Raw genomic sequence first — 72,089 nt, 5'->3', positions numbered from 1 at the left:
GTTGAGGTTAGGGTTAGGATTAGGTTTTGGGTTGAGGTTAGGGTTAGGATTAGGGCCAGGACTGAGGGTTAGGATTAGGTTTTGGGTTGAGGTTAGGGTTAGGATTAGAGCCAGGGTGATAGTTAGGATTAGGTTTTGTCTTGAGGTTAGGGTTAGGATTAGGGTTAGGTTTTGGATTAAGGTTCATTAATCATTAGGGCTGATAGTTAGGATTCATGAAGCAACAAGCAATGTTACTAGACTTACTCAAGTAAACCAAGTATTTTGAATAATTGGTTAATTTTATAGAATGAAAAAGTCAACATGGTATCATGTCCAAAACATACTTATGCTACTAAAAGACCATACCAGCTACACAAATGCACATTAGACTGGCTATGCATCTCCATACAACACAGGATGTTTGGGAAAATGCATGGGAGTTTGCCCACTTCATGCATCAGAGCGGTGTCATTAGAATGAGCATTTCTTGCTGTTTCTGCATCCTTTCATTAATTTTTAATATGCTTCATAACGTAGAAAAGCAGCATGCTGTGGCAACAATTCTTTAGCCCTTTTTCAAGTACATGACAGGCTGGGTTGTGTGTATTTGGCAAAACAGTGCCACCAGAAGATAGGAGCTCCTTATGATAATGTATATACAAAACATCTTGTGCAAATGTACTACATTTTTTAGGGTACACTTTAGTCTAGTATATGTAGGAATTGTATGCAGTCTTATAGGTGTATGTTTTTCTCTCTCAAATCAGTGTTTACATTCCAGCATGAAGGAAGAAAACTATTTTCCCCATCATTCCGTCTGGCCGTATGATTGCCTTGAGTCAGCACGCATTTTTCCAACAGCCTGTGTAGCTTAGAGGTGCATAGCCAGTCTAATGGGTGTTTTGGTACATTGTAGCTGGTATGGTCGTTTAGGAGCATAGGTACATTTTGGACGTGACACCACCCTTGTTAAAGGGGCATCATCTAAGCAGCCATGAGAACATGGATTCCAATGGATTTATCTGGTGGGCTGGATTCAATCATCGGTGTGTCTAGGCTCCTGAGTGGTGCAGGAGTGACTGTTTAACTGGTGAGGCCACAGCCATCTGTAAACATTTGCCTTTCCTTATCACTCCGCATGATGCTAGCCAGGTTGGGCATCTATTAGTTGACACACCAGAACAGGTATGATAGTGTTCACCTTCCAGCACCGGGATATCGATAACAGGGTTGTGGGTTCGATTCCCGGGCTTGGCAAGCTGTCACTGTTAGGCCCTTGAGCAAGGCCCTTTACCCTCTCTGCTCCCCGGGCGCTGGGGTTGGCTGCCCACCGCTCTAGGTGTGTGTGTATACTCACAGCCCTTAGCTCACTAGTGTGTGTGTGAGTGTGTGTTCACTACCACAGATGGGTTAAATGCGGAGGACCCATTTCGCTGTACAGTGCACACTGTACAGTGACAAATACGTGCACCTTTACCTTTACCTTTATATTAGCAGCAGTTGGCACTTGGCTGACTTTGCGTGACTCTAAGGAAGCTTGTGTTACTTCAACACTGATTTCATTGTGTGATTGAGGAAGACTTGGCTACTGGTCACACCGAAAATTAGAAAGAAAACTGTGTAAAAAATCCCTAAAAAAGGTACATCACCCCAAACAAGCATTTGGTTTCTTTTATGTGTTTGGTTGATGTGCTGTGGCCTGAACCACAGAAATTCAGGATTGCAGCTCTGACTTTGACGAGTGGCAGCAGAGGATGCCTCATTCGAGGTGTCCTGTAAAGGGTCATCCCAGGGGTCAGAGAATGCTCCTGGCTCATCAGCTCTCCCCTCCCTCATTTAGCTGCCTGCCTTTCTCTGCAATCGTCTGAGTCTCGCTACAGGAGCGCTGATTTACAGCCTGATCTGCTTGGCCTCATCATTTTTCCCCTCATTACCCACTCCTCTCTCAAGGACTGCCTCGGAATGTACAGAAAGTCAATTAAGCTATTCTGACCGGAGATCCCAGTAGCCATAAATCACCACCCCGGGTTTCTAATCAGGCCTGCCACAAGAATTGGGAGCCAGGATTTGGGATCCCGGACGGAGTCGGAGGCGTGGAGCTGAGCTGAACTGTAATTTATGGAGCTCCTGTAACGAGCATTACAGGGGAAAATGAAATATGTTGATGTATTGGAACAACATAGTGTCTGGATGTCGTAAGCACTCCCTCAGGCACCAAGGCATTGTAATATTACCACGTTGATGAATTAATATCCCTCACACTCAATAAACTGCTCGGCGCTGTCACTAAACTGCCATTTCTGTGATTTATGACGGAGTGTCTGCACTGTACTGGTGGATCACTTTGCCAAGTGGCTCAAAGCTGCTCCTGTTCCACCAATCAGCTCACTTTCCTGCCTGTTCCTCGACTTTAGCCCAGCACTCTCTAAATCTGCCCTAAAATATGCAAACCCTGAATCCTGCGGCGAGGACAGCAGAGGTAATTGAAAAGACATACTAGAGCTAAGAAATGGCAGGCCCTACATAACTCGCTGCTTTTCTTTCATTTTCCGTACGACTGAGGCTTAATGCGTATCCCTTACACCGTGTGTGCACAGCAGAGGGCTTGTCAGGATCAGCCCATGTGTGACACATCCATCAGTTCACAGCAAAGGCTCAGCTCTTTCCCTTTTTTCATATCAGCACTTTCATCTCTGCCTGTATCTGCACCTGGGAATTGAATCTTGGAATAGCAACTTTTATCTCGGTGGTTGGGTGATGATCTTTCTCTCTCTGTATGTGTGTGTGAGTGTGTGTGTGTGGTGTAAGAGCAAGGGACAGAGAGAATATACAGAGAGAAGACTGTGCGTTCATATGTGTGGGCTTGTGAGCATGTATACAATTATGAGAAAAATTAGGACCATTCAATATTAATGAAATATGAAATGAAGAAATATGGACATACTGATATTTGATCTTCTTTCAAATAACATCTATAGATAAAGGTCATGTTTATTATGATTGTCATGATGCCAGTTCATACTGAGAAAAAATGATATGCCCTAATAGCTGGTACTGCAATAGCCTTAATTAGACATTACCTGTAACCATCTAACAGTCTCTGACGTCACCATTCCCAGTCCTCCATGCAGAATTCTTTCAGCAGTGTGATGTTTAAGGAGGTTCCTGCCTTTACAGCCTGTTTCAAATCCAACACCACAGCATTCCAGTAAGAGTTAGAGCCAGGCTACCCCAGAACTCTCTATTTCTTTTTATTTGAGCCTTTCCTTGGTGGATTTACTGGAAAGTTTTGGATCATCGTCATGTTAAATGGTTCACCTCTGCTTAAGATTCAGTTTTTGGTCAGGTGGTCTCACCTCACTATGAATTCTGTGATGGAGAGCATGCCAGGCCCCTTTGCAGCAAAGCAGCCCGACCCATTAAAAATGTCCACTTCCGTGTTTCACAGTTGGTGTGAGGTTCTCGTGTCCAAATGCTGTGTTTGGTTTGCATTCAACATGTGTTCTGTTCTGTGTTCATTACTGTACCTAAATAATTCAACCATGGATTCATCAGGTTAAAACTCTTTGTTCTAGAGGTCCTGGTCGTTGTCTTTGTCTGGAAATTCTCTGGTTTCCAAAAGGTTCACTCCTCTTACACTTGCCATGGAAACATGTTCAGTCTTTTTCTGATGGTAGATGCTGTACTTTAACATTAACTGTGGTGAGAGCTACCTGTGGATCCTGTGACATTTTAAGATTGTTGGAGACTTCTTTACACACTTTGTGGTCTGCTGTTGGGCCTGCTGAACTTGCAATGCCATGTTGTAAATTATTTTCCTGGTAAATTATTTTCTAGTCAGTGGAACAGCTGATTTCTAACTGTTCTGAGATCTTTTTAAACTCCTTCCCAGACTTATATGCATCTACAACGTTATTTGCTCGTTGCTCATGGCGATGAGCAATTCAAACTAAATGTCTAGTAAATGTTTGTAAAGGTTTAAATAAGACAAGCTCCTCTCAAATGCCCTCTAATGATGTTCTAATGATCTGCAGCTGAAGTGGATTCTAATTTTAGACATTTCAAAAAGTAATAAATGTGGGAACTTTTTACTTACAGGAAAATTACATTTCTATCAATTACTTTAAATAATTTACCAAACATTTTTTAAAAACATTTCTTGAGTTTTATGTGTTTAGTTATATTACCTCCATTGCTCAATATTGTTCAGATGAAGATCAAAAGATCCTAATTGTCTATGAGACTGTATGTGTGTAGTGAGAGAGTGAGTGTGTGTATTCAGCAGTGCTGTCTCAGTTGGTTATTTTAAACCTGCATGCTTCTCGCCATTAATTAGTGTAACCTATTTATACACTGAGTGCTGTAATCTGCTGTACTGTAAGCTGAGATGTGTCATCAGCCTGTCATTTACATCTGGACCGAAAACTGTGAGTCACAGAGCAGGCCTTGTGCTAACCGTATCCACGGCTACACCGGGCCCGTGGAGGACGTCTGGGGAACAGATACGCTTTAGTGTCAAACGTTTGGCCTCAGCATAAATAGAGGTCATAAATATTACTGTCTCTCCTCATCACACCGAGAAGCCTTGAGCTTCGAACCTTTCACTGTAACAAAAAAATGTGAAAAAAGGAACCGAAGGCAGAGGCTGATTTGAAGCTCTTGTGAGATTTGGAATGCAGTCCTGATTCCAGACTGCCTTGACCGAGAGGGCACTGAAACATGATAGGTGGGCATGTCTTTACTTAGTGGGAATATGAAAGGCCTGGCCTACATTCAGTAGTGCATCATTGTGATCAACTCCTGTGTGGACACTGTGACCCTTAATCAGTACACAATGGTGAGGGAGACAGTCTGGTAATCAAGAATGTTTGAAGTTATATGAGAGGATGACCTCATTTTGAAGGAGGCCTGAAAAGGGAAAATAAATATACTACTGGGACGACAGACTGGCACAAAAAATAGTCAATATGCTGTAAAGTCTTTAGACTTTACCTTCTGAAATAGAACTATGGAACATGTAGAGACAATTTACAAGACAGGGAATAATAAGCCGAGTAGTGGACTATATTTGCCTGCCAGTGGAATATTTCCATTGAGGAATTGTGAGGGCCTTCTGTGCCTTCTGAGAAGTCCTAATGATTTCTGGGGATTACAGAACACACACATGGTTAAGTTCCTCAATATTTAGGAATCATGCATGTTTTTAAACTCAGTTAAGATTTGGTCAACAACAAAAGGGTTAAATGATAAATAAAAAAATTGACCAATCAGGGTTGTTTTTTTCAGCCGTATTTGACATCTGTGGCCTCACTTGAAGGACGTAAGGGTTTCTTGGATTCAGTGCAACCCTTTTTGGTAAAGAGGTTCTATTCTATATAGAATCATTTTGTCACTGTTATGCAAAAATCTTATATCTCCAATTTTGCTCCTTTCACTTCATGCCATAAGGTGAATTATTAACGACATGAAGCTATTGCTTCCTCAGGCTATTTTTTTGACTGCTTTAAAACTTCCAGCCTAGCTATATAAGCAGAACCTAGTTCAGGGATTTAATCTAGTTCACAAATCAGAGTGCTCTCGATTGAAAAACCTTTTGAAAAATCGTTCCTTGAGGATTTCATTTCTTGGCTACCGAGCTGTGTGTGCATATCCAGACTGGTTACACACTTGAGCTACAGCAGTTCCCCTGCTGAGATTGGAGATGCATGCTGAAATCAGACCCCGAGGTACAATTGTTGTTGTTTTTTTTATACAAATCTTCCCTTAATTAGTTTTGGAGAGCGCTCTTCACGCTGCCCTTTTCAGCGTGTTTGGAGATAAGGGCCTGGCTTGGTCACAATTTCTTTCAGCGCTTCTTTGAGCCTTTGGGAGAAAAATGGAACGCTGCGGAACAGATTGAGGGAGTCATCGGCACTCCAGAAGAGAGAAGTAATCTTTGTGTGGAAATGGAGCACTTCGTTTGACTGCGAGGCTTCAGAGTGACTCAGGTTTAATTAAATAAATCCCTCATAAGGGTCACATGACACGTCAATATTGTAGCGGTTGGTTTGTATCATTCGCTGCCACATAAAGCAAGTGCAGCTAATTTAGTGCAAGCTCTCAGCATTCTAACATTGCCCATTTTTTCCAAGGTAAATATTGCCATTGACGTGTGGAGCATCTAGACGACTGAATGCTGAACCGAGGCTGGAACACATTGTGTAACAGAATCCCCTGATGTCTGCAGCCTCAGGTTTTTTTAGGGGCCAACATATGGCTTCATTAATTACGATATATGTGCACATCGGTTCAGCAGTACAATGCACAGTAAGCAAGCGGGCTATTATTGGAATGCGTACTGCATCGGTAGGACAAAAACACATGCCACCAGTGCTGTTTTCTGTATTAGACTGTCATATTTTGTAACTGTTGTTTTCCAGGGACAAACCGTGACTGTTCGAGCTAGGCCTTTGGCTCTGGCCTGTAAATGGCAAAACACAGCCCAAAAGCAAGGGGAAAACTTTTTTCAAGCAAGACAATGCCGGCATGGTTTGGTGGGGCTATAGGGACACAAACATGGGGAGAGGGGAAAGTGGCAGAGCGATGACAAGCCGGTGTATGTGACGTTCCTCTCGGGAATGACTTTGTTGCTTCTATGAATATAGTGTAATTCTCTCACAGTTTAGTTTTGTCCCAGAAGGTAGAAAAAAAGTCATTTTTGCAAACCTTAAATTCCTTCCAGTATGGGTGATTCAGCACTGTAATTCATGTGCTAAGCCTTCAGAATCTATAATTATAATTAGTCCACTGTAGCAGCATTTTATAGACAGATTGCACGTTATTAGGCTTAAAAGCTATTTGGCACAATATGAGTACCTTGGCTCTCAAAATGAATAAATGGCGAGGCCGCCTAATTCTAGCTTTATTTAAAAAGCTGTGACTAATTTGGTGGAGTTGCAGTTCAGAAGGGATAGAATAGATGTATATTTACTGTATAATTTATAATAAATATTATAATAGTGTAATATATATATATATATATATATATATATATATATATTTTTTTTTTATTTTTTTTTTTTATTTTTTTTATTTTTTATTTTTTCATTATTTTATTTTTTTTTTTTTTGGATATACATTCTCCTAGATGTTATATATTCATAGACCCCATGAAAATATTCCTTGTAGTTGCAGAACAATCACTGATTCATTTTGTGTATGTCATTTCAGATCCAAATTCTCAAAAAATGGCTTAGAGCCCAAGTGTAATCCCTGTAAATCATTAGGCCGTCTCATTTGACTGTGGAGGAGTAGAACTGCCGTCTCTTGAGTAATAGAGCTCCATCCAATACCTTTGGGATGAGTTGGAGTTGCATTTGTGATCCAGAACTAATTAGCCAACAACAGTACCCGACCTCAGTAATGCTCTTGTGGCTCTTGATTCAATCAAATCCCCACTGCCAGGTTCCAACATCTAGTTTGCAGCCTTTCCTTAGAAATAGAGGATGTTACAAACTGCCTATTAATACTCTTGATTTTAGAAGAAACGCTGTAAAGCAGGTGCCTCCAAATCTTTGTATGCATACTGTGTACGTCAACATAAATACCTAAACAACGATGAAGGCTTTTGACCTATGTAGGTGCATCAACCATAGAGATATGCAGGTGTTCTGGTATTCCTGAGGAATATGATGTTTGTGTGGGTGATGACCAGGTGAAGCGCTGCATGTGCTGGGGTATCAGGGGGCTCTCATTAATCTTTATTGGTGTGTGTGTCAGAGAGAAGAGCAGGAGAGTAAATTGCTCTGCCTTCTTCCTGGTGAGTTTCATTTAGTGCCCTGATGTGAGTTATTATCTACTCATCACTAAAAAAAAGCTTCAGAAACAGATGATGTTTACCTCCTAGACTGCGTGGCAGGACCCAGAGAGATAGTTTGTCATATGTGCTTGTGTTTTTTTCCTCAGATGATTTTACCTACTTCAGCCTTTTAGCAGAGAGGACCACACACACAAAGGCCTTACAATTAGAGTCTTTTATATATATATATATATATATATATATATATATATATATATATATATATATATATATATATATATATAGGCATAAGACGTATGAGCAATTTCTCTTTGTGCACCTGCGTGAACATACATATTTAGTGAAATACTAAATATACAAAAGACGTAATACGTGAGACGTAAAAGTGCTGAGTAGAAGTACATAAATAGCAGCTCAAAAAAACTTGGAAATCTTTTTGGAAATGATTTTGTAGTATTTGTACCCAGACTAGTTTTTGTCTCAGCCACTCTTCTTGCCAAATCTTGCCTGCAAACAACATGCACTGACCTTAAAAGCAAACAACTGTTTCCACTTGAATTTGATTTTTGGATGATTGGATCACCAAAAGCCATTGGTTGTTAAGCAGGCACTGAGCAGGCACTGGTTCCACCGCTGTTTAGTGTTTAAATTTATCTGTTTATTTAGTTAGAAAGAAGCAACAAAGTAAATCAGTCATGATACTAAAGCAACAGTCTATATCAGCTAATATGATTTTATAGACTTACATTGCATCTCAGCTATATTAGCCTCAAAGCTCCAGTGCTTAACTTAAGAAGTAAACTTAAGGCACCAAACATGCCTTGTCTGATGACTATATTTGGTTAGCACATTCCTTTAAAGCAGCTTTATGAAGAATCGGTATTTTTTGCTCTTGGGCTCTGCCTACAGTTAGAAAGTGGAACACACATTTCTGGACAAGCTGAGAGATAGAGAACCATCACTGAAAGTGAAAGAAGCATGTGAACTGGTGTGGTAATGTTATTGGACTTTACACAAATATGACTCCAGGTATACAGCGTTATGCAGTTCTCACAACTATTTACCTGCCTGCTTCATCAAAGTTACAGTATTTAGCTGGTTGTATAGGTTGTGTTTCTAAAATGGCAGCAAGAATAGCACTTAAAAAAGAATAAGAAAGCTAACTGGCTTACAAATAAGTTGCTATACAGGTTATACAGCTGTGCCGTACTACACTGTAACGCAAGTACATTACAAAAGCTGCAGCAAATGATAGCCTGGCTATCTGTTTCTGTAGCTATTCATGAATAAGATAATATTTCTTACCTTTTCCACACGACAAAAGTCAATTTAGGTCAGGGAGCCCTCACCTCGTTTCAAAATTCAAGCCAGTGTTTGAGTTTTAGCGAGAACTCTTGCTCTTGCACAATTTTTTGGCCATGCCAGTCTTCTTCAGGTTCAATTCTGTGTTTCATTGGTTTGACAGTGGGTGAATGAGCAGATGCAGACTGAGTTTGCCGTTCTGATATCTCCATGTTCTGTATTCCTGTTCTGTTTAAATCAGGCCATTTGCCAATGATATGGTTGCTCTTTTAGAGGCTGTTCATGTGAAATATGTATGTAAAACAAAGTATGTATTATTCAATAACAATAACTCCAGTAAAAAATATACAAATTCACCAAAATGTTACTCACCCACTTTGACAGATAGGACAGTTTGTGCTAAATGTTCTTTATGTATATATGTGTAGATGGATAGATACTCTGTAATAGATAGATAGATAGTGACACCCCCCCCCCCTTTGAGTTTGAGATAAACTAAAATGTAGGTTCTTGGCACTTACATTGGTGATTTGGTTTGCTTGTCTTACCATGAAACAAACAGTTCTCTCTGAGAGTCTCATCTTGACCTCCACAGTTCCCCTAACCTAGAATTCCATCATAATATTCCAAACTGTAGAAAAGGCCAGATAAAAACTCTTAAATAAGAGAAGCCCAGGTTTATAAAAGTCAAAGATTTTAATAAGCTTGAACATGCAATTCTGACCGTTCCTAATTACAATTGGCCACACCCCTCATTCCTGATTATATATCAATGGCCACAATTCATCGAATCTGGTGTCAAATGGCTTCTTAATTGATATTCTCATATAGTATCTGGAAAAGTTGAGATCTAGCAGCCAGCAGAGATGAACTCCCACCCTAATCTCACGCACTTGATGCAGGTAATAAATATTGGAAGAAGATGCATTGAATCTGAACTCTCCATAGTGATAGATATATGGGACCAGGATTGATCACCCCTGCTATAATCTATTAGTTCTAACATTGCGTCGTAAAGGTCAGACATTACTGTTTACCCTAGTGGATTTATGAGACTATGTTGCTAATATTTTTAAGCCTAGCTGGTATTAATGTATCCACTATTACAGACTAGGCTGACATAGCGACTGTTTTATAGGTAATGCTAAAGCTTTGGCCTTGACCTTCTCAAGGACACTGTGCATAAAGGGGCATGCTACAAAGATTTGGCTTCCAGAATTGATTTTCATTCACCTTTGAACAACCCCCCCCACACACACACACTTTTATTGTCTGAATCTTATAGGGTGACATGGATTTTATAGCCGGATAGTATCTGGATATACTTAGACCAGATTCTCAGATTCAGATGCATCCCTAGCACGACCAGATGAGATTCAATTATACTTTCCCACAGAAAAATCACACCAACCCATATATAATTTCCATTTTACTTCCTGCAAACCAGGGCTGCTTAATCCTAGTCCTGGAGATCTACCACCCTGTTTAGCTCCTGATGGCCTTCAGGAGCAACTGAACATTAGAAGTCAGCTGTGTTGGATCTGGTCTCTTCAGGGTGGTGGATCTCCAGGACCAGGATTGAGCAGCCCCTGTTGTAAACAATAGTTTCTCATCAAAATTGCCCTGCTTTAAGAGACAGTGGACGGTTTAGAGGAACGCTTGGGGTCCTGTAACGGCTGTGATAGACTATTTAAACCACAAGGTTTAAACACACACTCTGTAATACTGCCATCATGTACTGGTGAATAAGCGTGAGCGCATTCATGCATGTGCCCACAAGAGAGTGCATCGAAGACAGAGCAGGAGGGTAAGTAATTGTTACTTGTATATATTCCCGACAGATGGAATCCAATCACAGAAAATGCATTCTGTTTACACTTGTTTTAAATGAGATCTGTCTCTGACCACCTCCGAATGTGGTTTGAGTGATCTGACAAGTGAAATCCAAAGTGATCCCATCACCAGAAACGCATATTAATGGCAGGTGTATACAGCCTCATAGTGTCCGATCATTTACGCTGTCTTTATTACAGTGCCTTTAAGACTGATATATGTCTGTTCTGTTCTGATTGGCTGTCCTGTTTTGTGTGTTGTTCAAAAAACAGTCCAGGCTAAAATATTCCTCAGTGTAAAGAATTAAGATGACACTAAAATTTTTAAGTCAAATGTAAAATATCATTGAAATATTTGTTATTTGTATTAAAAGTCTTTTTTAAAATCATTTTGACCTGTTTTCTCCAGCATGATTTGGAGATGATGTGGCCTGTCTGCCAGCCCTTGAGCAGCAAGCGCAAAAGCAGCTTAGTCTCTTCAAACCAAGCATGTCCTCCCCATTATGTTGTAAACGTGACCACACAGTGGCATAATGGCCTTTCTAACTGTCATCGGTTGCACTGACTCATCAAATCCAGCCACCACGGTCATTATGGCGCATAGAGAGCCTTGGGGGCAGTCTGTATGTGCTGCCGGCCTTAATGAGCGGAAACTTAATCTATACTGCGGCTTCCAGCTCGAGCTCAGAGGATTGGCTGACATGCTTTGACCTGGGCCTTTGCTGCGCTGAGGATCAATTATGCAACCAGTGTGGCCCTCAGCAGCCCTGCTGGTTAGAGGACCACAGATCTTGGGCCCAAGGGGATTATGGGTACAGGAGAGGGCAGGAGTTTGTTAAACCTTAGAGACTTGGCTTATTATTAAGTCTTTAATCTTAAGACATGTTATTACATAACATTGTTATAAGGGTTTCAGTAACTGAGAAGCTAATAACCTCTCTCTCTCTCTCTTTCTCTCTCTCTTTCTCTGACAGTGATACAAAACACAGCAACACAGAGAAGCTTTACTTTCACATCCTTGTACATTTAATCGCCCACATGTCTGCAGCCCAACTACTAGGGTGAGGTTTTAATGAGTTATATATTATACAAAAGCATGACATGACCATAGCATAGCCAGTGAGATAATAGGGTATGATGGCATGATAAAGTCCTTCTTTTAAAGGAAATGAGAAATGTTCTGTCTTGAAATGATAATGGACGCTGAATGGCGCCAGACCAGGCAAAGGTTGTCTAACATTTTCTAGAGAGGCCAGACTGTCATGGGTGATAAATGAGCAGATGTGATATCTTCGCTTGAGTTAAAGGGCCGGTCGGTGACCCTCGCCCTGAGACGCGCACAGCCTTCAGGGCACAGGCGACATTTTCGCCCCTCTCCCGACTGCACTGAACGTGTTCACATGCAGCTGTGACCCTGGCTCGGCCTCGTCCTGTCACCTCCTGTCTTTGTGACTTGAATGAGCTTTCTCCAGCCTGATCGGCACCGAGAGGTGCCACTGCACTGTCACACCTGAACATCATCATAGTCTTCCGATACACATTAATGTGCTGGAGATGGTAACAGAAAGAGACCCAGAATCAAGATCAGAATCAAAACTAAAATTGGAATTCAAATCAGAATTAGAATTAGAATAAGTATTAGAATTAGAATCAGAATGAGCGTTCAGATTGGATTCAGAATTAGAATAAGTATTAGATTCAGAATCAGTATCAAAATCTGTATTAGAATCAGTCAGAATTAGAACAAAAATCTAAATCAGTACTAGAATTACAATCTGAATCAGAATCTGGATCAGAATCAAAACTAGAATTGGAATCCAAATCAGAATTGAAATTAGAATAAGTATTGGGATCAAAATGATCTTTCAGATTGGATTCAGAAATAGAATAAGAATCAAAATCAGTACTAGAATTACAATATGAATCAGAATTTGACTCAGGATCTGGATCAGAATTAAAACTAGAATTGGAATCCAAATCAGAATTTTAATTAAAAGAAGTATTAGAATCAGAATGAGCTTTAAGATTAGATTCAGAATTAGAATAAGTATTAAATTCAGAATCAAAACTGGAATTGGAATACAACTCAGAATATAAATTAGAATAACAATTAGACCTAGAATCAAATTGGAATCAGAATCAGTATTTAAATTACAATCTGAATCTGAATTTGAATCTAAATCAGAGTTAGAATCAGAATCTGGATCAGAATCAATACTACAATTTAAAAAAACCATTGTAAATAGAATTATTGTTAGTAATCATATAGGAATCAGCTTTAGAACTGGAATTAGAACCATTACTAGAAACAAACATTATTAGAATTACAATCAGAATTAGAATCAGTGTTAGAAACAGAGCCAGAATCAGTATCAGAATTACAGTCTATGGGCTCTGAGAGGCTCTGCTCTGCAGACCAAGATGCTGATATTATGGCCCGAAGGTTGCAAGTTCCAATCCTGGGTCATGCTGCTTTGCCATCAGCAGCTGGAGCATAAGAGGACACAATTGCTCTCTCTAAATATGGCACTCTCTATTGTGATGCTGGACAGTACAGGCTGATGTATCCTACAAATATCAGAGCTGGAGATCCAGTACTTTCCTCGGATCACGTTGGCTCCCTATGCTGCATTGGCGTCAGTTCGAAAAGATGCAGTGTCTGACTTTACATGTTTTCTTCACCCTCCCAGGGTCGCAAGCATTGCAAGTGCAGAGTTCTAGTGTGGGTGGGTTAATTGGCTCAGCTAAATTGGGGAGAAAATAGGGTAAAAAAAAGAATTACAATCAGAATCATTATTATTATTATTCAAATCAGAATCACCATTAATATCAGAACCTGATCCAAGTCAAGTTTTTCTATCTGCTCATTCAAAGAAGACTTGCTTGACTTTTCTATCTGCTCATTCTTAGTCAGAGTGACGGCAGCATTGCAGGGCTTCTGTGGTTTATTTTTAGGGCACTTTATCTTGTAAGTCTTGTAAATGTGTTCTATCTAGATAAGCACTTGTGATGGTTATTACTCCTGTTTGACAGAGATGTGCTATCCTAATCCAGACTGATGCGGTGAACGGATGGTTATGTGCTTTCACTTACTTGTTTCCTTTCCTCCCCACAGATCACACAAACAGCAGATGTTGTGTTCATCCACCATGGCGTTTATTAAAAAGTGAAAGCAAAAAAAAAAAAAAAAGAAGTCATAAAGCAGAAGAGCCATGTCCCTGCCTCTCTCTCTGAGACGGGGAAGGAGACGCTGCTGAGACATCTTTGTATGGAATTACAATTAGATGCACACAAACACATCAAAGCCGCGATGGAGCTGGCTCGGTCCGCAGGAGATAAGTGAGGGGAAACAGAGCCAGTATAATTTCAGACATGAATTACTTTCATCATTCACAAACATGTGGGGAGCTATGTAATCACGTTACTGCTTTTTACTTTGAAACCAAGCAGCCCCGCTGCACTGTATCTGGGGAAATAATGACAAGGGGTGGGGGCTATTTATTTATTTCATATGGGCCATATGAGCAGGAGGTGTACATATTCTACTCAGATCTTCAGCTTATTTATCTGCACTAAACCAACAGCACTCAGTGTGTTGATTTAGAGGAGGAAATCACCACCCCGGCCTCTCACACTGGAGGGGGAATAATATAGACTGGGTCGGCTCTTTGCAGCCCGCAATAAAGCAGCTCATTTAGTATATAGCCTACTTTATGTCAGCAGACGTTACGAATGGCCTTATTTTCGGCCCAGCATTCTTATTCACCAGTGAAGGCATTTCCCTTTGGGGATGGTTGCAGCGGGGCTCATTGGAAATCAATGGCAAAGGAAGCATGAGGGAATTGGGGCAGATTAATCATTTCAGAAATCTGTTTGGTGTCGAGGTCGTTGTGGGTGGTTTTCTAATTGTACTGGCTAATCAGGCCTAACCCAGGGCAGATTAGAGGAGGGAGATTACTGCTTTGGTTTTTGTCTGTTTCCTGACCCCTTCCACCCCTCCCCTTTCTTTTTTCCTTCTTCTTCTTCCTTTCTCTCTTTTTTTTGTTAAAAAAAAAAACAAGCAGTGAAAATAGAGTGCACTCAGGGAGCTCCTGAGGCAGGGAGGCAGCTGGCTCGGAGGTGTGTGTATGTGTGTTTTTGTGTTTGTCCTATATTTAGGTTCCGGTGCGCATGTTCCCTATTCAGACAGCTGTTTGTGTATTCAGATGTTTCTGAGTGAGGCAGGGGGAATTAAATGCTAGCCTCAATAAGAATTGAATCCTTTATACCCACCACTCTATTCACATCCGGACACGGATTAAGTCTCGGGCCAGTGGTGAAATGTAGTTTCAGGCCGGACTATGGGGCCACTCCATTGAAAATCTTTTTCGGTACAAGCCCAAGTTTAATCTATGGCACTCCTTTGCCAGTTCAACGTATAAATGGTAAGTATGTGGCTTTTGTTGGCTTGGCTTGGCTCTCAGTGTGATGTGCTGTTAGTAATCAAGCCATCGCTTGAATTCCTTGATTATTACCAATTAAGCCAGTTCTTTCCCTTCTAATGTGGGTTTAGTTCCTCCTTGATAGTTAAGGTAGTTCAGTTAGTTTTCGAGGGAGCGGACATTGGTGAGATGGTAAAAACCACAATGGATCAAGATTTGCTCCCCTTCTGGCACAAGAAAAGCCACGTTCACTATGCCTGGTTCATGTAGCAACTCATATTGCCACAACTAGCCCCAAAGTGTAGTTGCTACAAGTCAGGACATTGTCTGAAGTTAGAAATTGAGCTAATGCCATAGAAGTCTAAAACTTCCAATGCGTATTAACTACAGTATAATAGCCATGTACCCAAAGGACCAAGATACAACTCATTGATTCAGAGTAGGTTGGTCATTTTGTTTTAAACACCTCTAACAACTTATTAGGATGTCAGCAAGTTATTATAACTAACACAAGCGAACAAAACATACAGCTATAGGAGGCTGCACACACCGAGGTTTAAAGCACTTATGAACATTCAGAAGGAGACAATTACAGTGAAACATCTAAAAACTAGTCAACAACTCTGCTTTTAATTTTTCCTTGGACTGTGAAATGACCCCGGTGCGGCAGTCCCAAAGCTATTGGCTTCACTGTAATGAAAATGCTGCTGTAAGTCCTCTCTTTCCACAGCTCTGCTTTCGTGTAGTGGTTCTTTGAGTGATGGGCTGGAGTTTTGTATAACGATCCATGTAGATAACCTGCTTTTAGTTGTTCCACAATCCCATTCCATCTATTCCATCTTGGTCAGAACTTTCCTTAATGGGAAACAGACATAAGTGGCTCCTTATTCAAATGTCCATTGAACCTCAAATGGTGCAGCAGTCTGATGCCCGTAAAAGCAGCATTACTTAAGGTGGAACAGGACATTTTAATAAGAAGCCAACCTCAGCTTCATGAAAACTTATGGTGTTAAGGGAAGATCAATGGAGGCTCTAGCTCATGGGACCAGGATTTATTCTTCCATTACTGTTCCTAATTCACTAGCCTACTTTGCTGGCCATTCATGTTGTAGTTATCTTGAATGAAGTGCCAGTTTGATCAAACTTTCAATCTGACACAAATCAAAGCAGAGACTTATTTGACTAGCACATGTAAATGCATGTGGTCAAATTCATATGAGGGTGCAGTGCACACTGGACATCAAGTGGACCCAATAAGGAAAGCAAAACTATTTGAAAAGACTGTGTGTTGTTTTTGTTGTTGTTACAATTCTTACCTATGTTAGACTATGCTGTGCAGATACTGTTGGCTGTTTTGGTGACTTTAACCAGTGATGAGCCCTCCATAAAAGAAAAAAACTGTATTTTTTCTCATACTCATATACTCACTATTAATACATCACACAGCTCAAAATATTCAATAAACATGTTCTTTGGCACCTTTAAGATACAAAATGTATTTTTAAAAAGTCTATAACATCACCAAATAATTGTAAATGATCTATATCATCAAAAGAAAAAAAACTGTATTTTTTCTAAAATAACAGGGTAAATAGGCATGTCAAACTGCATCTGATCATTTTTCACCCAAACCAAACTCGTATACTTGCTATTTATACATCACATAGCTCAAAATATTCAATAAACATGTTCTTTGGCACTTTTAAGATACAGAACCATACAGTAAAGAACCAAATCTGTGTTTTTCAAACAGTACAGTCAGCTTATACAGACTTTGTCAGCTCAAGATAGAGTGTGATTTCAATAACTGGTTCATTCACTGGAGTATACGAGGTGGTGCTCTCACACTTACACCCAGGACACATCAGATCATGTTTGTGTAAATGAATGTAATGGCCTCCCTAATGGAAGCAGTTGAGGGTTATGTGTGATGATGGCCTGTCAGTACCGTGGACCCAGGGAGGCAGCTATGGACTCGGGCAACCAGCCTAGGGGTCAGGGGGAGCGTTATTGCTGTGCCGTTGCCACGATGATGACAGTCTCTTCTAAATGGAGATGTACAGTAAGATGACTGAATGGAACAAGCCACCATGCAAAATCTCCCGCAAGCTTCAATACACAAGCTCTATGCTGCGAATAAAGCATCAGTGACATCCGTTTGTGCATAATTTACACATAGGTTCACCATATTCTGCATGCTATTGCTCACGTATCCCATATTGCTATTCTTAGGAGATGAAACTTTCTTTTGAAATAATTTCAAATATACATATTTGCTTTTGTGGCTTATGACAGTGAATAACACACTGTTGTGCCTATTAATACACTAGTCTTGTAACTCTAGGGCCAAACTAATAAGAAATTTGGACACCAGAGGTCTTGGCTGACTTCTCTGGGGTAAGGGGAGTCCTCAGCCATGACCAGAAACCACATAACTAGCTTTGTGCAGGTCCCCCTTGTGCTGCCAATACAGCTCTGACCTTGAGACATGGACTCCACAAGAACTCTGAAGTCATCCAGTGGTATCTGACACCAAGACAGCAAATCCTTTAAGTCTTGTAAGTTGTGAGATGGGACCTCCATGGATCACATCAATGAGCTTTTGGGCACCGGTTCACTGGTTGTCCTTTCCAGGACCACTTTTGGTAGGTACTGACATTCCGGAACAACCTCATAAGACCTGTCATTTTGGAGATGTCCTGACACAAGTTGTCTAGCAGTCACACTTTGGTTCTTTAGATCTTACCCTTTTTTCTACTTCCAGCACATCAAATTCAAGTACTGACTGTTTACTTACAGCCTAATATATAGATACCAACCCCTGGCAAATGCCATTAAAACCAGAAACACCAGATGTCCAAATGTTTGTGGACACCCTGTCTAACAAATACATTCTGCTATTATTTAGTTGCACCTATTGCTGACACAACAAATGCACACACACACACACAGCCTGAGCCAGAGAAGTATTGCCAATGGAACAGGATACCAGGTGTGGGCTAGAGGGGTATACAGCCCCCCACATTGAGCTGTGGAGCAGTGGAATTGTGTTCTCTGGAATAACGGTGCTCCATCTAATACTTCTGGGATGAGGTGGGGTGGTGATAATCCAACATCTTTTGTTCATATACTGTAATCAATGTTATTCACTTCACCTGTCATTGATTTTGATATTATGGCTGACCAGTGTAAATTCATCTATTGGCGGCCTATTTGGCCCCACTCATTCATGCTGAGGTTATAAGGAGTGTTTCAGTGTGGACTGCTTTTTGAATGATGTACAACACAGGGCAAACAATGCAAACAGAGATCCTTTATCAGTCTCAAAATAGGGTGACCATATGTCCCAGACATGTCCTCTTTTTGAAATGTGAAAAATGCGTCAGGTCAGAATTTCTAAATGATGTAAAAGTTTAGGGATTTCACATTGCTTTTATCTGCGTTTCTTTCTGCAGTCACCACACAATCTGTGTGCTAATTTTTACATCTTTAAACTATATATATCTGTTTCAGTCCCGCCTTCTCAACGCCACTATTGGTCTACATGTACCTGCATCTACATGCAGCCATTGGTCAAGCTGCTTCCCACTACAGACGATTGGTCATAGCCTAAAACACCTGGAATCAAATGTTAAAGAACACAAATTAGTTTTAATTTGACATTTTTAACTTTATTGATGTATTGATGATTTTACTGATGTAAGTGTCTTTTATTATTTTACTTAAGAAATTAAAGGAGATTTGGTTTGGGTACATGAGTAAGTTTGTATACTAATGTTCATTTACAAACTTGCATTATTTTAAAAATATTTACTAATATTTAACCCCCTCTTACCCTCACACACACACTGCCACGGTCCTATAACTTAGGCCAACTTGAAGCCCCCCAGCCACAACATCCTAACCACGACAGATGCCTGTGTCCTGTTTTTTGAAAAACACTAAGACTCAAGAAACTGGGCCTTGTTTAATTCTAAGATAGGTTGAAATATAGTTGTTGAAAACTGCATGATGACCACAACCAAACAAATCCTCTTAATTAAACATCAGTGTGGGGGGAAAAAGGAAACATGAAGATGTAGAATATGGGCTCTAGTTGATTGAAATATAAAAAAAACACAAATAATGCTAACATGCTAAGAGCTATTGCCGAAGCTGGCCTACGGCAAATGGCCTGCCATATAGATAAGCGCAGGCTGAAATGGAAAACAGGTGCTCCGCAGACAGACGTTAAAGCTATTTGTCAGGAGACCACCTGTTACGAGACCTACTAACATTTGGATTTCAAATTAGATTCAGAGCGTTCAGACAAGGATAATTGAGTTGATGCAGTATGACATTTGCTTGACTAACAGCAATGTTTGATTTTCTTTGTATTGTGGTATTTCTTGGGAGACTTCGCTGTAATTTGCCAGTTTAGGTAAACCTACATGGTACCAGCAGTCATTGGCTGTTATATTTGCATTAACCATATAAATATGTCCAAATGTGACATCCCTCCTAAATAACATCCCTCCAGACACTTCCATAGAAAAGCATGGTCAATAAAATGAGATGCTCTGGATGAGCACATACTTAGGTCACCATGCCCAATGCCAAGCATCAGCTAAAGGGGTGTGAAGCCCATTAGTATTGGGTGGTGGAGCAGTGAAACTGTGGAGTGATGGAAGCAGGAACTCCAGTTCCTTTGGAATGAGTTGGAGTGACGTTTGTGATCCTGAACTGATCTTTCAACATGGGTACTTCACCTCATTAATGCTCTAATTGCTGAATGCAATTAAATTGTTGGACTCCCTCTATTCTGTCTATCAATACAAATGACCACCATTGGACCCAAGCTGACCCAATATTATCTGGTTGATGGATCGTTCTCAGCATAGCAATAGCGTTCATGAGTGTTCATGAGTGTGTTGTGCCCAGGGATGCAGATTTGCTCTGAAAAGAGGGGGTAGGGCCACATACAGCAATGCATTTCATCATTGTCCTGCAAAACTATTTAAAACCTCTCCAAAATAGCAACTTTACAGGAGAAGGCAAAAAAACCTTCTTACATTTCAATGTAATTCAATGTGACAGGCATAGTGACAACATATTAGACCACTGAGCCCCTTCAATCCATTTATATTGGTCTATTTATTGTGAAATGTTGAACACCTACAATAACCAACTTAGGCCAAAAAGTGAAAAACAGGCAAAAAAAATAGAAGGTTTTTGCTGGACAAAATATGTAAAACCCTATTGGCATATTGGAGATAATATGTAAACTGTAGAACTTTTGTTTATTTTTTTGCCCAATGTGTTATTAATCAAATCAAATCAAATATATTTTATAGCGCTTTTTACAACTGTTGTTGTCACAAAGCAGCTTTACACAATCAGCAATCAGTAAAGACACAACAAATCAAGAAGACATAAATATCGAAATAAAAAAACCCACAGCAACAATGGCAAGGAAAAACACCCTCAGAGCTGGTGGAAGAAACCTTGGGAAGAACCTAAGAGTCACGAGGGGGGCCCATCCTCCTCTGATCAGAACTATTTATAAATTATTGATAAAGGTCACCAAACCACCTAAACTATTGTACTGCTCAGGTGTGCAACATATTCATAACCATAATATAATAATCACGGTGAAGTACAACTTAATACAGTCATGGCAGTGATGGTCAGAGTAATGAGAGTAATGATAGTTAGTAATATTAATAGTGGTAATATTAATTATTAGTTAATTATTATTAGTAGTATGAAAATGAGCAATATTATTAGCAGAAATAATAACATGTATGGTCATGTGTTATGGTAAATGCACATTGGTGTTTTTTATCATTTGTGACTGAAATACTTCCTAGTCTAATCTGTATGTTTCTGGAAATATTGCTCTAAAGCAAAATACCTTAGTGACAAAGAACCATCCATAAACCACCCCTCCCCCCTCCCCAAATGATCCAAATGTCCCCCCATGTCCCCCTGAAATCGCACCAGTGATTCTTTGTGTGTATGAGTGCACACTGTAAACACTGTAGACAGTATTTTAACCCATTATAGAATAGAATAGAATAGAATAGAATAGTGGCAAACAGTCTGACAGGCTACCTGCTAGAGCCCAGTGCTGACATTCAGGTTGGTCTTGTTTGGCTTCTTTATACTGCACCCGGAATAAGCTGCGGCGTCTCACCTTATATGTGGAGACGACTTTCAGAGTGATCCTAATCTCATCCTAATGGGCTTTTAATAAACGAAACTACTTTGACATTACCAGTGTGTGCTGAAACCCCCCTAAAAGCGCAGCTGGGCAAGTCTCCTCCCAGCCAGGACAGATTAGGTCCCCTCAACAGAGCAGGATAATTACATTGCCTTGGTGCACCTAAGCCACAATTAGATTTACTGTTAATCCCTATATGGGCAGGATAACAGCCGTAAAAGCTTGCAGTGACAGGTTTAATATGTTTAATCATTATTGGCTCCACTCGCGGCGACTGCTGGAGTAAATTTCTGTATGCCAGGGCTGGAGCTGCCGGGGAATACGGGCCGCTGATGCTTCTGATAAATGTAACAGCTGAGGAATAATGACAGGATACATTGACAGCCATATAATCAGCTCATGAATAATTGATTGATAGTAATGGAAGAGCAGACGAGTGGCCGTTTCCAGAGGACACACTTTGAATGGGTTATTTCAGATCGTAAACGTGGTCAGAGCTGATAAAAAAGATAGCTGGAGTCGTGGGAGAATGGCATTGAAGGCCAGGCTCATATTGCATAAAACTTGGGAGAGGCAGGAGAAGCTTTTACCACCGGATCTTACAGTTTGAGCGAACGTAGGGTGCTCCCTCTGCTGGGCCGAAAGCTCCTTCAGTCTCTGCGTCTCAAGACCCATTATGTGTGTTTAGGCCTCTCCCTGATCCGATAAAACCCCACTCACGGCCAAGCCCGAGCTCTTCCGGCCTGGCTTTCACAGAATTATGATGTCTAGACTCGGCTCTACCACATTATACGAAGAGAGATGAGATACAGCACTCTAATGGAGGTAGCATTACAGCTTCCAGTAATCAAATGCTCTGTGCTGAGTTTATAGACTCCATTAACCTCGCCTCATTTTAAGAATCACAATGTACGCCTGTTAAAAAGCAATCATGTGCCTCCCATCAAACGTCCATTGATCTGAAAAGTAAACTTTTTTTAAAGGGAGCTGAAGCCACAGCAGAACTGTCCGGAGCCTGCATTTCATTTCTTCTGGGGTACCTTCTAAAGCCTTGAGCAGGTGCACACTAATGCAGCACTCCAGTGTTTAAATGGAAATACACAAGCATTAAATAAAGCAAATCAAATCTTTTCTCTGAAAGGGATGACTCTATAAGAAGAAGAAGAAGAAGAAGATGTCTATATGAGAAGAAGAAGAAGTTGTCTCTCGCTCATATTCTGCAGAAACTAACATAAAATATTAATGTGCACTTAAAAAATTCAAGTGAATGTCCTGATCTTGTAGAGACGGCAGCACCAATAGTGATGCATTATTGAAGCCTGAGATGTTGGTGGGACTTTGGGTTTTAGGGATGTGTGAAATTGAAATCCAATGGATTTGAAACATCTGTCAGATTTGTTTCACGTAGAGGTTTGTGAAAATGTGTCCTTCTAGTGACACCATCATGACACATTATTAACCTTTAAGTAAATAAGAGGAAAAGCATTCTGCCTTAATTACCAAATGTTATTTTTTTATTAATATCTTTTAATTTTTTTTTTATTATTAATTTTCTATTTTCCCCCTTTTTTCCTAATTTGGTACTACCAGTTAACCCACCCGTTCGTAGGTCCCCTTAGACATCCAACACACTCGGAGGTAAGTGCTGAGTCCTCAGCTCCAGACACCTGTGCTGGCCAACATTTCCTTAAGAGTGATGAGGGGAGAGAGAGAGTGCCCAATTGCGCTCTCTCTGATTCTGGCTGCTGATAGCAAAACGGCATGGCTCGGATTTTTGTATGTGGAATTTGTTCAGTTGAGAGGGATCCATCATTATTGAAAAATTTCTGACACATGCGCAGCCAGACAGTGCCTCTTTTTCTGAACTGCTGCTGATGCGACGTCACCAGGCAACCAACGCGCTCAGAGGAAAACACTGAGTACCCGGCTGTGATGCATTGGCCAGCAGATGTAATTTGGTGAGAAAGCGCCATCTACCCACACTTGTGAGAGCAAGGCCAATTGTGGTCTTTCGGGGCCCCTGCTGATGATGGCTAGCAGCATGCCCGGGATTCAAACTAGCAATCCTCTGGATCCTATTCGAGTGGAAAACTCAGAGCCCAAATTCTAATTTACTTCATAATGAACGTTCTCACAAAAGCAGCTTTAAAGAGATCTGGGGACAAGCCTCTTTTGAACTTGCCAATAGAGACTGTAGCAACGGAAAACTCCCTTAGATCAACTCAAAAGGAGAACCCTGCCTCCTCTGGTCGACAACAGATAGCATAGCAGATAACTAACAGCAGTAGATTAATTGGTCAGATGGTGTGAGATAATGAAGCACTATGGTTATGGGAATGTGAAAGCAAGACATAAGTCATGCAGATGTAACTGAGTGCAGGACACATGCTCAGTATTACTGTAGAAAGGGAGAGGGAGTGAAGCTGGTGTAAAGTCCCTACAGGTTAAACTGTCACATTCACAAGAAAAAAGCAAAGTCTAGAGGTGAGAACTTCTACAAATATCTGCTTTCCTGTTGAAGGCTTTTTATGAGCCACTTCTTCAGACTAGCAGCAGAGGGAGCTCATATACCATCAGTTTGGGCAAAGGTAGCTCTGCAAGTGAAAGGCATGTATTTGCCAAATGTCCCCAGCATGATGGAAAATGTGAACATGCAGAGGCTTTGGGGACATATGACTGGTTTCCAATAAGAATAATGTTTTTGTTATGTTTTGTGTTTTGTTTTTTTGCAAAAAAAATAAAAGACCAGAAGATTTCCATTTGGTTTTATAGGTTAAAACCATGGCTGGGTTTAATGTGGCAACATCATTGTGTACAGCTTGGTACAAAACAGTCAATGGAAATACCTGTTGTGCTGCAATTACTGGAACAGGAGATTCACTTGCTAGACAAATTCATTAAAATAGGTGTTGGTATATGTATTGAGGCCATGAGATACGGATCAGGCCACATCAAGAAAAGCCGGCGAGGAAAAAAAAGTTTCATTCAGCTGTTTAGAGGCAGACTAGGAGGTGCATGACCTCACAGGTTGCATGAGCAACCCCTTTACTAACGAAATATCTTAATAAATGAATCACTTTAATACGGGAGAAACAGCTCATTATATTAACTAATGTAATGTAATATAATAAACAAATCGAACATCAGCAATAACATCAAAATCATCTGCTTGATTTTAAGCAGATCCCTTGTGCCACCAAAACAGCGCTGACCCATTGAGCCGCTGAAGGTGTCCTTTAGTATCTGGCACCAAGACGTCAGCAGTAGATCCTTAAAAAGTCCTGTAAGTTGGGAGGTGGGACCTTCGTGAATCCCATTAGTGAGGCTTGGGCCCACCAGGCCCTTCTTTCTTGAAGACTTTTGGTAGGTACTGACCACTACAGGAACCCCACGAAACCTGGCTGATGTTTTGGAGATGCTCTGACCCAGTTGTGTAACCATCACAATATCGCCCTTGTCAAAGTTCCTTGTCTCTTCACCTTCGAAGCTCCCCAGGATGAGGAACATCCTGGTCATTCTCACCTTTCTTTACTGGAGTGATTGTACATGTTGCAATAGACTTACTTTACTACTACTATGTTTATTATGTTTACATTTACATTCACGGACCAGTTATTTTAAATACACATACTATATATATATCACTCCATCTCCATTGCACACATTTACTTGCAGTTTGCTTGCAGGTCACACTATCTATCAAACTAATATTTTATTATTTAGTTTCTGGTTCATGTTCATATATTGGATATATTTTGTACATTTATTGTTTTGTTTTTAAAACTTTAAAGCCACGTTGATACATATTTCAATTTTCAAGACCTGTGCAACATCAGAGTGACAACTAATTTATTAATCATCTTCATTCAATTGAAATAATTAAATAATATAGAAATAATACAATTAATACATGATAAATAAAATCAAATGACATAAATAAAACAATACAATCAGATACCTGCTTTCTGCTGCTTGGTGGATTAGCCATGCACCTAATAAACCAGAAACAAAATTATAGCGAAAAAAGCAATAATGAAAGAAGTCATTATTGAAAGTGTTATTGAAATATATTTTTTAAATAATAATAGGTCAGAAGGGTAGATAAACATTACATTTATAAAGAATAATAGTTTCCTGGCGTTTATTTGATGATTTAAGTGGTTCATTTGATATTTTATTAATCTGATTCTGATCCATAAACACATAATGCTCCATACATCCAAACTTACAGGCTACTGTTGAAATACACATTGCATATGTGAACACAGACATTGCTCATCATTAATGTGGTGTTAAAATAGCTAAAAGAACTGCAGTGCAGCTTTCCTGGTGGCTGATGCAGTGTCAGATAGTTACAGTCCATTTCTCCTCCCAGCCTGAATGTGAATCTCAGCAGCTTTAATGAAAGATGATCCGAGAGGAACTCGTTTGGTCTGTTCAGCCCTCACTGTTCTCCCTCCTGTTTTGGTCAGACTGAGTGGACATGGAGGTAGGTAGCAGCAGGACTGTGGACTTATATAGCTAACGCTATTGCTTTTACTGGATCGTTTGTGTAGCTCAAAATCATTAAAATAGTAAATACATAAAGAGAGAGAGAGTCGTACATAGCCCTAGTTTACCGAGTGATGGCGCATTTTCGCGGACTTCCTCTTTCTTGTCAGGTGCTCCTTAAGACGTGGTGAGCCCCTGTGTGTAGTCTACCTCACTGTAGCCTGTTGTAGTCTAGTCTAGATGAGAACTGTGCTATTTGTTGTGTTAATGGACACTGGCTTGCTCGGATAACGTGGCTGGTCTGATCTGAAGGCGCTGGCTACTTTGTAGTACCTCCGTGTCTCTGCTGAATTACCTGGAGCTCCTGACAGGAGGGAGGGGGTGTTTACGGAAGTGCTGCTAGACTACAGCTGCTCTACTTCAATGCAAGGACGTGGCAAAGCCTTAAACTCGTGTTCAAATGTGTAAAAAGTTACTCTTTCTGTTCTGAGGGATTCCTGGCATTCCTGTAACACCCTATGCTGAGTTTCTGAAGCCCACTGAAAAGACCTTGTGAAGACCCTACAATGCATTTTGCATCAGCAAGCAGTGAGGGATCTCAGGAGGAGGATGTGGAGCATGTGGCAGTGTTGGATTTGCTGGAGTGTCCTCTGTGCATGGAGCCTCTGGATGTGACAGCCAAGGTCCTGCCGTGCCAGCACACCTTCTGCAAGCCATGCCTCCTTCGCCTGGAGTCGTCATCACTTTCACGCCTGCCCATATGCTGCCCACAGTGCCATGCCCCTCTCTCAGGTAGGGTGGAGGACCTGCCCACTAACCTGCTTCTGGCCAGACTCATACAGGGCCTTCAAAGGGAGCGTCTGACCACACCAAGGGACAGAAGTGGAGTGTATGTGAGCTCCACAGCTCAGGGCGGCAGCGAGGTTGAGGTTCTTCATACGGCCCAGCAGCAGACGGGCCGGGGCACCCAGGGGGTGAGTACTACAGGACGTGCCAGGTTGACCTAGAAGTGAGATTTTTTAAAGGAATTTCTCTGTGTTCTTTTACTGCTGGGACTGGTCTTGGTATTGGCTTTGGTAGCTTATTTTTTTATTTTTCTGTTTTATAGTGTAAATGTCTCAGCTGTAGGACTATATGTTGGATTATTTTGTGAGTCTGAATATAATGTGAAGGTATAATAACAGAGTAAACGAGCAGGCACACAATGAGGGCATACCATCCCTTCCCCTTCCTCCTTACCTAAAAATCCAGAGCAGGGAGGAAAAGCACAGTCCTCGTAACTTTACATTAGCTTATGACGATAGTATTATTACAAAATGGTTTACGTTTATAGGATGAAATGCTTCGAAAAGCCAAAACTAGAAGCATTAACGTAACGCACATTGTTGCTGTATCGAAAATGTAGCGTATTGAGGCACCACTATATTGTATTGAATTAATAGTCCTAATATCTATCTATCTATCTATCTATCTATCTATCTATCTGTCTATATACTTGTATGTCTGTGTGTCTGTCTGTCATTCTATCTATCTGTCTATCTAACAATCTATCTAACTATTTATCTATATGTCTGTCTGTCTGTCTACCAGTACGTCTATCTATCTATCTATCTATCTATCTAAATACTTGTCTGTCTGTCTGTGTGTCTGTCTGTCATTCTATCTATCTGTCTATCTAACAATCTATCTAACTATTTATCTATAGGTCTGTCTGTCTACCAGTATGTCTGTCCATCTATCTATATACCTCTCTGTCTGTCAGTCTGTCTGTAGTACTATCTATCTATCTATCTATCTATCTATCTATCTATCTGTGTGTCTGTCGTACTATCTATCTGTCTATGTATATGTCTATCTGTCTATCTAACAATCTATCTAACTATTTATCTATAGGTCTGTCTGTCTACCAGTATGTCTGTCCATCTATCTATATACCTCTCTGTCTGTAGTACTATCTATCTATCTATCTATCTATCTATCTATCTATCTATCTATCTATCTGTGTGTCTGTCGTACTACCTATCTGTCTATGTATATGTCTATCTGTCTATCTAACAATCTATCTAACTATTTATCTATATGTCTGTCTGTGTACCAGTACGTCTGTCCATCTATCTATATACCTGTCTGTCTGTCGGTCTGTCTGTCGTACTGGACATCTATCTGTTTATCTAACTAACTATATACCTGTCTGTCTGTTTGTCTGTCTATCTGTCTGTCTGTCTGTCTGTCGTACTATCTATCTGTCTATCTAACAATCTATCTAACTATTTATCTATATGTCTGTCTGTCTATCTGTCTATCTGTCTGTCTATATGTCTGTCTATCTATCTATATGTCTGTCTGTCTGTCTACCAGTATATCTATTTATCTATGTCTGTCTGTCTACCAGTATGTCTATCTATATATCTATGTCTATATATCTATCTAACTATTTATCTATATGTCTGTCTGTCTACCAGTACGTCTATCCATCTATCTATATACCTGTCTGTCGTACTATCTATCTAACTATTTATCTGTCTGTCTATCTGTCTATCTAACAATCTATATAACTATTTATCTATATACCTGTCTGTCTGACTGTCTGACTGACTGACTGACTGACTATCTACACACCTAACTATTTATCTGTCTGTATGCAAGTACGTCTGTCTGTCAATCTATCTATCTAACTGTCCGACAAGCCGTCTATCTAGTTGGAGTGTACCATATGCTCCACATTGTGTTGTGTAGTACAATCATTTTTATACACAGAGACTTTTAACACCACATTTAACACACCAGAGCAAATACGTTACCCCCTGTAATGCTGATTATATTGCTGAGTTATTACAACAAACTAAACAGTCAGTGACTGCATACAATCCCTCCCCCACATCAAGCAGTGAGGAAAAGCCTGTTCCTCGTAAGCCTATAGCTTATGTTTTATTATAAAATGTACTTGGATTAGTATCGCTTTAAAAATTGTCCATCGTCCATTCATCCATCCAGCTAGTCCACGAGCTCAGTAGTTTGCTTTTCTGATTGGTAGCTAACCAGATGTAGTGTCTATCTGTCTATTTCGTTTTTTCCAGTTTCATTCTATCTACAGGTCGTAGTGCATCTTTTAAAAATGTATTTACACTGTAGGTACCAAACAGAGTCAATTGCTTTGGCAGCGTTGCTCTGAAGTAGTTAAAGTTGTTAAAAATGTTAAAAAAGAGTGTGTAATCCATGTCATTTTACTGTAATGTGTCCTGTCATGACAAAAGAACTAACTTTCTCTTCATTTGTTTGTCCTGAAGCTGCAGCTGAGAGTGAAATAAGTGAGAAACACTGACTGAAGTTCTACTGACAGGCTGTGTTTAATCCTAGTTCGTGATGTCTGGGCTGTTAGTGTTGTTTTGTTGGGGTTTTTGATACACTCATTCAGAGGGCTCTTCTAGCTCTGCAAATTTGCTTGTTATATCAGTGTCAAAGCTCCGTCTGTTTGGACCTGCTGTCTCTCGGGCCTGGGCTGCTTGTTAACAAAGTCAGCCCAGCGCACTGGGTCTTAGTTCGGCTTAAGTAGGTCAGGCGGTTTGGGTTTCCCTGGATGCAAAAGCCACTGCAGGAATGGAATTAATTGTTAAAAGTTTCTTAAAAACTCCCTGAAAGCTGTTTATACTGGTGCTCTGTTTAACTCAAATAACAAACAACAAATACTTTGTCTTAACACCTCTTTGTGGAATATTACTGACAGCATGTGCCTATTCTTCTTTCTTTCTTGCTAGGCATTCATTCCTCTTATCTGTGTTTGCTTTTCCAGGTGCTTGCTAAAGCCTCGTACAACTACCAAGGCAATGGGCCCGGAGAGCTCGCCATGAAATCCGGCGACATCGCCAGCCTACGCTGGAGAGGCGTTGAGAACTTGTGTTACACCGATGCCAAGGGGAGCAGTGGTCTCATTCCCACCAAAATGGTGCAGGTGTTGAGTGATCCAGTCCAGCCTGTGGCTCTGTGCCGGGCTCTCTTTGACTTTGACTTGAACAGACTGGATCCCGAGGACAGGAAGGAATGCCTCCCCTTCCTAAAGGTCAGTGTGTAAAGCACTGCCTTACTGCTCTGCATTTATTTTCAAAGGATAACTTTGGCTTATGTTTTTTTGGGGGGCTTGACCAATAAGAACATTTAAGTGGCCAATAACTGTGAATATTACTGTATTATTTATACGTTTAGTCTGCATTTAACTTGTTAACAGTTTAAAATACACTGATGATGAAACTGAAAACCTGTCATTACCATCACAATTAGTGATTGCACTGTTCACACTGCTTCCGAATTTACAAGACTATCAGAAATAAAGCTGGGGAGAAGAGAGAAAGGTAGATTAAACTGGCTAACTGGCTAAAGTTAGATTTTACTGTTGTAAAGGAGCGCATTGAGCACTCTTTTAAGCGCCACGCAGCTTTTTGACAGTACTACATTAAATCAAAGCTCTATCAAGACCACAGAAAGACACAGTAGAATGTGTGACATAAAATTTATATAGAGAAAGGCATCTGGTCTTCTGGAACACAAACAAATGCTAAGGCGAAATTACCTTAGCTAATAACATCCTTGCCTTGTACAGCTCTGTACAGCTGCAGTGTAGATTTCACTGTATTTCATCTCTTTTGGGATGTTTTCTAATTTGCGTACCTTTTCACAATCTTCTCCTTGTGGAAAGGAGGGGGGGGGGGGTGTCAGACATAAATATCTACACACGTGTTACCTTTAAAAACGTCCTCACTGAAATCATAGGCTGTTTCAGTAATAAAGCTCATAAACTTTAATCTACAGCAATAAAGCTGAATGAGTTAATCAGTATTCCTAGCTACAGTCACATCATGCTATCAGAAGAACACACTACACAACTCAGAGGTCATCGAAGAGTATAAGTCAGGGGATAGATACAAATAACAGAACATCCCCTGTGCATCGCTAGAGTTCAGTCAAGAAATGGAAGAAATATGGCACATGTGTAAATAAGCCTGAAGCAGACCGTCCTAACAGACTGACTAACTGTGCAAGAAGGAGACCACCAAGACGCCTTTGACTACTCTGAAGGATTTAAAATGGTGTTGCCACCACCATGCTTCTTGGTAGGGATTGTGTGTTTGTGGTGATGAACACTGTTCTGTCTCTGCCAAACACAGTGTCTAGTCAGATAGCCAAAAACTCTGTCTTGGTCTCATCAGATGCCTTCAGGTGAACTGTTGAACTGTTGTGTTCCTCACTGATGTGCCATATTCAATTTCTTAATGATGGATTTAATTGGGCTCCAACCCCTGACTTGTGTATATACAAATTATATTGACTATGATACCCCTTATAAAAGCATAGGTACTGTCTACCCTGGGGACATTAACGTTCCCCTAATTAAAGAACCAGTCAAATATTGCAGCATAAGGATGGAGCTTTTCAGAATTATTAGGAGTTTTGCTGTTCGTTTTTTCTCAGTTTTATCATTTTAACACTAGGTTTTGGTAGTGTGTATTTGTTATTGTGCTGCTTTTTTGTGTTCAGATGTACCAGTGGAGCCTGTGGTGTTGTATTAGAAGTGAGCAGGTGGTGACTGACAGCTTAGCAGTTGCTGTGAAGGCTGGCATACAAGCATGCAACCACTAAAAGCACACTGATGGATGATTTTCCTCACAACAGAAGTGTCTACTTGTTACAGTGTAAATTAAGCCAATAAATGTGTTGGCAGGAATTTCTGCAGATACTGATAAATCCACAGGGGCTCTGTATCAGCCAAGCTCATACATAGTCATTTTGTAGTAGTTATTGGGTAATTTGTCATAGTTTCTGGATAATAAGTGTTGAGATGAAGAACTTATTAATAAGCCTATAGTTTAAATGGTTATATGGCCCTTTCACAAGCTATGTTGTGATGATGCATGTGATTGAATGCAAAGGGATTTACAGAGGAGCTGGTGGAACTAATAATTAGACACAAGCATATTAAATAACACCACATCAGGTCTGCAATAATGGATTATGCTTTTTATACACCAGTGGCTTATGTCTTATAAATGGCTAGGGGTTTTGGAAGTAATGGAATTTACCCTTGGCCTTCTAAAACTATGTACCTCTCTTATCAGTCACACACAGTGCGAGACTGTTTTTCAGAGGGTATTATATAACTGTAGGGACTTGGGCAAGGCTTCCATTAAAGAGCATCCTAGTGAAGTGGGGCTTTTTTGAGAACAGATGGGTTTGGATTGGAGTTAAGGGAGAGGAGTTAGGGGCCTGAAGGCGCAAAGGGGACATGATATCTCCAGCTCAAAGTGATTTCAGTCAAGAAAAACCTCTTCTGGGACACCCGTGCATCTCTAGAAGCATGACACGTGAATCTCTCTCTCTTTTTTTTTCTCCCTTATCTCACATTGTCTCTCTCTGTCCTCCTCTCTCTTTTTGTTTTTGCATCCAGGGAGACCTCATTAGTGTCATTAAGCGGGTGGATGAGAACTGGTGTGAAGGGAGACTGAGGGACAGAGTGGGAATCTTTCCTCTGCAGTTCACAGAGGTGAGACTTAACGTATGTGTTTGCACACTACATTTGACTTTATGTGGAACGGATTTGGTTTGAAGGAGGGAAGAAAAATAAAACAACACTGAGGAATTATTCAGTAGGTACTTTGATACTGCATGTGTAATTAGACGTTAGGGTATGAAACACTGTGTTTGTTCTTGAATTACAACAGCCTTGTGACATTTTTATTTACTCAGTTCACCAGCCTTGGTCTTTTTCCCTCTAATCCTATCTCTGTTCAACACCAACATCAGCCTTTGGCACTGCGTCACATTATCACAACATTATCAATGGCACAACAGAAACCCCAGCATTTGTAAGCATGTTGGCACAGTTAGATTTAGATGTTCACAGAGAAGACCAGCCAAATGAGCTGACACTGCTCAAAAACAACAGAGCAGGAACTTGTTCAACTACTTAAAACTAGAATGATCGAGATATTTTGACCGTTTTGATTTGACTACACCATGATTATTATATTATAATTATGATCAGAGCAGTTCAACAGTATAGATGGTTTGGTAACTTTTATTAATAATTTGTTTTATAATAAATAGCTTTGACCAGAGGAGGATAGGTTGGGTCCCCCTTGTGAGTCTTGGTTCCTCCCAAGATTTCTTCCTCCAGCTCTGAGGGATTTTTTCCCTGCCACTGTCGCCGTTGGCTTGCTCACTGAGGGTCTTGGATCCTTCATGTCTTCTTGCGTTATTTCTTTTTTTCTGTCTTTTACTAATTACTAATTATGTAAAGCTGCTATGTGACAACAACAGTTGTAAAAAGTGCTATACAAATAACTTAGACTAACCCCATGCCATTTTAATCTGACATTGAAATGAGATTAATGCTGCATTCCATTTGAACTCGGATGCTGGATTTTCTGAGTTCCTGAGGAAATTTAAACTGGAATGCCCCCACAAGTCGGATTTCCTACTTGGAACGTCGAGAGAGCCTCACCAGAACCCCGAGTTCAAAAACATCAAAAAAGCAGCAGTATTGCTCAGTTTATTAGCACTTCTAATCTATCTGTGTCTAAATAATACACACAGTACTATCCAGCTTCTATCTGTGATGTTTGGATATGCAAAATACTTTACAACGCATTGTTATCAACTGTAATCGCTAACAGTGCTAACCTGGGACATAAAAGTGGGATATATTTTGGTTAGATTTGGTTAGAAACACAGCTTAATATTTTAAAGCAAAAAAAAAAAAAAAGAATGACCTTGAAGGCCACATCAGACATTTTCACTGTATACATTCATAGGATCAAGCCATTTAGGGTGTTTTCTCGACCCTCTTAACCAGAGCAAATTACATTTGAGTCATGTTACCCAATTAGGAGAATGTAATGTTAGGAGTCTCACCCAGGGATTGTTATTGATGTCGTGTGATTTGCTTGTTTTCCTGCAGAATCGAACTTAAGTCTACAACTGTTGTTATCCACTATACCACACCAACCTTTCCCCAGAAAAAACTAGGTAGTTCTAGGTCAGATTTACATGCTCAGAATCAGGGAAATAAGATCAGACAGGATGGAACAGAAAGGTAATCAATAAAGGGGACTACATAGAGGGGACTACAGGGAACTACATATTAACCAAAAGACAAATTTACAGATTTGAAAAAATGTCATCCTAAACCCACATAATAAATAAGCCAAGACCTGTTTGGTATCAGAAGTTTGCTTCTGTATTGTTGTACTGAAGCTACAAGGCTAATGTAGTCAACGGGTAGTAGAAGCTCATACCTTACCAACTAGCATTGTGCTGTTGGTAAGGTATAACTAGCAACTGCATGACCGTCATCACAGTTGCCTCAAATGCACTTACTCACGTGGTACTGTACAATAAACTGGATGGTACAATAAACCATTATTAATAAAAAAATAATTTGTTAATTAGTAAAAAAAATGGTGAAGTGCCAGAAACCACATAACCATAATACAGTAGGCTAAAGAGGCTGTCAACTCAATTAAAAATATTTACATCATACTTCATCATCTTAAAGATTTATGTCTTCATGATCTTGAGTAGAGTAAAAACACTCATCTTCAGATTTTACTCTATGGTAGTGGTTAGACTTTGAGTCAGTGTCAGACTATGGCTATATCAGATTATGGAGATCAGTTAAAGGAATAGTAAAATGATCAATCATTTAGATTTTTCTCCAAAATATTTGTTGTGGTGAGTGCCTGTGACCAACCGAAGTGGGAGTCAGGACAATCTTGCAAACACTGCTAGCATTTTCTAAAGTATAGCAGAGTGGCTAGGTGGCCATGACGGACGACTAATCATTCAGCCATCGCTAGCATGTGTTGGTTCTTTTAGACTAACTAACAAACAGAATGAGCAGAAAGAGCTTTATTACTTTATTACTTTATGTAGTTATTTCCATGTCCACTCAGCTGAGACATCCAGTCACAGCAGAGAGAGATACGGAATAACGTTAGCTCTTTCAGCAAACAGAATCCTACATTTCAATCATTTGACCATGATTCAGAGGTGTTTTTAAAATGTTAACTAGCTGACTCACTGGCGAGCTACCGAAGCCTTTGTTCGGTGAGGGACAACAAAGGGAAAAGGAGCTGCTGTATGTCGTCCCACCCAACTTGATTTCAGTCACAGGAAGCAAAAAGCATTGGCAAACAACCAAGGAACCATTGTTCCTTATTTGACAGCTAATAGTGCATTCATGCTGGACCCTATCACTAAATACATGAAGCAGTTAGCAGAATGAACTGACAACCCCTTTATGGTTTGCTGCAGGTGTGTGAAGTTGGATCAGGTGTTTTGGGGCAGGGAATAGTTGAAACTATGCAGGGCAGAGGGGAAAACATGTGTAGTAAAATGTGATAAAACCTCTTCTCTGCCTGATCAGCTTTTATTTTCTGGCAAAAGTCAGACTTGTATAATCATTGTGTAAATTCAATTCTTGTTTGGAACATCACTTTAAAAGGGTGCATTTCAAAGTGCATGGACACCTGCCACCCCCCACCTTTGCAGCAGTAAATGTAGTCTACTCTTTAATGAAGGCTTTTAAATAGGTTTGGAAAGAGTAGCTAGCCAGGAGAGTTTTAGATTATTGGATGATTAGTTCTGTATGGAGCTCCATTACTCCAAAAAACACAGGTCTGCTACTCTACAGCTCAGAGATGGGGCACCCTCCAGCCCCCACATGGCATTGAGCAGTGCTTATGTATGCAGTACTCCAATGTTAATGGAGATACAAGCTGTGTGTACATTTAAACAGTATTTTAGCAATATGCCAGAGAAAATGCACTTTTAGAGTGGAAAGAACCTTTAAAATGTCTGATGATCCTTCATTTTTTGAGGGTAACTGTTGTCCCTTATTAAGGGTCATCCAGAAACTTTTGAGCACACAGTGTACCCTTAAATTGAAGCAGACGTTGTGCACTAGAACGTCGCAGTCAAATCCAGTGTGCTCATACGAAGCCAGAATGACAACAACATTGTGTCACTGTCCAATTACTTCCGAGCTGCACTGTATCTGCTGTTTGTCAGATGAAAGAGGCTGCTTCCCTCACGGCAAGCTTCAGCGAGCCTGCCGTCTCCGTGCTGGCCAGCCAGCCGTGAAGGCGCAGTAATGCTTTCCTTGCTTTGGTGGCATAACAGCACATCAGTGTAGGGGGAGAGGGAGCATCAGTTGTGTGTGTGTGTGTGTGTGTGTGTATGTGTAGCGCTGCAGCACTCTCTCTCTCTCCCTCTCTCTCTTTCTCTCTCTCGCCTCTCTCTCTCTCTGTCTGTCTCTTTCCTTTTCTCCTAAAGCTCACAGCAGCAGTAGCATCAACAGCAGGAGCAGCAGCAGCGGCGGTGGCTAGGGCTTCCTGTCTCTCGGTCAAGGCTGACCAGAGAAAGGGGGCCAAGCACCAAAGCGTGACCAATGGCTTTGTGCTGCCACCTCACTTAGAAAAAAAACTTCACGTGGAGAGGTCGCAGGTAAAAAGGGCCAGGGAAACAAAGCAGGCGTCCTCGGCTTAAAAGTCTCCTCCATTGTCTGCTTTTAACATCTTTTTTCTTTTTCTTTCTCTCTCTCTCCCCAGCCGAATCCCGCTGCTCTCAAACTCCTCGGGAGAGGCAAAGGTGGCGACAGTGCGGAATCCCGTCCTCAGGACACAAGGCAAAGCAGGGGCCACAGGCGGTTCTCCGGGACGACCAGGCCTCCACAGGTCAGCCTCTTGAACAGTCTAAACACTCGGCCTCCCTACAGCCACGTTCAGAGCCAGCAGCCCCAGCACAGCGGCCCCGCAGCTCCTCCTGCCCCGGGCAAAGCAGCCCAGCTCGGCCCGGCCTCCAAACAGCGGTCTGGAAGTGCTCGCAGAAGCCTGACCAAGGTAAGGAGTGAGGGTGGGGGGTTGTCTGTCTTGAGCAACGGACTGGTGTGCGTCACCTGTTTGTGACCAGCTTGTTTATTACAAACACCGGCAGACCAGTGTAATCCAGTTTAGCTGGGTCTTCAGCTGGATAGCTTTAGCACAGATTAAGGGAAGGTATGAAATGTGAAAGGTGATCACTAGTGTCAGAAGTTTGTTATGACACAGGGACAGAAAATGCACTGCCTGCTGTTACACGATGCCAATGCAAGTGACTTGGTAGGTTGGTGAGAAGTGTAGGCTGTTTTTTTGAGTTTCTCTGTGGATTTAATGGCGTTTGTAATGGAATAGGAATAAATGGGGACCTTTGAGGATAATCCTGATTTATGTTTGAGCTAAAATGATTGATTGTGCTCCGGAGGTCAGGTGATTTGAACACAGTACCTCTTTGTGTATGGGCCATCTATAATTGCACTCAGTTATCAACAGCACTGCTGGTAAACAGACATTATGAGGTCAGTCGCTGCCTTCGTCATTTGCATATAACGCTCTTATTTTTCGTTTTAAATAACAAGGAAATTATTATACTAATATATATATATATATATATATATATATATATATATATATATATATATATTGCGCTGCCTGGTTCTGCTATATTCTGTGCAATTTTGGAGCTAAAAATTCACCCTCCTCTGTTGCTCCTCCGTAAGCTCATGACTCATATCGTGGTTATGTAAGCCCCCCCCCTTTATCTGGTTGAAAGGCTTATTCCTCTCGGCTGAGCAGTGACTCCCTCCCTCACTTTCTCCTCTCGCTTTCTCTCTCTCTCTCACTCACACACTCTCTCGCATTTCTCTGTCCCTCCGCCCTCCCGCACAAGTGTGCACCATTAATAGCTGACTGGCCGTTTGCGGGGCACATCCTTGCACGCAGAAGACTCGGCCTTCCTGCCTCACACTCTGACCTGCCCGTAGGCCAGTTAACGCAGGCTCCTCTCTCTCTCCCCCCTTCTCCGGGTTGCGCAACACTCTGTAAAAGCAGACGCAACTGTTTCTCAGTCTCTGTTTCTCACTCTCCCGCGCTCTCTCTCGCTCCTTCTGTTGCTGCATCACCAAATCCTTTTAATTGGCAGCATAAGAGAAAAGGCTGCATGTTGTCACTGTCTCCAGTAAACCACTCTTTAGAGAAGTAGGAGAAGCGTTGTTAGTGTTTAATGTTCTTTAATGGACGTAAACTGTACCATTTGGACCAAAACAACAAAAAAAAGTAATAAGCTTTTGATATGAAAGTAAGGACACATCAGTTGCACAGATTGTTTTTCCCCTGCTAATGAATGCATTCAGCAACACAGATGTGCAAATGCACACACACAGCTTGACTGTAGAGACAAGCTTGTTCCTGAAGCAACGTATTGGCAATTAGAATGGGACTAGAATAGGAGCAGATAATCATGACCCTATTGGCACTATGTCTAATGCCAGGTGTGGTCTAGAGGAGTACAAAGCCCCCCATCATTGAGCTTTGTGCTCTCTGGAATGGTGGTGCTCCATCCAACACTTTTGGGATGAGTTGGGGAGTGGGGTTTTGATCATCCAACATTCTGACCTCACTAATGCTCTCGTTGTTGAATGCAATCAAATCCTTACAGCAATGCTTCAAGGTCTAGTTGAAAGCCTTCCCTGGACATTAGAGACAGTTACTCCAAAAAATCTGGAAGGTTTTTTTAATAACAATGAATGAGCATGTGTCTCAATACTTTTGTCATATAGTAAATATATTGTGTATGTCTTCTATATTATACAAATGCATTGCCTACTTTAGTCATATTCTAAGACACCTCTAGGAGTGTAAATGGAGTTGCACACATTGCACATCAGCAGAATTAATGTAGGAGGGTGAAGCCTCCTCCAGTGCAAATTCAAATTCAGCCCACCCGAAAAGAAAATAACCAGCCATGTTCAACAAAGCCTGGTCACGATCAGCACACCACACAGCTAAGATCTGAACCTGCATGCCACCAGTAGAGTTTCATTAGACATTATAATTATAATATATATATATAAAATGAGAACATAACAATATATGGATAAAAGTATTGGGACACCTGCTCATTCATTGTTTTTTCTGAATTCAATGGTATTAAAATGTTTATCTTGTCTCTAATGTCCAGGAAAGACTTTCTACTTGATTTAGGAGTATTGCTGTGAGGATTTGATTGCATTCAGCGACAAGAGCCTTAATGAGGTCAGGATGTTAAGTGATCACCACCTCACCTCATCCTCAACTCCCTAATTCCTCCCAAAAGAGTTGGATGGAACCATAATTCCAGAGCACAGTGTTCCTCTACTCCACAGCTCAATGCTAGGGGCTTCTTACCCCTTTAGCCCACACCTGGCATTAGGCATGGTGCCAGTAGGTTTGTGTGCATCTGCTCCAGTGAGTCTTATTCTAGTGGCAAAACTTTTCTACAGGACTACCCAAGCTGTGTGCATAATGCATTCATTAGAAGGGGGTTCCATAAACATTCAGGCATATAGTGTAGTAATATCAAAAAACTTAAAATGCTGAATAAATGCTTTTAGTGTTTTTTCTTTAATGTGGCCACAGATAAATTAATCTTATAAGTAGGGACAGAATTGTTGAGGTCACACCTACTTTAGTATCTGTGCTGTTTTTTTTATGCTGCTCACTGCCCCTAGTTCACTAGAGTGTGTGGGTTCCCTACCACAGATGGGTAAAATGCGGAGGACATATTTCGCTGTACATAGTGACAAATACTTGCACCTTTACCTTTTTGTTGTATTAGGAGAGGAAGATCACAATACAGCTCTTCACCTTCAGTCATACAGTATATGAAAGCCAATTTACTGTTATTACATGATTTGTTCATTTTTTTGATTTTAACACACAATTTTTGCTCTAATCATTTGGTAAAATATGCCAAATTTATTTGTTTCTGTAGAGAATTAGTTAAACTATTTTCACCGATTAGCCATAACATGAGCACAAAGGGCTGTGCTATATGACGATGTTTTATCAAAAACGTGATACAGTATGCTTTATTTTGCTTTGTGGACATCAATGATTTGAAGTGCTAGGCAGCTGCTTAAGGGACCCTCATGGTTGCGAATTGTTGGGACAGGGTTTGAGGAGCTGGTCTTTTCTAAAGGTGGTTGTATAGAAGCCATAGCACAAACAAGCTGGAAAAAAGGCCTTGGTAAGACCTCGGTAAACATCATCTGAGAGCTCAAGTCTCTCCACTTTTGAAGGATAGTGTTTCCTAACCCATTAAAAATAAAAATAGAAAGTACTGAACATTTTGTTTTTTCAATTGTTCCGCACTAAGCATTAGATTGCGTTCAATTGTGCAACACCGCTTTCTAAGCTATGAGATGATTGCATGAGTCACGGGGTGGTAAATTCTAATGACATAGTCTCATGTCAAATATGGTGCAGCTCTACTTTGATGGTCCTTGCACTGCTAATGTGCTAGCAACACACCCCCTGCTGTTATTGTTTATGAGGTGTGTGTGTGTGTGTGTGTGTTTGTGTGCACACTGAACTGCCAAACAGGCAGGGGGGTCAAAGTGCAACCACACTCTGATCTCACAGGTTATCTGAAGCTGACAGCGCGTGAGGAACAGCGCTACCTCTGTCCGTTCACATCAGGCTGTTGCCACCACGCGCTCTGTCACTTCTGGTTGTGAAGTCAATAATGTCACATAATAGGATAAGTGCTGGCTGAAAGTCTAGGCTGGAGCTGGGAGACTAACAAAACAGTGTGTTGGACAGAGGCTATTCATGGGTTTCTAGGTTTTCTAGTAGAGTGCAGTCGTCTGTTTCAATCGCTTGAGAAATGGTGGAGAATTAGGAGGGCTCACACTGTTCAAAACATGGGGGTGGAAAAAAGAGTTTTTTCTTATCAGCATTTTTGAACACTGCTTCTGCCTGCTTGTCTTGCTGCGTAGTGCAGTAACCATCAACCATCAATGTTTAAACATTAAGTAGCAATTGTACTATAAAAAGGCAGCTTCAGACTTATTTTGATGCTCTACTGTCTGTTATATGGAGAATGGCGTCTCTGTAATTGCCACTCCAGGCCGAAACGCTGCTACTGAACCATGTGACTTTGGTGGAGCTGCACAAGACCTCTCAGCAGAGTCAGATTTGTGTAATAATACTACTGTAATAATATTCTACTACCTCCGTCTGTAGACTGCTTTCACTTCTGATGCTAGTTCTGTATCTATCAGCTTGTTAACAAATGCATGTACATGTACTGTCCTGTCCAATGAGGAGGAACTCGTAGTGTGATTTGTATTTACAGCAGTGGAGTAAAAGTGAATTACACTTTCCATCTGCAGGGGGAGCCCAGGAGCACTAAAATTCCACTTCTTGCATAATGCTGCTTTAGTTTGCCACAGTTATGTGCACGTGTGCGGTTTCGGGAAAAGTCACGTGACCGGGACAGATGAATACGGTCAACGTGTTGAGTGCATTGCATTGTGGGCTTTGTAGTGAATGTACTGCTGTTGTCTTGGCAACCGTAGTCCCACTGTAGAGTGAAGTATTTTACTGAAAAGTGAAAAGCAACCATGCCGTGTTTTCATTGATTGATTGATTCATGTGATTAGTTCATGTAAGTACATAGAAATAAGTAGCTGATTGAATGCAGCCAGTTATATGTTAACTTGCTTTATTAGTTTTACTACTTATTTACCCCTGTTCCTTCTTAAATAAATGATTTTGCAGTTTCTGTCATGTTAGTATGGTGACATAGCATGGCTGTAAAAAACGTCCCTGAAATGGCAACTTTCTCAACTTTCTGATGCATTTCAAGAAATTTTGAAGCATTTCCATCTGCCTGTTCATCATGTAATTTGAACATGATGTAACGAACGATGACCAGACTCAACATATATATATATATATAATAGAGATGCAAGGTTTTCTGGACAGCATCAATATACTCTGGCCACTGTTACTTTGCAACCTTAAACACCAGAAGCAAATTCTTTGTCATTCATCTCCCCTTGAAAACGACCGTCGCTCGTCTCCAAGATCGGAAGTGCTGACTTCGTCTCCAATTACTTCTGCTCTATAGCACCGCTGCACATAGCACTTTTCCTGTAGACCGAAATAGCAGCATCATAAGCGCGGGTTTCAGTTAAACCTCTCTAAGCCGCTGCGGCTCGCTGTGCAGCATTACTGTAGGTACTGATCTTAAATTACATGTGCAGGGAGAGATAAGGGTGTTGCAAGAAGCTGCATCATGCCTGATTTTGTGAGATTTGCCAGTATTTATCATTGAATATCACAGAAGAGCCAATCAGATCGGTTTCTGGTTGCATCAGGAGGCCACCTAACAGTAACACAGCAGTGATAATACTAGCACTGTGGTGTGCGGAAATGTGAAGACTAGATTTGAGTCACTGAAAAATACCCATGACTCAAGTTCTATTCTCAGCTCTCTCAGTTGTGCCTCCTAAACAGTTTGTAACCACACCTTGGGACAAGCCAGCATCTGGGGCTGTTTCCTGGTTGAGTCAGCTCTTTAGTGCTGCATAAGCTTGTCAGAGATGCTTAGTGTTTTCTTATGTAACCAAACTGGGAAAAAAATGAAAAAGAAAAGAGTTTGGAATTATTATAAAACATTATCATACATTATGCCACGAACAACAGATATTGGATGCGTGACAGTGAAATCGAGCCCCTTGCCAGTAAAGTGCTTTATACAAATGAGTGTCGATGGCTTTGATTTGTTATGCTTCATAGTAATGATTAAAATTGGAGCTGATGTGTGATAATTGGAGCAGTGGGACTGGTGTGCTGTAATCTGTTGTTATACTGGAGTGCAACATTGCAGAGCCACTTTCTGGTTTTGAGATGTCGTCAGGTTTTATGTTATATGACTTTGTGAAACATTATATGATAACTAGAATAAAAGTGTATTGTAGATTGTGTTTGTAACAGTTTGACTAGCCCCATTTGGCAAAAATACCAATCTGAGCATTAGCTAACGATAGCTAGCTGATAGTATTAGCGTCTACATTTTATAAGTGCAAGAATAAAATGCTCCCCAGTAGTTTTAGTTAAATAGTGCTTTTCTGGTAAATGCATTTGTCATTTGCTAAATAATCTGCAACAGACGTCTAACTATTATAAATACAAAGCAAACCACTTCTAAACAATCATATAACCCTAAGCTGAAAATAACATCTTAAAACATATGAATAACATGTCCCACAAAAGCAAGAAGAGACATGATCACATTAATAAAATGAAACTGCTGAAGTTGCTGCTGTTCTTAGAACTGACCAACCAGAATTCAGAGGTGCTGAAAAATCTGAAAGTAGACAAAGAGTGTATAAGGGTTGGACCCTATTTTCTAACCATTAGAAATGAGAAATATCCTCAAAATGTAATATTTATGCATATTTTTTTCATCATAGGGTGAAAGGAAGATGAATGGTGAAGTTCCTCCAACCATCACAATGGCTCTGATTAACCCTCAGGCCCCTCCACCCCCTCCTGAGAGCAAACAGTCCTCCACTCAGCAGCTCTCTATCAGCGTGTGAGTACCTCTAATTAATGTCCTCTAATTAACCAATTTCTGAATTGGTTTCTAATTTCTAGCTCCAACCATAATCAAAACTCACACATGGAATACATTCCTAATGCATTACTTTATAATATATATATTCTAATATAACACAGACCATGAGTCTTGAGGTTGGAACAAAATTCTTCAAGGCTGGTAGAGCTTCAAAAAGGTGGTTAGGCATCTCTGTTGTTGAGTTATTACTTGGCTACTTAGCTTCAGGTTCCATGCAGCTTCAAAAAACAAGGCTTCCATTGTAGAACGTCCTTAAGGCTGAAGGAGAGAACAAAGTTCTACATGCAGTAAATAAAAGGCTTAACCCATTCAACACTAGGCTTATTTTTTAACCAAATATCCGGTACCCATTATGAGTTATTCACTATGAAATAGTCAAATAAACTATTAATTATTTTGTAACTACTATTTATTTATTCAGTTATTCATGATCCACTATGATTTATTCAGTTTCCACTATGAATAATTTAGTATTCACCATGAATTATTCAGTATACACCATAAATGAATTAGTTATTCAATATCTACTATAAATGATTTGGTATCTGCTATGAACTATTCAGTATCCATTATGATTATATTTATCTACTATGAATTATTCAATTTCCACTATAAGTTATTCATTAAGTGCTATAAATTATTCATTCATTTCTATGAATTAATCAGGATGCACTATGATTTATTCAGCTTCCACTGTTAATAATTCAGTATCCACTATGAATTATTCAATTTCCACTATGAATGATTTGGTATCTGCTATGAACTATTCAGTATCCACTATGATTGTATTTATCTACTATAAATTATGCAGTATCTACTATAAATTAATCAGCGTCCTCTATGAATTATTCAGTATCTAGTATTAATTAATCAGGAGCTACATAATTCAGTATTTAGTCTAAATAACGTTTATTTAAAGTTGAAAGGGTTTTAAAAAAGGCAACTCAGTTCTCAAATCAGTAGTTTAAATAGCAAGTGTGCTTGCTAGCTAGCTAGCAGATAATGGCTAGCCTAGCTGAATTGTATTACTAAATACTTCTGCTTAAGCTGCTGAAGCAACTTACTATTGACTCTTTTGTAGTTGTATTGTGTTTTGTTTTTTTTTTTTGTTTTTTTTTTTAATGAACATGAGATAAGCTTAGATATTACTGTCTGTGGTAATCGATCGTATAACACAGATGGACCAAACGGAGATTAAGTGGGAAAATGTTAAACTGTTTCTTTAAAATCTTTTTTTCTTTCTCTGTCACTCATTCTCTGCTCTTAGCGGATATTTAAATAAGTTGGTTTTCGGGGATCGCGGCCTAAATGTCATTCAGCAGAAATCTCTTATCGTTAAATCTGTGATGAGCACTTTTGTCACTGTGACTTTTCTTGTGGTCCAGCAAACAAAGCAGTATGATGCAGATAGGTGTCTTTCCCTAGATGTGCTGCGCTGTACTCGTACAGTCCCCATCGGCCCGAGGAGCTGGAACTGCGGAAGGGCGAGATGGTGGGAGTTTATGGGAAGTTTAAAGAAGGCTGGTTACGTGGCCTCTCGCTCCGAACTGGCAAAGTGGGCATCCTGCCTGCCAACTACGTCACACCTGTGCTCCGGTAAGAGAATATCTGTTCCCCCAGACCCGTAGATCAAAAAAATTCCTTTGAAACATCCAATCAGCAGCCACCAGTAAAACCAGCTCGCACTTGGACGTGCATCAATCACTTGTAATCTCTAGGTGTGGCGCACTTCAGCTCTTTGACCTGTTCTGGAATGGGCGCCTATTGTGTTGTGTGTTGACTTGTTTCTTGCAGAACCTCTGCAAGATTTCTCGAGCAGCCAAAGCCTGCTGCACCCATTGCGAGCGCCACTGTTGCTACGAAGAGATACACACACCAGAAGCCCCAGACTGTGGTGCTGGCCCTGGATAAAGTGAAGACTGATGGGACTTCTGCTGCCCCAGTAATAGCCATGCCGCCTCAGCCGGCCTTGTCATCTGTCAGTGCGGCTAGAGCTCCTCAGGCAGTAGGCAAGCCTGGCTGGGACACGGTCAGACGGGCCTTCCAGCCCTCACACAGAGGTGAGAATCACGCAGCAGCAACATGCAGCATCTGTTTGGGTCGTTGGAGGACAACTCAGAATGTGGCAAAAAATAACATCCCAGTATTTTCACCAGACATGATACGCATCACATCATGTAACACATCATTTCAACAAACCACATGTTCACATCCTCACTTAATACTGCCCATGTCATCGCTGTGAGTTGAAAAACCTTGTATCTCCAGAATGGAAACTTTACATGAGAAGGAATAAGCCTTCTTAGCTTTCAGTGGAAGTCAGTGTAGAAAAAGATTTTAGTCCAAGTCATTTTGAAACAGTTCTATTGGTCATAAAATTCATCATTAAATTGAAAAATGGCAAAAATGGGGATACAATGTTTTTACGTGACAACGAAGATATGTTGAAAAAGCTGCAAATTTGTGATGTCACAAAAAACAAACACATGTATATACTGTACATGTGCACGTTCAGCCTACTGCTGTTTGGCCCTGGAATACTTTTTGAGTGCAGGACAGAATTAAGCTCATGTACATAGATGATAATTTTTCAGATTAAAAAATGGCTTAGGTCCCCGTACAGTTAGGGAGTGTAGTTCACTTTTACACCACTGCCCTAAATACAGTGCCCCTCATGGACAACTGTACACATGCATTTGTTTGACAAGCTGACATAAAGGAGTCATGTAGATAGAGGTGATAGAAGTAATATTACAGAATTGTAGATGTTATATTACAAATATGACTCGTGTTACGCAGATAGAGAAATCTTTTGCAGCTACACCAAACATAGTGCGATAGGCTATTCTCCCTATTACAGTCAGTGGAGCATTAGCATAATCTGAAAGCTGTTATTTTATAGTAGAACTGAATTTAAATCGAAAGGGTAAAGAGTTTTTATAGAGTTTTTATTTATGTATTAGTTTGTTTGTTTGTGTGTTTGTTTGTTTCTGTATTTTTAGGGTCACCTCACCGTGGCAGCTACCATGCCCAAAATTCTGCGCCAAGCTTTCATCCCCCACCTCAGGATTTGGGACAGATCTACGGGTTTGGCCGCTCCCCTGTTCTTCCCAGGAAAAGAAATGGTTTGTTTACAAATCCCATCAGGCCACAGCACTGGACTAATGAAGGAATGACACCCTCTAGTGGTGGCTACCATACAATGGATGGCAAATATTCTCTCCCAAAAGAAATGTCCACGGCCCCTCAGTCCATTCTGGTAAAACCAGATTCGCATAGGTACAACACAGAAAAGGTAAACAGACCTGTGTGGCACTTTTGTATACACGTGTTGCTCTGTATTGCATATGGATTATTTATGGTACTCATTTAGTGTTTAAAGCAATTTACAAGTATTGAAGCTCACTGACCAGTTAGCTACTGTATGAGTTGTTGCATAGAAAGTAGAGGTTTATCAGTACACAGAAATCACGGTTCAGACCCCTGACTGAATAACATTACTTATTAATTTACTTATTCAGTTTTAGACACCAATCAGCTTAAGCTAAGCTTACCATGGCATGTTGCTAACTTAAAGAGGTTAACTTAAATATGTTAAAGATTACAGCTGAAGACCTTTTCATGCCAAGACCCACTTCTATCAACTTTTACTTAATCAGTTTTATTGAATAAAATAATAAATACTTATAAAGTAATAAAATAATGACCCTATGTTGTTCTCTGTCAAGATCAATTGGGCTCTAATCTTTAGTATGAAGACATAGAAACAGTTTCTGTTTCTGAGCATGGTTGCAGCTGTAAGCTGGGTTTCCCTCTCTGCACAAAGTAAAGGTTACTGTTAAATGGTAGAGCGAGCATTACATGGCACACTCTCTCCAACATATAAGATGATCTTATTCCTATGAAGCTGTTGAGAAACTGTGCTGGGGTCATTCGACTTCTCTGTATCTGAGTCTTGTAGCTCCAAAGCAAAACTAAAGAGGCAAACTCTGGAAACTCAGAGATCTCTTGGGTAAAAATGTGTACAATTGACTAATACTATAAATCAAATCACTATGAATCATTTTACTCCAGTCAGTGAAGAGGGAAGTCGCATCAGTATGATTTCATAAGATCTGATCGTGTCCAACTGTCTCGTTTCTTTAGCCTGTGAAGTCAGTGCGGTTCTCGACCGAAGAACTTTCTCAGACCACGACAAGGTTGAGCTCACTATCCACTGGAGCACAGATCATTGGGAACTCGCAGAGCTGCTCCACTGCTTTGGAGCACTGGAACCCGTCAGCAATCCTGGGTCGAGACGGAAGTACTTCAGTTCTTAAGGACACAAAGACGCTTCAGCAGAGAAAAGGACCAACTCAGAATCATACAACTATCGACGGCCTCCAGTTAACCATGAAACCACCGATAATCAACGCCCAGTCCAGTCCCAGCAGGTATGTGGTTGGTCTCCTCTACGTCTTAAAGGACGTAAGTGAATCGTAATAGTATATAGAGCCTTTCAAAAGATTGTAAGATGCTGGAAAATACACAATTACTTGTAGATTATTAATCCCATTGCAAACTCACCACCAAACCAGTTGATTAGTTTGTTTTTAGTAAATTTGAAATCTGTTATTTATTTTTTTTAATGAGTAATTGTGACAAAGAAAGAATTTGAGATGCCAAAAAAGGAGTATTTGATCAGATTTATTGTTCATTACATATTGTTGTTAATTTTACTGCTTACCTATTGGTTTATGTTGTATAAATAGTAATAATAATAATAATAATAATAATAACAACAATAATAATAATAATGTCACACTTGTAAAGTGCCTTTCACATTATCCAAGGATGCTTTACAATATGATGCACAAAGAGGGGAAATGATTCTCAAAGAGAATGATCGTATGTAACAAAAAAACAGGGCTTTGAGGATGGAAATAGAGGGGGACACGTGAAAAGAAGAGGTTCAGGGGTTCCAAAGGGTGGGTGCAGCAACACTAAAAGACCTGTCACCCATAGAGGAAAGCCTGAACCTAGGAACAGCCAGGAGAGCAATGTCCGAGGACCTTGGGAGATGCAGGTGCAAGGCCTTAAATGGTGAACGGTAAAATTTTAAACTGGATGCGTGTGATCTGTGAATGTTAGCCTGTGAATGAAAACTGATGAAGGACAGGGTGATATGGATAGATTTCCATGGGCAGATTACATTTCCACTCTTTATTATTATCATAATTATGTTATTTTTTTACTATTTAATGTACTATACTTTTTTGCTTCTCAATTTCTATTGTTTATTTAAATTTGATTTCACTCTTAAATTTAACTATTAAGATTTATCTCATTTTTTTTTACATATATATTGTATACTGTATAGATATCTGTTTTTTTTCTCTATGCATATTTGATGCATCAGCTTGGCCCTCAGTTTTCCACTCAAGTGTAAATGAAGGTTGATTGATTGATTGATTGATTGAACTACTGTCCCTCCCTAAATTTTCAGATGTGAAGTATAATTATGATAAACATTTATATCCGTTCTTGCAGGCACAGGGTGGTGATGGGATACAATGCACAGACTGACACAGAGCTGAACCTTCTGGAGGGAGAGCTGGTCCTGGTCCAAAGGCCTCGACCAGACGGAAGGGTTCTCGTGACCCAGGAGATCACTGGACGAACAGGCCTCTTCCACAACAGTATTGTGGACATACTGGACAAAGTTGTCTGAGTGCCACTGTTGTTGTATCTGTGTGTGTGCATATGTGTGTGTGTGTGTGTGTGTGTGTGTGTGTGTGTGTGTGTGTGTGTGTGTGTGTGTGTGTATTCATGTTTCACTATTGAGCAGTGTTGCTTTTGGAGTCACTTGGAGTGAGTCTGTTACATAATGAACTCAACAAGAAAGCAATATACTCCAATATGTTTCAGTGCACAGCATGCCTCGTCTCAGTCAACAGACACAATCAAACCCCAGATCCTGCTCAGACATGTTCCTGTGTGTCGTTGATCACTTATGACAGATACTAGTGCCTTTGCTTGGGGTTTTGATGGTCGTATGCACTTTGGGGAAAATGATTATTATGATGAAACCTGCTTGAATTTTTGACACTTGAACAAAAAATGTGTTGAAATGGATGATGAGATTGTCTCTGAGAGCACAAGATCCTGCTGTTTGAATGCAGTAATCATGCAGGGTAGGTTTGTCATTACACCATCGTGAAACCTGTTTGCAGTTCACCTTGGAAACAGGGATAATTTGTCCCTTATCCCCCTGTAATTTAATTAAGCGAACCCTTGATATTTGGTCACTTTATTTTTTGAACTCCAGGAATATAAAAAATAAATTAGTAATGATGCAGTGTTTGTGTTCTTTCTTTATTGGTTTATTATTTTGAAAAGCTCGTGCTCAGCACAGTGTGATGTTCTCTTAGCTCGAACAAAGGATTAAAAACATTTTTTTCAAAGTGTCGGCATAATTAAATAGTTAATAATTAAACAAAGAATGGCGAATTTAGACTGGTGGTTGTGATGTGTACCAGATGTCCAAAAAATGTAATGCCTCCAATGTTTCCAGGTGCCCCAGACAATATTTTACATAGCTGCGACATCATTTTGGCTTAAGACATATATTCTAGTACACTTAGAGTTACATGCAGGGTGTTAAAAGGCAAAATACTCCTTAACGAAAACTCTGTTTTCAGTGTTTTTTTTTCTCACATTTACCACTACTTTACCGTTATTAATATTACAGGTCAATATTACTAAGACATGTTTTAAAAAAACATTATAAAACGTTATCAAATGTTATATAAAATAATAAAATATTTTAGATTAGATTTGTGTTGTACGCCTTGCGACCCCTGGTCCCTATCACCACCACTGTGAAGAAATATTGTTTATCGTGAAATCTCTACAACAAACTCTTGTAAAACCAAATGAACTGAATTACTCTGATTGCATCCCAAGGGCTGAATTATCATCACATTTTAAAACCTCAGTAACATTTCCCTTTAATGCCCAAGTTTAGTACGTGTGCCTGAGCTGTTAAACCACCACCTGGCCTCCTGATAGATAGATAGATAGATAGATAGATAGATAGATCACTTTATTTATCCCACAGGGAAAGTCAGTTTTTACAGCAGCAAAATCAAACAAGAAAATATTCAGAGCATGAGCTATTTAATATCTCTGGAATATGACATAAATCAATATATATTAAAATCGTCCTTTCAAGCATAATCAAAAGCATCTGAAAGTGTAAGGATGATGTTCTCCAGTGAGGGCAGATCTCCATCCTCCAGCCTGGCTCTCCAGATCCGGGCGCTCTGCGCAGCCTCAGAGTATCCCGGTCTGACGGCACGGTTTGGGGATGGGCGTCTGAGCATGGACGGATAACAGCGGATGACCTCAGACATATTGTTTACCCGTCGGGAATCGAGACATTTTTCTTCAGCGGTGTAAAGGCAGCACACTACAGGATAAAGATGCCGGTAGGCTACAAAATCCTTCTGTTTCCATTGAGCTTCCTGAGGTTCCTCTCGCCATTCTGGTCAATGTTTGCCTGTTAGCTGGGCTAGCCTGCTATCGATATAGCCAGGGTTTCTCGGGGTGGGGGATGTTTTACACGGTTATAATGGCCTAGGGGATGTGCAGTAAGACGTCGTAAGCCTTTTCTTTTTGTGGCTTTAATTGTCAACACTTAAAGTGTGCCCTGACATCGCATCTGAGAAGGGATAAGGGCGGGTACGAGCTAGCTAGCGCTAGCTAACCCTGCTAGCCAAATACCAATGGTTGTCTGGACAACTAACTGTAGCTGTGCTAGCGGTGCAGCTAGCTAGCGAGCTAGTAGCTAACTGACTGACACTGGGTTAGCCGGTATTCTGTCGATTTGGGCTTTTCTTGTCGAAGCGTCCTACCATGTTGTGTATATAGCTAACTTCGCTAGCTATATATTCATAGGTGCAGCTGCCTGAATAACGTTATGCTGCTCCCATGTATAATCACAGGACATTTGGATAGCCTAAATCACTGCATCGGCGGGCAAAGAAGAGGTTGTCATTAAAGATTGAGCTGATAGGAATTGTTTAGTTATAATAGTAAAACAATACCAAATAATACCATTAAGCCAAGGTTTAAAAAATATATATTATTTTGAAAAACACACATAAAAACCCACAATAACAATTATGGGAGTGCGCATGCGCAGAGCGGGTAAGCCGCACATATCAACACAACTCGGCAGAACACCGGCAGGGACCTCTAACTGCATACACACACACACACACACACACACACACACACACACACCTTTGTGGACACCCCCTGACTGTAGAGACAAATTGCCAGTAGAATAGGACACTATGCCTAATGTCAGACGTGGGCTTAAGGGGTATAAAGCCCCCCAGCACTGAGCTGTGGAGCAGAGGAGCTGTGTTCTCTGGAGTGATGGTGATTCATCCAGTGCTTTTGGGATGAGTTGGCTGGGGTGAGATGGTGATCATCCAACATCCTGACCTCACTAACATAACCGTAAGCTTTTTTTTTTTGTTACTGAAGGTAATCAAATCCTCACAGCAGTGCTCCAAAATCTAGCACAAAGCCTCTACATGTGGTACAATCCCAAAGCTTTTGTCCACATAGTGTAAATGCACCTTTAATGAATCCATGCCCTGACACTGTCTGGGCAAAACCCTCAGTTTAATGTTGTTCAGCTCTGTTTCTGGAGGCAATTTGGTGAAGTCCATGCTCAAATGTACCTGTTAAACCTGATGGGTAAGGGAGGAGTTCCCCAAACTGTATCAGCCCTTTGGATTCCCTCATATATTTTCTGCTCAAAAACAGCTGTTGCAGCTCATTACGGTTCTGATATTATTTAAGGGGAAGGGGTAATATGAAAAAACGCAGCCATACCTTCTTACATTTGTGTATCTTTTATTTTAAAGGTAAAGGTGCACGTATTTGTCACTGTACAGTGTACAGCGAAATGTGTCCTCCGCATTTAACCCATCTGTGGTAGTGAACACACACACACACACACACACACACACACACACACATTTAGTCTATACCAATTTATCAGATGAAAACAAAAAAATATAGTGACATATCATGTATCTTGCAAAGTTATTAAAGTTTAATGATATTTACAGTAAAGGACCTTCGCTGACTTGGAGCGTTGTCAAATTTGCTCTAAAACCCAGAGTAAGGAGCAAGGAGGCAGTGGTGGTGTTTGACTTTGACATGCTGTGGATATGTTTAGGTTTAGAGTGAGGACTGCTGGGAGATGTAGGCTAGTCCCAGAAATAGCATAAAAACTAATCTGATAACAATCTAAAATCAGCAGAAACGCTTGATCGGATATCAGAGGGGAAATTAGAATAGGCAAAAACTGCAGTCTGCACTCTCAGTATGTGGTGTCATGTTGCTGTGTGTTTCTCCCTGTGGGGTAGTGAATAATTTGAGCATGATAACCTACTTTTAGATGCTAATTTTAGTGATGTTTACCAGTTGAAAACAGCTCATTTTCAATCTTTTTCGTTTTTGGTTAAATTATTAGATCACTATTAAGGAGGGGCATAATGGTACCCGTCCTACAACTGCTGTTTTTTCTGTCATTTTCTTTGTCAGAATCATGTATTAAAATTAATACAGCAAGATACTGTATCTTTTGTATTATGGGTCAGTGCAAGTTTCCTGTGTGTGTATTTTTATTTTTTTGTCTGCTGATGTTGATACATACACATTTATAAAAAGAAATGACAGAAAATCTACCTGAATTAACATCCCAGAGTAGAGCTGGGCAATACGACAATATTTTATCGTATTATGATAAATTGTCTTATCGTGATGCTCAGTATGCTTTTCTAAGCATATCTAGGTTATCGTCAGTGCTTAAAGAACGCTGATGAATCGCAAGTTTCATTACAAACAGTGTAATTAGACTGGTTTTAGTGGATGCAGCAGATTTTGAAAATAGTCCCTGTTCTCAATATGGGAGGATAATTTTGTATAGTAGCTTTTAAGAATCTGTTACTACTGATGTCTTTTGCCTGTGATCACATGTATCGCTATAAATATTGTTTATCGTGAAAATGTCTTTAAATATCATGATGTAGATTTTTTACCATATCGCCCAGTCCTATCCCAGCGCAATATAACATTCATTTCAGTATGGTGAATAAAACGAATAAAACATTTATAGTCCAAAACCACGTAAACATTCTTCTCTGCAGTTCAATAAATGCATCATCAAAAAAATCTAAAAAGCAGCCAAATCTAAGCATATTTGATATTTTTATTTCAGTTTTCTTCAGATACAGATGATGATTTTAAACAGATAGTTATGTGTTGATTATTGAATGTATTTCATGTGATACTAAGCGTGTAATGCTGCGAGTGATGCTGTTTTTGCTGTGGCCCATGTTAACTCGCCCTGTGCCAAATTCTCTTCCAGAGCAACAAGCTTGATAAACCTGAAAAGGCTGAGGTCAGCGATACTGTCAAGGTGGTGGTGCGATGTCGACCCCTCAACCAAAAAGAAAAAATGATGGGATACAAGCAGTCGGTCATTGTGGACGAAATGCGAGGAACCATCACGGTGAACAAACATGAGACGCCCAACGAGCCACCAAAGACCTTCACATTCGACACAGTGTTTTGTCCCGACAGCAAACAGCTAGATGTCTACAATTTAACAGCCCGGCCCATTATTGATTCTGTATTGGAAGGGTACAACGGTAAGTAAAGTCTTTGGGCTGGTGTTTTCGGTTGCAGTCCTGAGCCTCATTCCCCTGGCTGTAACATACCCGATTCAGATGAGCCGAATTGAGCCGGGTGCATTGGAGGGAAGGAAGCTGCAGTAAATTGCAGTGTGATAGGAGTAGAAGTTGAATGATGCTTATATTTGCACCGAAGCATCAGAAGAATGCTATGTGAAGCCTATTTATGTGCAAATATAGGCAGAACTAAATTTCACAGGTGGGAGTTTCATTCGGTGCACTGCTGCTGTTCGGACATGTTGTGATGTGTGTGAGCTCACTGCTGTGTGACAGCAGAGTGCATCACATAAACAGACTGAGCGTAAGTCTTCCTCAGGGAAGCTGTGCACAGATCTTCAGACCAAACAATATGATGGATTATGGGTATTACATATCTGTTTAGTGTACACTGTTTGCATTGTGGGATTGTTACAGTGCACTGAAAATTCTGCACTACATTTTCAGACACAAATTGGCAGAACCCCAATGTAGTGCACTATATAGTAAATAGGGCACAGTTTCGGACAGTTTCGCTCTTATGCATTTGTTTTTTTGGGGCATTTTTTTTCCCATTGTACCAAACCAGCAGGTCCAAACACTGATGTGAACAGAACTGTGTAACGTTACACCTCTAGTTAAGACATATTGGAGCTTAGAATTTATTTAGAGTGTCAATGCAAGATCTAGTGGGTTTGGACATTGTTACTGAGCTTAGTATTTTAAAATGTGACTCAGGCACTTGAGATTTTGCATGAAAGTTTAAGACCATGAAAAAAAATAATGCTGACATTGAAAGTAACATGTGGATTGTGTTTCCTTCCAGGAACTATATTTGCTTATGGTCAGACAGGAACAGGAAAGACCTTCACCATGGAGGGAGTAAGAGCAGTACCTGAGCTCAGAGGGATCATACCAAATTCATTTGCTCACATCTTTGGCCACATTGCTAAAGCAGAGGGAGACACGAGGTGAGCACAATGTTTAGCTTTGAAGACAACGTCCCGCCCTTGTGCCTTTTAAGCACATGCTAAGTGTGTGTTAAACAATATCTCCTCAATACTAAACCCAAGTTTACCCATAAATAGCATAAACACCAATCTGATGACAGTCTGAAGCGGTTGATCGGATATCGGGATGTGTGTGGGGCAGGGGGGAAGAATAGACTGTAACAGCACCCACTCTCGCTTTGTGATGTCATGTTTCTTCCTGTGGGGTTGTGAGTAGTTTGTGCATTATGACCTACTTTTAGATGCTTATTTTAAGCAGTGTGTTCTAATTAAAATAGCCCTCTGGGGTCTATGGGTATTCAAGAGATTTTTGCATATCTTTCTAAAATGTTCCTTTAAAGACATTTGCGTAAAACATAATATCAATATGTTTTATATTAAAATAATGAGAAAACTCTCAGGGGAGGGGACGGGAGAGAAACAGTAAAACTACCATCACTATAGCGATACCCTTAAATCCACTACAGTTCCCACAATGCCATGCTAATCCAGATTTTACTTGCTAACACCTTACAGCTTAAGGTTTCCAGGTTCAACTCGCACCTGTGAAATTTGGTTTCACTTTAAGTTTGTCAATCTTTGTCCTTTGTGTGTACCACCTGTGATGAACGTGACGTCTGTACCATGTACAGTTCTTAAGTTCGAAGTGAATACACATTCTGTTACACCCCTACTGTCAAAGGCTTTAGTATCTGTATTAGTACAGTTCAAGATGGCTTTGTGCAGTGTGCAATTAAATACATCATTTGCATGTCCTTTGAACTTAACTATGTAGTTTGAACTGAATTAGCTACCTTGCATTAGCACACATTAGTCAGCTCTGAACAGGATTCTTCCATCGCACCCAAGTATGATGAAAGTACATGAAAAATAAAGTGATTCTGATTGTCAGATAATGCTAATATGAGTGGTTTTTGCGCTGTATGTAAATAGTCACAGATATGCAAAGTTAACCTTTCACGTCTGATTTTGAGGAAATAACCTTTTTTTTCCATTACAGGTTTTTAGTAAGAGTTTCATACTTGGAAATCTACAATGAGGAAGTCAGGGACTTGTTAGGAAAGGACCAGATGCAGAGATTGGAGGTGAGAAACGGATGGATTTTGCAACATCCTTGCAGCTATAAACTTGCCTGTCGACAGTGCAAATGTTTGTTTAAAGACTTGACTTACTTTTTTGGAGCTCATCATTAGATAAAATGACTCATTCCAAGAACTGATTCAGTGATTAACTATTATGTGTAAAAATCAGGAAACGGCAGAAATAACTTGATGACTCGATAAAATGCAGACACTCAGCAGTTTCTGTACCATGCCTTTAACTTATCTACTGTTTTTTTCCTTTGCTTTTCTGAATGTATTTATGCTATTCATATGGTTGTAATTCTTCTGCTTGCATGTGTTTATATATTGTATATTCTTAAAACCAGGTGAAAGAGAGGCCAGATGTGGGAGTCTACATCAAGGACCTTTCTGGCTATGTTGTGAACAATGCAGATGACATGGATAGAATTATGACTCTCGGCCACAAGAACCGTAAGCTGATATTAATATTTGTGTGAACTGAGAATTATGCGCTTGTTTAATGCAGTCCTGCAGCCCTGGTTAAGCTGTATATCGTATTGATTTTTGTAGTTACTTTATATTTGATAAACCTGTAAAAAATAATAAATAAATAAAATAATGGCAATTGTAACATCAAACCTTATGCTGGCGCTGAGAATCAATCCTGTGGTGCCTACAGTACCTACAATAATCAATTTCCACTGTCCAAAATGTCATGAGCAAAATGTACTGCACACATCTTCACATGTAAGTAACCTGAGTCACCTGAGGAAAAGCCTGATTGACTACTGAGCTGTTACAGAATTTACACAGCAAACATTTAATTTTAGTTTACAAATTATGACCTAAAGATTTCCGGATTATCATTTACATTGTAAACTGTAAACATGGTCCTTTTTTTATAGGTTCTGTGGGTGCTACCAATATGAATGAGCACAGCTCCCGCTCTCACGCCATCTTCACCATCACCATTGAGTGCAGTGAGAAAGGCATTGATGGAAACCAGCATGTGCGCATGGGCAAATTGCACTTGGTGGACCTTGCGGTGAGGAGCTCAAGTCCCGGAGCAGAATACTCAAAACTGTGATGTTTTTGTTCTCCTTTTAGCAGTCCTATGTGAGGTAATGTATTTTTGTTGCTGCTCAGGGATCTGAGAGGCAGGGGAAGACCGGTGCCACTGGACAACGTCTAAAAGAGGCCACAAAGATCAACCTTTCCCTGTCCACCCTGGGCAATGTCATTTCTGCTTTAGTGGATGGAAAAAGCACACACGTGCCCTACAGGAACTCCAAGCTCACCCGCCTTCTGCAAGACTCTCTGGGAGGAAACTCTAAAACCATGATGGTATGGACAAGTATAGAACTCAGATTCCCAAGTGTCTGGCCTGCTGATGCTGACACATCTTGTTAATTAAACTTTCGTTTTGTAGGCATCACTACTGTTTTGATCTACTGTGAGATGGTCACAGCATTAAATGAATTCAGCAGAACTTGAAATGTCATCTGCGCCACAGCTCATGATCAACTGATGCTTCTCTTTCAGTGTGCAAACATTGGTCCAGCAGACTACAACTATGATGAGACCATTAGCACCTTGCGCTATGCTAACCGCGCAAAGAACATCAAGAATAAGGCCAGGATCAATGAGGACCCCAAAGATGCACTACTGCGCCAGTTTCAGAAGGAAATTGAAGAACTCAAGAGGAAGCTGGAAGAAGGTACATTCCGACTTGAAAAAAAAAAAAAATAGTCAAATGCATCATTTCGTTTCTAAGACGTGCTGATAAAGGTGCCAAAGAGTGCATGTATTAAGTATTTTAACTCTTTTATGTATAAATATTAAGTATGTGACTTATAGCATAGCTTAAAACAGTTTTTTTTGTAATTATTCACAAGTCTTAACCGATAGTTTTGCTGGTCTTTTTAGGATAATCTCCGTGTCCAGTCTGTGTGGTGTGCTGTTAGCTAGCTGAAGACATTGCAGCTGGTCTGCCGATTGTAGCTATTTGCCTTTTCATTCGCTAGAATGAAAGAGAACACGAGAGCCATATATGGGCAAGGTCACCACAGTGGCGCCTGCTCTGGTCGGCATAGCATTAACTTATTCATTAATTTTCTCATAAAATAGCCTTTGCATTTGGCCTCAAAAGGTTTTGTCTAGTGGGCTGGGTGTTTGTAAGTTTTGGGGGCTGTTGCATTTAAAAATAATTACAGCTCTATTTTACTTATGTGGGCTTTGCTTTTGAAAGAGTTCACAACAGTGTATTAGGTTCACAATATGTCACTTCCATGTACAGAACCCTAATTTTTCCACTATGGCAATATAAATACAGTTTTCCATTCTAGGGCCCACTTAATAACAGGGCCAATCTTGTCAGGCAAGGATTATATCAGTCTTTTGGCCATTTAAGCCATTTTAGCCCACTCTTCGACAAATCTGCTGAATATGTCAGCTGGAGTTCATGGGCACCTATTTCAGCAAAGTGTCGCAGTGTTCAATCATGCCTGTTTAACCAGGCACACACAGATTTGGACCTGTGGACAGGATTTTAGGAGACTGGTGCTTTACCTGACCGGATTGGTGCTGTCTTTTAGACAAGGGCATGCATAACCAGAAATTGGAGAACTTATACCTGATACTGGCATACTTACTTTAGATGCTTAACATCAGTTTTTATGTAACATTGATCTTTTTAGTAGATATGTTGTAGAAAAAGGAGAAAAACTTTGTTTCAGTTTTTTTTTCCTTCTCCTGCAAAGTTAACATTCTGGAGAGAAGACAGTTTTTGCAACAGTGACATTATGCTCATCACCTGCATGCACAGGCAACTAATTGTAGTTATAACCAGTTTATTGGACTGGAATCCTTAATCACAATTTATATTAGTTTAGGTTTGGCATCTAGTTTGTAAAGTTCAGAGGAGCAACAGGGCTGTCCATAAGGTCATACTTTTTAAGCAGTCCTACATCAAGCTTAGTGTTTGGTGCTTGTCTTTTGAAAAGAGTAAAACAAGCAAAACTTAAAACCAATGCATTTTGGCTCATGGGCATTTATTAGGGTTGAAGAGAATGCTGATTGTATTGTTATTTACATACACAAAGACCAGGAAGTTAATAAGACAACCAATAAAATGGATGCAGCACCCATTTTTAACATTATCTGCTCAACAACAAAAAGAGTTTTATAGTCAATCAATAGGGGAGCTACACATCTAAAATTTACAGCTGTGACCTTTTAATTAAATCTAGACAAATATTTGAAATCAGAACCTACACAGAATATAGAATACCTTCTCCCCCTGTGGTATTGCCAAATAACACACCCATTCATAGCTCCCCCTAGCGGCCAACATTGCTTAAGACTGATGAGAGAAACATCTACCCACCTGGAGAGAGCACAGCCAATTGTGCCCTCTCAGACTCTAGCCGCTGATGGCAAAGCAGTATGGCACAGGATTCAAATTCACCATAGTGGTAGCTCATTAGACCACTGAGCTGCTCTGTCAGTATGTTGAAAATGCCTAATACTGGGGAAACAATGTAGACATGGAATGACTAACCAGCTTCCTTAAAATGACAATAGAACTTCTATGATCTGTGATACGGGATACAGAGATGTTTTACCAATATAAACAACACATATACCTTTTACACAGGAAGGTATTATGTATGTATTATATATGGTGGCCAAGCTCAAACTACTTTTTATTGTTACTAGTTCTTTTAAAAATAAGTGAAAAAAGATCTTTAAATATGTTTGGTAAAACATTTCTTCCTGCAGGTGAGGAAATCTCTGGTTCTGAGGGTAGCGGCTCCGAAGAAATGGATGAAGGCGAGGATGAGGCTGGAATTGGTGGAGAGAGGCCCCGAAAACGGCGAGGTTAGAATCTCCCATCATCACCATCATCATCATCATCATCATCACAATTGTTTTTCTTCTGAGAAGCAGACAGTATCAGTAGTTTCCTAGCAGTATGCATCTGTGATTCAGTGTTGTGGTGTGATGTGGTCTATGGCAGGGAAACATGTTTCACATGTATGCTCTTACTCACACCAAACCAAGTGAAGTGGCACTTCGACTTCAGGGGGATTCCTGAAAATACTGTTTTTGCTTAATAATTTTTAATAACGTCTGAGTAAGTGGTGGATGGTGTCATTAATGTTCTTTAGCGTTCTTTCCATCACTGCTTTAGTATCATTTTTGTACCAAGTTTTCACTTGTAGTTTTTGAAGCCAATACAGCCAGAATACCTGGCAACTGTCTAGCTGTCAAACAGTATCTATTATTATAAATAACAGTATTTATTAATTTATTCCACTTCAAACAAGTGAAACATGACTTTGTTTGCTAGAGGGTCTTCAACTAAGCCCTAAAGTACTTTCTGGCATAATGCATATATGTCAGTTACAGTAAGATTGAAAGTGTTGTGCCTTTATTTTCTGTTGCTGGCCGAGATTAAAAAGATAATCTGCATCAAGCGCCCACAAGTTAATGACGTGTGTGTGTGTGTGTGTGTGTGTGTGTATGTGTGTATATGAGAGAAAGGGAGAGAGACGCTGAAACTGCTTCACGTCAATTCATAGAGTATGCCACATCCGTTAAGCCATTAACGAATTTGTTTCTGTGGGCGCCTCCATCCTGGCTCTGTTCTGTGCTTTCTCGCTCTCTCTATCCCTCATTCTCTTCTTCTGCTCTTTGCTTTTGCAGCTTCTCTTTCTCTCTGTGTTGCAGACAGTGGCAGCAGCGGTAATTCAGGCTCTGTCTGCTCTGTAGTGCAGTGCTCTGAGGGGAAAACTCAGACTAGTGAGTGGGATCAGTGTCCAATAACCAGCAATCCCACTTTCTCTCCATCTCTCACCTTACACTTACAGTCCCAGTGTCACTCCAGCTCCCCTGATCACCTACACAGACCCTTAATCCCCTCTATCCTTCTCGCCACACAGACCCTAACAGTCTCCTCAAGAGCAGATCTTTGGACGTGCAGATCACACCATTACCACACAGTCACGCCATTGGCCTTGTAAAATTGCACACCTTTTACGCACATCCACCAGAGTGCAAAGAAAACCGCAAGTAGGAAGACTCTTACCGTGCTTAGGCCGGCAATGTTCTGTTGCCTATTTGGAGCTTTACAGAGCAGATAGATTCCCATACTTCCCACATCCCAGAGTGGAACATGAACTGAAAGATGAAAGTACATAGAAGGAACATACAGTTAAAGATGAAACATTATTTTCAGCATTTTAAGCGAGATAAGTGGTAGATTTTTGTTTTGTACCAATTTAGAGTAAAAGGAAAGAAAGGAGCACCATGCAAAGGTCTGGCCACCCCAGGAGATTTGAGCTTGAGTTTATCAGAGTCTCAGACCTTCATTAGCTTGTTAGGGCTATGGCTTGTTCATTCTCATTGTTAGGAAAGGCAAGGTGATGCAGATTTCAAAGCTTTTTAATTCCTCTGACTCCTCAAACTTTGTGCCACCAATCAGCAGCCATGGGCTCCTCTAAGCAGGTGCTTAGCACACTGAAAATTGGAGTTTAAGTCTGGAAATCCAATAAAACCCTCCAAAAGAGCGGCATATGGGAATGCTAGAAAGGACAATCAAAACCCTTGTTGTAGATTTAGATTTGGCAGACTCTGTATTCTAGGTGCACTGTAAATGTCCACTATTAAATATTAAAATAACCAAGTTTTGACCAGGACTGTCCTAACATTTGCATGTGATTTAAAAAAATGCCCTAAAACTTACCCGAACTGAACTGCATAAATCATATAGCTTATTTAAATATCATAACAAAGCCTATTCACATACAAAGGATGTTCTTCACAAATTCACTTGTGCCAGCTCTGCAGCTTGTGATTGCATGCCAAGTGTTTAACGCAAAAATAAAATTATAATTTATACTTAGGGGGTCCAAGCATTTTTTTTTTTTTGCAATTAATGATCACAACTGCACATTAACTGTAACCATGTAAAACAGGTAGGCATGTACAAGCTTTCATAGAACACTGGATGAGTAAAATTCGGAACCCTCAGATATAGATAGAAATCACTTTCTGGCGTCCAGACAGGATGTCCAAATATGGCTTTAGCTGTCTAAGAGAGTAACCTCTATCTGATTAGTCCATTCTAATCAGGTTTTCCATGTCGCATGTCATATTCTCTTTGTCACTGACTCCCCTTTCTTATGTCTGCCGTTTGTCTTTCCTGCTGACTCATAATTTTCATTGGCCTATTTGTTTTTGCTTATGGGGGGTTATTTATTTTTTTCTCTGAATCAGCACTCCCCTCTTTTTTTGAGATCATTTGTAATGATGTGGTGTGTCCTTCTGTTTTTCTCTTCCTTCAATGCATTGTGACGACCATCTGAAATGCTTTTCTTCCTAAAATTCAAGATCAAAGAGGTTGGTGGGATAGTCTCTTTAGCAGCCCAACCTCCTTTCCCCCTTTTAACTGAATGCTCTGTAAATGTGATCTCTCCTAAGTCAGACTGTTGCAAAGCACTAAAGCAAGTACACATGCAGACCAATCGCCTAGTTGTAAGCCTTATCAGTAGTCCAAAAATGTTTTATTTTGATGGAACCTTCTGTTTGCCAGTTTAAGATGCTACATTCTCAATACCCCTGAGTCAGTAGTGCTAAGGTCACATTAACAGTGCAAGTTGTACATATAGCTATAATCTGATTGTAGGTTGTAGATTTCCTATACCCATAATGTCAGCTTTTGCCTTCGAATAGCCTCACTAATGAAATAATTGTGCCCCACTGGAAACAGGGAAGAAGAAGATGTCACCAGACAAGATGGTGGAAATGCAGGCAAAAATTGAAGAGGAACGCAAGGCCCTGGAAGCCAAACTAGACATGGAGGAGGAGGAGAGAAACAAAGCACGGGCAGAGCTGGAGAAAAGAGAAAAAGACCTACTGAAAGCACAGTGAGTCAGGGAAACACGAGCTACTAAAAGCTCCTCTCTCCCCAAAGCCCAAACCTATTCCAACATATTTTTAGACATTTAAAACCTGGAAATGACCCAAATCCTCTACACAATCACTGTGACTTATAGACTAGAGTGAAAGAGAGTGTGAGAGATACATATGTTAAGGTATAGTGACATCATTCTTAAAATGCAAAAAAATAAATCTACTGCATCAAATCTACTCCAGAAAATTCAGGCTGATATTCAGGCTGATACCACGTGTGAGCTCTTGCTTTGTTTTTTCATGAAAACCTACAACCCTTTTATCCTTTTAACCCTTTAAATATCAAAGAGACCCCTGAAGTCTGCTTAACACTCCTCTGTGATTTAGCTTTTCTTTAGTGGCTGTACTTTAACGATTTCTCTTTGTTTCCAGACAAGAACACCACTTATTATTAGAGAAGCTATCTGCTCTGGAGAAGAAGGTTATTGTAGGAGGTGTCGACTTGCTGGCCAAGGCTGAAGAGCAAGAGAAACTTCTGGAGGAGTCTAACAATGAACTGGAGGAACGACGGAAAAGAGCTGAGCAGCTCCGCAAAGAACTGGAGGAGAAGGAGGTAGCCATTCTTATTGCACTATGTTTAACACCAACCACTACTGCACTACTTGAGTCCTGTATGGGTTCAGGTCAGGTAAAGCATAAAGCCTCATACATTCAAATTTCGTACCTTTCAGTGAAATGCAGTGCGCTGAAAAGTAAATCAATAGCTCTCTAATGAAGGGTGAAATAAGGTTATGATGTCTAAATGATCATTGTTTGGAACCCAGACAGCTTCCATTTTGTTTTCTTCCAAAACTGATTAGCGACCTACAAATTTCAAAACAATTACAAGTAGCAATCTTTGGGGTCCAAGCACCCTACTCTATTATGGAGCAAATGATTCTGTTTGAAAATCCTTTTGTCTCAAAAAGTGATGTTGGTCAAATTTCATACACATTTATCTTTTGATTGGATAAACAACAGATTTTTAACAAATATGTCAAAATATTAGTATAAAAGCAGTAGCTCCTCAGGAATAACAACTATATTTAAGTTTAGGAGTGCACCAGAATGCATTAGGGATGCCAGACATTGCTAAAGGGAATTTCTGAACTTCATCATTTTCATTGCTCATGAGTTGAGCTTTGCTTTGAGCTTTTCCAAACAACTGAGTGTGCTGTTCTTGCATTTCTACTGTGGCTCAAAATAGCAAGAACGCTTGGACATTGAGGAGAAATACACCAGTTTGCAGGAGGAGGCCCAAGGCAAAACCAAGAAATTAAAGAAGGTCTGGACCATGCTGATGGCAGCTAAGTCAGAGGTATGTTCAAATGCTTTTCTGTCAGAGTATTTAGACTTGCACATATTTAAACAATGATATATAATATGAATGCATCCTTATTGATTATGAATAATTGCTGATTACTTGCTTGGTACATACTTATTAATTTATATCAGTCATCAATAAATCAAAACATTTATCTCAACTACTCTTATGTATTCAAATTATATGCTTTTATTACTTATGAAAATAGTAATTTGACATTTTTGACACAGTTCTAGTTGCCATATGTAATACAGTTTGTCCAATTGTGCAATGACTTGACATGTTGATAAAGTCAGTGTTATGGTCATTGTAAACATGAAATATACTGTGTTGTGTTTGAAAGTGGACGAACAAATGAATTAATGAACTAAGCAAGCAAAACAGACTTAGCCGTTCTCTTGGAGTCCTGTGGCAGCTGTGATGAGGAGGTTAAAGATCATCTCCTCTGTTCCAGATGGCAGACCTGCAACAGGAGCATCACAGGGAGATTGAGGGCCTTCTAGAGAACATCCGCCAACTCAGCCGAGAACTCCGCCTGCAGATGCTCATCATTGACAACTTCATCCCTCAGGAATACCAGGTGTGTTTCTGGTACAAACAAAGACTAAAGATTCTACATTGGATCCCTGTTTTATAGTTTATACTTCATTTCATACTGACTGGAATATCTAATAAGACGTTTGTGCTATAGGAAATGATTGAGAATTATGTACACTGGAATGAAGACATTGGTGAATGGCAGCTGGTGAGTGGATCTATCTGTCTAACTAGCTATCTGACTGTCTGTCTATTTGGGATGTACTGTTACAGTGCATTGTATATCGTGTAGCTGTATTCTGAATATTATGTTAACTTGTGGCTAGTATCGTTTTTGGGCTAATATATTAGCTTGTGGCTAGAGCATTGGATTAGGACATTATAAAGCATAGTTTTTATTTAAATAGTGTATTTTTAATGTTGTATGATATTTATGTTCTAATAAATTATATTTGCATTAAAATGCAAACATTTAACATATTAATGTGATGCTCATTTTTAACCATTCCTTATTATTCCTTATCCTTATCTTCTTTTGCTGAATCAAATTGAATTCCTAATATGATTTTTAAACAGAATGAGTAGAATATTTGTGTGTCTGAGCAAGAATTTCTTGCTTTTTTTCAGAAATGTGTGGCCTATACAGGCAACAACATGAGAAAACAAACCCCTGTGCCGGACAAGAAGGAAAAGGATGTAAGTGTCACAGGGTGGTACTATATGTTTTATTTCTCTTATATTTTCTTATAATGTGCTCATTAAAATGTGTCCCATAACCTTTACCAAGTTATTATCCTCTGTTTGATTCAGCCGTTTGAGGTGGACCTTTCTCACGTGTACCTTGCCTACACGGAGGAGAGCATGCGCCAGTCTCTGATGAAGCTGGAGAGGCCCAGGACCTCGAAGGGTGGCAAGTCCAGGCCAAAGACTAACCGTAGGTCAGCTGTCTCTTTTTAGCTACTGCATTTTTCCACTAAACAGTTCAGCCATAACTTTAAACTCACTATCCTAGTATTGTGTGGTTCCCCCTCACACACAGACAATGTGGTCCACTCACTGTCCATTCTGTTATCCCTACCTAGTTGATCCACTTTGCAGATGTAAAGTCAGAGGCAGAAGCTCATCTGTTGCTACACAGTTTGTGTTGGTCATCCTCTGGTACTCAGCATCAGTGGTCACAGGATGCTGTTGTCTGGATATTTATGTTTGGTGGACTCTTGTCACTCCAGCAGCACTGCTGTTTCTAAACCCATACCAGAGCAGCACACATTAACACACCACCACGTCAATGTCATTGTGGTGCTGAAAATGACCCACCACTCAAATAACAGCTGCTGTGTGGTGGACCTGTGTGGTCCCGACCATTGGAAAAGAGGGTGAAAGGAGGTTAACAAAGTATGCAGAGAAACAGACTGACTAAAATCTGGAATTATAGAACTATGAAGTGCTCCTATTTGGTAAGTGGAGCTGATATAATTGACAATTAATGTAGAAACAAGGAGGTGATGTTAATGGTATGGCCAATAGGTGTTCATCCCACCCCTTGACTGGAGATGGCATTGTAAGCAGGTAATCAGTGATATTCACCTGTTAGTGTTTTTTTTTTTTTTTTTTTTTTTAGTGTAATGGCTCACTGGTACATGCAACCGTAGCACTATGAATGTCTCAGAAGTCAGTGTAAAAAGATTTTTTGGGCATTTTTATGATTCAGTTTATGTTGAAATCATGTGGGAAAATGGCAAAAATGTAGATTTTGTGTCACAGCAAGAATCTTTGAAACGTGAGCTGAAGTTATGTGCTAATTTAATATTTCCTCTGTTTTTAAAGGAAGCGCTCGTCTAGGCCTGATACAGTGATCGACTCCCTTCTGCAGTGAGCTTCATCCCTGTCTCTGATTGCAGTCCAGGCTGGTCCTTTTGTGAGATTTAGGAATGAGTTGATGTTAATTATGTAAAGATGAGCGCATATTGATTAAAGGGATAAATTTGTTGAAGAAACAAGCGTACGTGATCCGGTGTACATATGCAGGAGTGATGATGTTACCTGGTTCTTTACTGTTGTTCTAAAAACACTGATTCATTTCAGCAAAAATTTCTTTCTTTGAGCAAAAGACTAAGTTCATCTTTTGTCGCAAAACTTGAGCTGTTACTTGAGCGTTGGTTTTTGCATAGCTGTCAGTGCAGTGCAGGACACCCGTAGACCTCAGGCGCAGGATATTATGAGTCAGATGCCCAAACTGATTAGCCTGAGCAAGCTGCTTTATATATGAATCACATGCTTGATGCTTGTACTATTGTCAGTTTGCAGTAACATTGTAGTCTTTTACTTTGTGTATTTACTGTGTGCAACTAACCTAATTTTGTAGGGTTGGGGGGTTGGGGGGATTAGAGAACCTGCATGCTGTTTTACCTCACCCCTCCCACTCTGGTAGTGCCATTTAACACTGGCTAACTGTATTTTGCATTTTATGAGCTACCACATGCATACCGCACTGCATTCAAACAATGTGACCTTTATTTTACATCAGAATGTTTACATTTACTGTGCTGTACACTGTATACTCCTTAATTTATTAAATTATTTACACATCGATTCATGTTTACATCTCGTCATTATGCAAATACATGTAATAAATACAATGCAATTGCAAATATATTGATATAAAAAAATGTAGTTTAATGAATAATGCACATTACATTCTACACTTTCTTTCCCCACAAATACTTTACTAATAAATAATCTGGTGATTTATGAACAAATATAATAATATAATATAATATAATACATAAATAATATAATAATATAATATAATACAATGCTTAGATCATGAATATAAAATATATTATAAAATATATAATATAATATGCAGGACTTGGAAGGCTTTGAAGAGGAATCAGTGAGCTAGTGAAGAGTGTTCCTTCAGGGCACAGTAGTGTATATCTTTCAAAAGTTGGGGAAGTGGAACTGTAGTATGAACTTCAGGTTTTGTGCAGTTTTCATTCTGCAAATAAAACAAAAATGTTACACTTGAGGACAATAAACAAAAGGTCTGGAGGTTCTCCAGTTACACTGTTCATTAATTATTTGTATATCGTTGCTGTCACATAAAATCCTTTGGTCTACAAAGTGGCAGCTTAACAGGAGAAGGGTAATTTTGGAGCATTTCTTTTGGTCCGTTCATCATGGAATTTGGACACAATGTAAAGTGCCAGATTCAAATTACAGCAAAAAAATAAATAAAAATGAACACAACCACAATGGTATTTGTAAGTGTGTCAGAGGTTTTTCTCCAACAGCAACCATATACTGCTCAAATCAAGTAAACATATTAAGTAAAACCCATTACTTAGTTCAGTTTTTACAAAATGTAACTTTATTCTACATGTGGATGCAGTAGGTAATTCCGTTACTCACACTGTAGGATGATAACAACCTAGGCAACCTCCACTCCTCATCCTTTAGGCCAAGGTTGTGCACTTTAATTTCCTCTAGTACCTTCCCTGCTTTGCAGAGGTTCTTGTGCTAAAAAGAATTGACAGAGTATTATTGCTGAGTAATGGAAGTGGCTGTTTTTATACTCTTAATGGTTCAAGTTCTTTACACCAAGGTTCTTTAGACCTTTAAAAGGTTCTTTACATCTGCTGTAAACATGTGTTTTCTCTACAGTAAAGTGTTTTCTATACACTATATTTTGTATTAGAGAAATTGTTTAGACAGCACAATACTCACTTACTTATTCATTGTTTCTTTTCAAATCAGTTTATCCTGTCTTTGTTGAAGTGACTGTCAAGAAAGGCCTTCTGCTAGATTTTGAAGCATTGCTCCATGATCACCACCCCAACACCCTACCTCATCCCAAAAGTTATGGATGAAGCGCCATCATTCCACAGCTCAATGCTGGGCTGACTTTATACCCCTCTACCCCACACCTGACCATCTACTCCAGAGAGTCCCGTTCTGTTGGTAATTCGTCTCTACAGAAAATCCACAGCAGCTCAAAGTAGCTGAATGCATTTATTAGAAGAGGTGTCCACAAACATTTGGACATATAATGTCTTTAAGGTTCATTCCAGTTTTAAAAAGTTCACACCCATCTACAATATCCATTGCAAATACACCTCTTTGACCAACATGGTTCAATATGGAGTGTAGAGTTATGTGATTAAGTCAGTTTATATCTTGATGTAACTTACAGTGCAGGTCTTTGGTGTCACTGCTTCTGCCACCCAGTCGTTTTTAACCTGGGGAATATTATGCACAGTTAAGGCTTGGCTGTATCACACTGAAAAAAGTACCAAACTGTACCTTCTAGTCACTGGGTGGTGCTCTGAAGACACACCCTTGAGTGCATGTAATTAGGGAACATAGTTGTAACACAATGCATTGCCTTGGTTGAGTTGAATTGCATCCCTACGCCCAGCCCTAACACCAGGACTGAATGAATGCCTTGTACTATTTAACCTATTTAAGGTTCATAATTGGACCTTATGATCAGTACTGCAAAGTTGAAGGTGCATTTACAGTGGTTTTTACCTTGGGTGACCAACAAATGACTGTACAATTATATCAATTTATTCCAAACGTTTACAGATTTTTATAGTAAGGTATATAGAAGTTACGTACGTTTTATAGTAGTTTAGCACGGCTTACAATTGTACTTATGTCTTATGATTTGTTTGCCATTCAGGTAAAGTTTAGTGTATGTTGAGTATTGTGTATCTAGGAATCCATACTGACTGGTCATTTATCAGCATCTTAGCTTGAGATGTCAGTTTTGGATTCTAGCCTATACAAACTAGCTAAAGGTGAAGCACTTTTGTAAGTTGTTCTGAATAAGAGCATCTGCTGATTGCCTTAAATGGAAATGCAAATGGTCAATTCAATGAATGTCTCACCTTTTCTGTTGGGAAGCTGTCCACACTATTCATGATTTCCCGTAGTAGATGTTGCTTTGTGTTCAAATGTGCCGACGCAACTATCTTGCTGGTCAGAAGTAAGAGCAAGATGGTCTTCATGACTTCCCAGGTCTTAGAGTCAGTGTAATGTGTTAGCAAGTCTTGCCTTGTTCCTTAAGTTTTAATGAGGTCCCTCACTACTCTTATACTCTGAAGAAGACCTAGATGTTATGATTAGGTTCACACCGATAACACGTAGGAGTTCGCAAAATTTCGCCGCACGCCGATAACACGTAGGAGTTCGCAAAATTTCGCCGCACGCAGCCTCACACTGCCAATTTTGTGTTTCTGTTGAAAAAGAAAATTAATTGGTGGGTGGGTGTTTATGGGATGTTTAGAAAGCTGCAACTTCTCACACTGATTACTTGATTATCCTCACGAGTGAAGAATACACTTTCCAGCAAACTTTAACCTACTTGCCCTGTTTCTGACGCTTCTGAGGTTTTCGAAATGTGGCTTCTGTATTTATACTAATGCAAGCGTCTATACAGAGTAGTCATTGACAAATTCTCACTAACGCTCTGAAAAATGTTTCCTATATGTCAGGGGATTTTTCTTCATTATGGTGAGACTCTTTCTGCCATCAGCTGTGGACGGGTAAAAGTCCCTCTATGATCATCAAGCTCACCAGTTCTGTCCTTCTACTTAATACATGTTCCTAACAGTTGGTTTTGGTCAGTCAGGGTTTGACTGATGCCCCTGTTTTCTTGTTTCTCAGTCTTTCAATTGTTTTATATGACTGGCATTGACACAACTCATGTTCTCATGTTGACAGACCACAAATGCACACTTTAAACGTCACTAAAAGTTTAGAATCAAGACTAGCTGCTGAAAGCTCTCTTATAAATGTATAATCTAAAACAGTGTGTACAATAAGTAAAAATGTAAAATTAAAGAGAAATGTAAAAGATGTATATAAATATATATTAAAATAGTATAAGTCACCTACAAACAAGCAAGATTTCTGGCTGTCACAGACCTGTAACTTCTTCTTTAAGAGGCTTCTCTGTCCTCCACTCATTATAAGTATATAAAAAATATGCCTTTGTCCCAAGCAATCGAAACCTGGGGCAGTGGTGGTTCAGCGGTTAGAGCGCCGGGATATCGATAACAGGGTTGTGGGTTCGATTCCCGGGCTTGGCAAGTTGCCACTGTTGGGCCCTTGAGCAAGGCCCTTTACCCTCTCTGCTGGATTTGTATGTCCACCGCTCTGGGTGTGTGTGTACTCACTGCCCCTAGTTCACTAGTGTGTGTCTGTTCACTACCAGATGGGTTAAATGCGGAGGACACATTTCGCTGTACAGTGTACAGTGACAAATATGTGCACCTTTACCTCAGTATGAAATATGACTATGATATATTACATTTATATCACAGCATTTTACGTTCTCCTGCTATCTGCGTCAGACCAGCTGCCCACCCACCACGACTGACTATGTTAAAGTTTACATGGACTTTAACTATTTACTGCTGTTAATAATATTATCACTATTAACCATTACCTTTACTTCCACTGTTCTTACCACATCTACCACACTGTTAAACGTATAAGTTAATTAAGGAACTTATAGGGGTACCTCAGTTTGAAACTGTGGAGGAATCTCTTAAGGTGCTTTGAGGAACCCTTAAGGAACCCTTTTCCTCTAAAAAAGTTTCCAAATTGAAGAACCTCAAAAAGATCTTATCCCTTTAACAGTGTTATATTAGTTATATAATATTTATGTTGCACGCCTGATCAGTAGAACAGTCTTATGTGGTGATTCAGTGACTTTAATCAATAATTTATAGCAGACCAGAGGAGGATGGGTCCCCCCCGTGAGTCTTGGTTCCTTCCTAGGTTTCTTCCTCCAGCTCTGAGGGAGTGTTTCCTTGCCACTGTCGCCTTTGGCTTGCTCACCGGGGAGATTTATGTTTTTTATGTTTTGTGTTTTGTTGATCTCTTGTCCTCTTTCTATTTCATTGTAAAGCTGCTTTGTGGCAACATCAGCTGTAAA

At 40.0% G+C, this 72,089-nt stretch overlaps 2 protein-coding genes across 5 annotated transcripts; both read left to right on the top strand.

Annotated features, from left to right (window-relative positions):
• The first annotated feature begins 25,933 nt into the window (after window positions 1-25,933).
• sh3rf2 (SH3 domain containing ring finger 2) lies at window positions 25,934-49,858 on the top strand. Of its 3 annotated transcripts, XM_072668245.1 has the most exons (11): window positions 25,934-26,026; window positions 26,520-27,002; window positions 29,819-30,085; window positions 32,465-32,572; window positions 36,627-36,917; window positions 43,355-43,476; window positions 44,944-45,114; window positions 45,313-45,578; window positions 46,521-46,813; window positions 47,665-47,951; window positions 49,048-49,858. In XM_072668245.1, the coding sequence occupies exons 2-11, from the start codon at window positions 26,595-26,597 to the stop codon at window positions 49,226-49,228; spliced, it is 2,394 nt and encodes a 797-aa protein (XP_072524346.1). In that variant the 5' UTR covers window positions 25,934-26,026; window positions 26,520-26,594; the 3' UTR covers window positions 49,229-49,858. The 3 variants fall into 3 exon arrangements, with proteins under 3 accessions (XP_072524346.1, XP_072524345.1, XP_072524347.1); XM_072668244.1 differs by having other exon boundaries at window positions 25,958-27,002; XM_072668246.1 differs by having other exon boundaries at window positions 25,960-27,002; window positions 32,465-32,560.
• A 932-nt stretch (window positions 49,859-50,790) lies between these two features.
• kif3a (kinesin family member 3A) lies at window positions 50,791-67,732 on the top strand. Of its 2 annotated transcripts, none has more exons than XM_072668243.1 (17): window positions 50,791-50,987; window positions 53,951-54,233; window positions 55,078-55,222; window positions 56,262-56,346; window positions 56,691-56,796; window positions 57,231-57,370; window positions 57,472-57,669; window positions 57,868-58,042; window positions 60,106-60,204; window positions 63,098-63,254; window positions 63,673-63,853; window positions 64,487-64,597; window positions 65,058-65,183; window positions 65,295-65,348; window positions 65,768-65,836; window positions 65,951-66,074; window positions 66,968-67,732. In XM_072668243.1, the coding sequence occupies exons 1-17, from the start codon at window positions 50,982-50,984 to the stop codon at window positions 66,994-66,996; spliced, it is 2,088 nt and encodes a 695-aa protein (XP_072524344.1). In that variant the 5' UTR covers window positions 50,791-50,981; the 3' UTR covers window positions 66,997-67,732. The 2 variants fall into 2 exon arrangements, with proteins under 2 accessions (XP_072524344.1, XP_072524343.1); XM_072668242.1 differs by having other exon boundaries at window positions 65,951-66,078.
• Window positions 67,733-72,089: the final 4,357 nt, after the last annotated feature.

This window comes from Salminus brasiliensis, chromosome 2 (genome assembly GCF_030463535.1).
Source record: "Salminus brasiliensis chromosome 2, fSalBra1.hap2, whole genome shotgun sequence".
In the NCBI taxonomy this organism is placed as follows: Eukaryota; Metazoa; Chordata; class Actinopteri; order Characiformes; family Bryconidae; genus Salminus; species Salminus brasiliensis.
Note: the sequence above shows the minus strand (reverse complement) of the source record. Positions and strands in the feature narration are given on the sequence as shown.

Bases quoted from the DNA above. Each gene is read 5' to 3' on its own strand.
- sh3rf2 (XM_072668245.1), top strand. From the start codon at position 26,595: ATGCATTTTGCATCAGCAAGCAGTGAGGGATCTCAGGAGGAGGATGTG. The intron at 27,003-29,818 runs GTGAGTACTACA...TTGCTTTTCCAG, and splicing joins CGGGCCGGGGCACCCAGGGG to GTGCTTGCTAAAGCCTCGTA. The intron at 30,086-32,464 runs GTCAGTGTGTAA...TTTTGCATCCAG, and splicing joins AATGCCTCCCCTTCCTAAAG to GGAGACCTCATTAGTGTCAT.
- kif3a (XM_072668242.1), top strand. The intron at 54,234-55,077 runs GTAAGTAAAGTC...GTTTCCTTCCAG, and splicing joins TGTATTGGAAGGGTACAACG to GAACTATATTTGCTTATGGT. The intron at 56,347-56,690 runs GTGAGAAACGGA...TCTTAAAACCAG, and splicing joins ACCAGATGCAGAGATTGGAG to GTGAAAGAGAGGCCAGATGT.